The 71,800-nt window shown below is 44.8% G+C and overlaps 2 protein-coding genes across 4 annotated transcripts; one reads left to right on the top strand and one right to left on the bottom strand.

Moving 5' to 3' along the window:
* Positions 1–3,004: 3,004 nt before the first annotated feature.
* On the bottom strand, positions 3,005–21,571 carry LOC121456659 (phosphatidylcholine transfer protein). 2 transcript variants are annotated; one of them, XM_041665023.1, is made up of 6 exons: positions 21,358–21,571; positions 10,627–10,744; positions 8,134–8,213; positions 6,626–6,797; positions 5,480–5,547; positions 3,967–4,168 (listed from the first exon to the last, which is right to left on the bottom strand). In XM_041665023.1, exons 1-6 carry the CDS (start codon positions 21,496–21,498, stop codon positions 4,103–4,105), a joined length of 645 nt encoding a protein of 214 aa, XP_041520957.1. In that variant the 5' UTR covers positions 21,499–21,571; the 3' UTR covers positions 3,967–4,102. The 2 variants fall into 2 exon arrangements, with proteins under 2 accessions (XP_041520958.1, XP_041520957.1); XM_041665024.1 differs by lacking the exon at positions 5,480–5,547 and having other exon boundaries at positions 3,005–4,168.
* A 23,682-nt stretch (positions 21,572–45,253) lies between these two features.
* Positions 45,254–51,077, top strand: Tmem100 (transmembrane protein 100). 2 transcript variants are annotated; one of them, XM_041665151.1, is made up of 3 exons: positions 45,254–45,313; positions 48,329–48,464; positions 49,851–51,077. In XM_041665151.1, the coding sequence occupies exon 3, from the start codon at positions 49,919–49,921 to the stop codon at positions 50,321–50,323; it is 405 nt and encodes a 134-aa protein (XP_041521085.1). In that variant the 5' UTR covers positions 45,254–45,313; positions 48,329–48,464; positions 49,851–49,918; the 3' UTR covers positions 50,324–51,077. The 2 variants fall into 2 exon arrangements, with proteins under 2 accessions (XP_041521085.1, XP_041521084.1); XM_041665150.1 differs by lacking the exon at positions 45,254–45,313 and having other exon boundaries at positions 48,105–48,464.
* The last annotated feature ends 20,723 nt before the right edge of the window (positions 51,078–71,800 follow it).

Below are 71,800 nucleotides of genomic sequence, written 5' to 3'. Positions count from 1 at the left end.
GAAGATCTCCTACGGTCACATGGAAGGAATCCCACGGTTACAGTTGTCAGAGGGTCATGGGGAAGATGGGAGGTATTAGGAATGAATAAAATTTTTCAGGTCACTCCTCCAGCTACAATCCTTCAGATCTCCACGGTGGCTTGGATATCAAATCCTGATTCCTTGTGTGACTCTCGGGCTCTCCCCTGGCGTGCATGTTACTTCAGGGATGCGGAGCCCCAGCTCTCAGCCATACCAGTCCTGTGGATTTCTCTTCATCTAGAATGGTTTTTCTTTCTCTACCTTCTCCCAGCCAATTACAAAACAGTTTCCTTTGTCCCTCCACCACACCTAGTGTCCTGTGTGAAAGCAGCCTCTCTGTCCCCATTCTTCAGCAGCTTGTTCACTGTGTCTCCCTCAGCCCACCACAGGCTCCTTGAGGGCAGAGGACAGGTCCCCAGTCCAACTCATTCATTCCAGGAACTATCCTGCCTGCCGTCGGCCCTGATGACACCAGCGTTTGGAGAAAGACCTACACAGTGACTCAATGTCTCCATGCTCTTGCAGATAGCTCTTGGAACTGACTGGGTGGTGGCTTCCTGATTTGCCTCTTCTGAATCCTCATGGGAAACAAGAGGTGCTAAGGGCAGGCATTGTGGATGTGGGTCCTGAGGGAGAAAAACCTCAACCAGAAAGCGAGGCTGGGGCTCTTGCTGTGAAACATTTGGGAGGGAAATGACCCCCCCAGGATGTCAATGCCAAGGTGATCTTTCAGTTTGGATTGTTATATAGTGGGGATGATTTGCCTGTGGAAAGAATTTAGCAACACAGTAGCATACCTTTTGTCATTGGCTTCTCTGTGGAATCCTGAGTAAGCTGGGATGCACCTCGTCCAGACTATCATTTCCAAACATCACATATGGCTGAGCAGCAAAACCACCCCTCCCCAGGGCAGGACTAAGGCACTTTCGGGGAAGGACCAGTGGGAACCTAGGGAATCTAGAATCTCCCCAAACACTGATTCGGAGAGTCAATTGAACGGAATCAATGGAGATGAACCCTTCTGTCAAGATAGTCTTCTGAATTTACATCATTTGCTCAACCTTTCCCTAAATCATTTGTTCACCAGTTTCCATTTGAATACCTCTGGAGTTCTTTCCTGAGGCCAGTAACCAGTGGATACTATCTCTATCCAAACAATTACTGGGTGAGGCAGGCATGTGAAAGGCAAGCCCAGCAATGTAGAGGAATGGGGACATGTTTACCACTCTAAAACCCTGACTGTCACACTCAGCCTCCACAGAAAGACAGACGGTGAACTAACTACCAACCACTCCCATGAAGAGCAATCGCACTTCCTTTTTTCACTACAGTGGAAGAGGTTCAGAGTTTCCCCACACGCCATGTTGTAATTTTATGTCCTATAGGATTGCCCTCTACTCCAACTAAGCCAAAAGCCATTTGTAACTGCATGAATTGATTCAAATTCAAAGATTACTTCTTATCTTGTGAGTGCAGGTGCCCGTGAAAGTTGAAGGCACTGGCTCTCCTGGAGTTTGTGAGCCACTGAATGTGGGTGCTACCTACCAACCTCGGGTACTCTGCAAGAGTAGTATTTGTCCTTAACCACTGAGCCATTGTTCCCACCCCAAATTCACCATTTATGGAAGCGCCTTTTCTAAAATTTGGTGTTATGACAGGAGGTGCAGAGATGCATGGCTGTAATCCCAGGGCCTGGGAAACTGAGGCAGGAGGATTTTGAGTTTGATGTGCGGTCTGCACAGAGACTCTGTCCAAAAAAAAAGACAAACAATACAATCATTTGGTATTCTTAGCATCCAAAAATAAAATGGTTTCATAAAGCTGGAGAGACAGCTCAGCAGTTAAAGCATTGCTGTTCTTCCAGAGGGATCTGGATTTGATGCCCAGCACTCACATGACAACTCACAACCATCTGTAACTCCAGTTCCAAGACATCAATGGCCTCTTCTGGCTTCTATGAGCACTGGATACTCAAGTGATGCTCAGACAAGCATGCAAAGAAAACAGTAATATACATTTTAAAATCTCTTCAAGAAAAGAAATGCTGCCAGGGGATGGTGGTGCACACCTTTAATCCAGCACTCAGGAGGCAGAGGCAGGCAGATCTCTATAGGTTAGAAATGGCTTAAGTGACACCATTTCATGTCAATCCTCTGTTCAAAAACTGTGACCTAATATCCATGCTTATATTTTAAAGGCTCGTTGTCAGGGATCAACTTAGACTGACAATACAAGACAATTAGATGCCCCATTCCTAAAATTAAATACCAGTCACTTATTAATAATGACATTGTAATGGCCATTTTATAAAGCATTCACTTACTTGAATAATCTTATATCCAGGATTAATAGGCATATGTCATAGAGTTTAAATTACAGGAAAATGCTATTCATTGAGAAAGAGTCTGCCTTAACCAACCAGCCTGCCTTCCTTCCTTCCTTCCTTCCTTCCTTCCTTCCTTCTTTCCTTCATGTTTGTAGTGAACCTATATATTGCTTTTGCTAGCGACCCTACCATCAGATTTAGATAAACTGAAGAGTAGAGTTGAATTTTAAACTTAACTGAAGCACCTGAACTGGTTCCTCCCAGAAGTCAAATATATGTGGCCTTGAATGTAAGTGAGCTATAAATTCTCTCTTCCTAAAGATTTTAATTTAATGGGTGTTTTGCCAGCCCATGTGCATGGCGTGCCTGCAGTGCCTGTGGACGCCAGAAGAGGGAGTCAGAGCCCCTGGAACGGAAGTTGCAGGTGTTGTGCTGCCTTGTGTGTGGTGGGAACCTAAACCTGATCCAGGTCCTCTGAAAGGGCAGCAGGTATTGTAAATAGCCGAGTCAATCTCTCCAGCCTCAAATTTTCATTCTTTCTCTTTTGAAGTCTATGAGCTGAGCCAGGTGTCAGTGCAAACAAAAGAGTCCTAAGTAATTCATTCTTCCCAAAAGAAAGAGGTAAGAAGGAAACAGCACACATGAGAAGCATAAGTCACCGTGGGTTTATTCTTAGGACACGCCTTCTTTCCCAGCGAGAATGCACTGTGAGGACCGCCACCTTAACAACCCCCTCTCTTCTGGCTTTGCATCCTGAGTTTCCGTATCTGTTCATCGAGGTTTGCACGGAGCGGAGCGATGGGACCTTTTCCCTGAGATCACCAAGACTGTGTCTTGGCCACAGAATATATTTTCCTACAAGAATTCGGGATAAAACTAGGGCTCCGAGAGTCCTTGTTTTGAAGAGGTAGAATTCCAAAGTAAAAGGCAAAGGGCACACAAAATCACTACTTAAGTTTTGCTTGGTTGTAAACTAGTCTTGTCCCTTCAGCATCTCTAAACGTTCCAGAGGGGAAGATCACCTACCACTTAGGAGGACACAATCCTAGTGCTGTGCTCAGGCTAGCTTTGAACTTGAAGCCTGGGGCTCGCAGGAAATGCACAGCTAGAGAGGTATAGGCAGCATTTTCAAGTGGCTTATGGGAAAGGAAAAATCCAGAAGTGGGCAGTTAGGGAAATGAGGTCATGTCAGCATGTGCTCAGTCAGGCCTGGGACGCTCATGATGGCCTGATATCACAGCAGCCACCGACCCTGCGCAAGTAGAAACACCTGTCTGTTATCTCAAATCTAGGCCTATCCAACTCAACAAAGCATAAAGAGAACGGACATCACTGTGTCTCCAATGTTGGGACATGGAAGGTCAAACATAGACCAAAGGTCACCTCCAGCAGCCACTCTTGGGTTTCAAGACAGAGTATTGAAGAGAGCCTGCTTGCCAGGAAGGGTCACTCTTAACGTTTTGCCATCCTTCCTCCTCTCATTCATTCCCCTGAGATGGTACAACAAAATGCTCCTCGTCCCTGCTGAGGATTTCCCTAACTAAAGATACCCACGCAGAGGCCTCCCGCTAAACAGCAGAAGAAGGTAGTCGGCCCTGCAAAGGACTAGTGGGGAAGAAGGCGGCAAATGAGCCAGGCAGCAGGCAAGCATGCCTGGGGATACATGTAGACCTCTGAAGATGGAAAGAGAGGAGGGAAGGCCGAGCATCCGTTGAAGCACATCCAGAGATGGATGCTGGGGTCCCATTCTTCTTCTTAGGTTTTCTTGGGGTAATTCTGACAAGCTTTCACCATGTCTTTCAAAAAGTTTGGAACTCCATTCTGCAAAGAAAAAAAAATATGTTTCTATGTATTCTCTGGAATGAAGCAACAGATAACAGTGATAGCTTTAGGGGTAATAAAAGAAAATGAGGCCCCCTAATCCAATTTCTACATGATACATTCAGAAAATGACACAAGGCAAGACCCAGACAGACTGGTGCTTCAAAGACAGGGCCTTTAGTTTGACATTTGCTCACAAAAGCTACAGAGCCCTTCTTGAAATATTTATTAAAAAGAAAGGAAAGGGGACTAGTGAGATGGCTCAGGGCCTAAAAGCACATACTTTTCCTGTAAGGGATGTGAGTTCAGTTCCCAGTATCCATGTCATGGCTCACAGTCACCCATAACTCCATCCTCAGGGGCCCCAACACCTCTTCTGGACTCTGCAGGCTGCAGGTACCTACGCAGGCACATCCCCCCCCCCCCCCCCCCCGCCCCACATAAATAAAAAAGAAAAGAAAAACAAAACCAAACTGAAACAAAACAAAAGACGGGATCTGGGATGAGGTTGCTGGATTCTTCCTTAACGAAGGGCTTGCCTTACTGAATTAGGAAGTGGTGCTTGGGGGTTAGAGGGTGGGATTCCCAGCTGTTTAGTGTCAAGCGCTGTGCAAGACTTTCCATAATTGTCTCACTGCCTACTCCATGCAGTAGGCAATATTCATCCTCTTTTTTTTTAAGATTAAAAAAAAGGGGGGGGGAGACAAGGCTTCCCTAGCAAAGCCCGGATTCAGAATCACATCTGGTGCCTAGAGGCGTTCTTTCTTTCCCTTGAGCCTCCTCAGTGCACTCCAGGACCTGTGCAGAGCCTGCTGAACAGTAACTGTGATGCAGGAATAGGAGTGGCAGTCTCCAGTGACCTGGGCCACTAGCACACTTCTCTGGCCTTTGAAAAGAAAAAGAGCAAGGACAACAGAACTAGGGGCTTCCTTTGCACTGTCTCTAAGCAAAGTCTGTCTGTCTTACCCTCCTTAAGCAGTACCGAAAGCACCATCGTCCCGACGAGGAGCAGACTTTTGTCTGGAAGTTCCAGAGAGTGATCTTGGAGGGTCTGGGGCCACCAGCAGGGAAGGGCTGGCATTCCAGTCTAACAGATTCTTTGTCCTTTGTCACGGCCTCCAACCTAGGTGTTGCCTCCTGCAACTCTAGCCAAGTCACTCAACCAAGCTCTTCATAAAAGCATCTCATTACCCTGGGACAATGTGTCTCTTCAACGCGACAACCCACAGGCTAAGTCAACATTTGTCAAATGTACATACCCTGCCCTTCACCCCCTTCCCCCCCATCCCCGCCTGCCTCCTGGGATCTCACCTTGGCTGCCCAGTTAATGAGCCAGGACGGAATTTGGCCACCCGGGTTATCAAAGTAGTACATGAAAACTAAAAGGGGAAAAGAACAGACAATTCAGAAGGGCTGGGGGTGAGGACTGGGAAAAACGCAGTAGCGAAGCCCTGTTGACCTTCTCTCTTCAGATTCGGGCCCAGAGAGCACAGCGGAAGGGAGCACGTGATCCCAGTGAACTGCTCCGACCCGCCTTGTGCCTACTGACCCAGAAGCATTGTTGAAAATACAGCCAGGGGGACAACTGGCTGCCACTGCTTAGATGCCCGACAAACGCTGGACACTTGGATGCCATCTCATATTTCATTATCCAAACAGCCCCAAAGGAGCTGACAATTAACCCAGCTCCTGCGTGAGGAAACATAGACTCAGGACAAACACCAGAGTTTACAGCTCAGATATTTGCCTGACACAGGCCACACTCATGGCAGTACGGTGGAAGGTGGATAGATGCCCATGCTTTCTTTTTGGGAGACTGGAACTCAATGTTCTGGAGTCTCTGGCCTTATGCTGAGCACAGCCATATCTTCCAATGAACACCTGCCGATCCACTGGCCCTCTCCAGGCCCAGGCCCTACAGCTACAGGACAAACCTGAAGTAACTCTTTTGAAACCCTAGGGTCTCCTCTCAGTGTTCTGATTTCACCTGGTCGATAAAGAAGGCATGAGTGACATGTAGGACTGGAGAGCTGGCTCACCACTTGACAGCTCTTCTTCCTCTCACAGAGGATCCTGGGTCAATTTCCAGCACCCACATGATGGCTTACAATCATGTGTCAGTCCCGGGGGATCTGATGCCTTCTTCTGACCTCCACGGATGCTAGGCATGAAACACGTTCAGGCAAAACACTCATACGTGTGAAATAATAAGACAAATAAATCTAAATAAATAAACAAATAAAAAAATGCATGCACTGTGTCAGATTGAAACACCTGTGTCAAGCCCTAGCCAATTGGGGTGTGAATTAAGACTCTCCCCAAGTGCTGACCTCCAGTCTACTTTGTTCCCAGGCCATGGTTACCCCCAATAAACAAACTTTTGTACCTAACCTGCCTCCTACCTGCCCATCCTTCAAGTGGTCCTGGCTAGCTGCTCACCCGCACCCCAGACTTTACCTCTGCTCCCCTTCTTGCCATCGCTCTCAATCGCCAGGCTCTGCTTGTACTGCTTCACTCGGATCACCCCAGACTTCTCCGGAAACTGAGGCGCCGAGATGCTCTGGGCCAGGACCACGTAGATCTTCCTCCCGTCCACATCCAGGTCTCGCCGCTGGCGGGTGTAGACGTACTGCATAGCCAGTCAAGGCACAGCACCAGTATGGGGAAAGCAGCCCACGGTGGCGGCGATGGAAAGCCACTCTGTGCCTTGCGCCTAGCATCTGCTTCCTTCTACTGAGACCTTGCTCACTGCCTCCTTTCTCTGCCAATCTGAACTTTACATCCATCCATAGTTCTCACTTCGAGAGCACTATCACCTACCTGTGGGTGATCCCTTGAGCTCTCAGTTCTGCAAAGATCACATTCCTCCTTTCTCTAAGAAGGCACAAAGAGAGCATTGTTCATGTAACTGTAATCATGGGGAAGCTAACCAAATGCTCTCAGACTCCGTTTCTCCATCTAGGAAAAGGAAGCACTATTGGTCCTCAGGCAGGAACGTTGGGAGCATTAGAGAAATCCAAGCACAGAAATAGCACTGGATAGAAATCGTATCAATCCTGGCTTTGTCCTCATCCACTGCTGTAATCACAGACCTCTAGGCATTGAAGGTGCCTGTGTCACAGCTCAAACCATGGGAAGTCACATGGTTACCTCAAGTTTTAGTAGGCAGATGTTGTATTTGGGTAACACTGGTTCACCGAGAACAGCCAAATTTCTTTACCTCTAAGAGCATGCACAGAACACTCCCAAGGTCGACAGCACCCTTCTATAACACAATGGCATCTTTAAACTCCAGTGCGTGTGCATCCTGTCTTTATTTTTAAGGTAGCATACGGAATGGCGTCTTCATCCACACATATCATCCTTTTCCACCTCCACTGCCCTCAGATAGAGTGTTGTCAGGAACTTGTAATACTCGTCACAGAAACCAGTAATCAATACGCTAAGAAAAACTCCTACTGTTTAGTCGACTGCTTTACTTTATTACAAAGAAATGGAAAGGAAAGGCACCCACTGTCAAAAAACAGCAGTCAAGAGGACCACGCTGGAGAGAGAAAGCTAGGAACAGAGAGAGTGAGGGGGTGAGGCCTCTCTCAACCAATCTGCCATCCCACTTTTGTGGGCCTCGCCTCCTCCTCAAAGGGTCTGGACCAACTCTCTCCATAAACTGTTCCTCCTGGATCCAATTCCAGGGCTTATCAACTTCCATCTTTGGACACTTTCTTTAGAAAGGGTTAGGTACCTTCCAGTGACCCTATGTGTGGTTACCATTCTATGGAAATCACACTCTGACGTCTCTAAAAGTCACACAAGCAGCTGCAACGTTAGCAGATGCTTCCACAAGAATCCAAGACAGCGTTGTCCACAGCAGCCTTGGCATTAGTGGACCCCAGTGTGAGGTTGGTGCCTGGGAGCCACAGGACCCTGAGACAGCCGAAGAACAAAGTGCTGAGCAGAAAGGATACATCTCTGTTGGACAACGGGAAAGGGTACTTCACCTCCCAGTAGGCCACCGTCTGTCCATCACCTTCCTTTTCGTAGAGCTCTGAAGGAGGGCACAGGAAGTCAGTGCATCTGGAAAATTCTGTGGCTCACTGTGTGCTAAGACTCTAACTCGCCAGACGTAGAACTGGTTTTAGTTTTGTTTTAGAAACAAAAGTATATTTACTATCACTGAAAGCTTGCTGCTCAGGCATGCTCTAGAGGACTGAGGAACATGGAAAACCTAAATAAGCCCGACGCTTGTCCGTTGTACCAACAGCATGCTGGGATAGAATGCAAAGAACTGGGTATCAAGGAATAATCAGTGGCTTTAAAGCAGGTAAACCACCAGATGTCAGTAGAGCACCAGGAGTTTTGCTTTTGAACCCCCCAACACACACACACACACACACACACACACTCACACACACAATCAAGGTTTGCTTCCCTACAGTTAGCCAGAGACCAAGGAAGTCACGGGGTCTTGTGTGTTTAGGTTCATGGCATTTGGGAAAGAAAGGGCTGATAGACGGCTGTGTCCTTAAACAGCCAGAAAGTGGCTGAACCCTGGGTTTCTTGTTTCTTTCCTTTCTCTACAACAGCCACGGCTTCAGTAACTAAATTCCTTAATGCCTGTGCTCTTGTGTCAGGATGTGCAGACTGCAGCTCTTGGAGGAGATAGCAAAGGGACTGGAGAGCACACATGCGCAGAGGGTTGTGTGGTGGGTTCTCATCTAACCGTCCAGAGAAGGATCACGGCATCCTTGCAGGAGATGCATGGCGGTGGAGGGGACAAGTGGCATTTAAAAGACTATTGGTTGAGGAGCTTTGTGGCCCCTCAGCGTCACAGGACACTGAAGACAGTCAAGAAGGGAAAAGATGAGTAGTCTGTTGCCTCTACCTGTTCAGTATTCTCTCTCTCTCTCTCTCTCTCTCTCTCTCTCTCTCTCTCTCTCTCTCTCTCTCTCTCTCTCACACACACACACACACACACACACACACCTGCCTGACACCTGCCTGTCCATCTCTACTATGAGGTTTAAGTAGGTAAACTGTCGATCTCAGGGCTAGGCAAAGGACCAAGCCACAACCAGGATGATCAGGTGACCAGGGCTTCAGTTTATTTCGACAGTAACTTTAGGCTCAGTGAGAGTCACACGGCTCTCGGGTACTCCTAAAACCCAGGGGCAGAGAAGCAAGGAGTTTCAGATGGTTCTAGCAAAGCTAACAGTAAGCCACTGTACCAGAAACCACAGTGTGAAGAGCTGATGGAATGAAACTGAAAAGGCTCTGCAGCTACTTTTCGGTTTAAAGTTAGGTGTGTGAGCTGACATGCGCAAAGGGGATTGTGGACTGTTGGCTTCCTCACACTGTTCTCTTCCAGCTGGAACCCACATAAGCATCTATGGCAAAGTCCCTATCACATGACAGCATATGGCTGCTGGGGAGAGGGAGACAGTGGCAGTCTGCTCGCTCTGAGAGACAAGTGTCCTGATGTCCCCTAATGACGAAAGCCCTAAGAAAACATGAAGGTGCCGGATAGCACAATGAGCATTCACAGACTAAGCAGTCACTCTAAGATGAACTGTGGAGACTGAGTCCTGGGACTCCGGCTGACTTTGTTAAGAAGATGTGACTCTCTTCCCTAGAGTTCTGTGCATGGTCAGAGTCCGAGCCTGTATTGTCTGGAGGACACTTTCACAAGGAACAGAAATCTGCCTGAGCAGTAGGTCATCACAGGGGAACAGTCTAGAGACGAAGAAACACCCTGACAGGACTGTTGAAGGGCTCAAAGCGGCATTCCTAGAACCTAGAAACTCCTGGATCTTTCCCCGCCATGAACAATATATTCTTCTATTTAAAATACGGAGCTGGGCTGCTTCTTTGGTACCTGCAGAAGTCTTGACTAAAGATTCCACTTGCCCTTCGCTGACTACAAGTTTCTTCCCCAGAGTCTGAGATAGCAGAGGACATTCCCCTTCTAAGATGCAGGAGGTTCCCTGTTTAAGGCCTTCCAACTCTATGTAGGCTGTGGATTCTCTCCCTGCCACAGGTCATGAAGCCTTCTCAGCATGGATGGGCGGGGCATCTCCATTCAACACCACCAACTGCCGGTGGCTTCTGAGCAGGCTGCTTTGTGCATTCCCGCCCTAGTGTCCCCGAATCACTCAGGCTCCCACTCCCTCACCTCCTCACACGTGTGTACCCTCGCTTATTTAGAGGTCTTTGATCCATCTTCCAAAAGGAAGTCTGGATACCCATCTTCCAGAAAGGCTTTCACGGCAACCAATGTACAGGAGTTAACACAGCTCAGGAAGCAGAGCAAAGCAGCCATGAGGACAAAAGGGAGACCGACTCTCAAACAGCGTAAGTACCGGAAATGGCGAGATAGGTTTCAGTCTTGAGTATACAAGACTAAATCAGCAAAGCATACATTAACTTTCTAGGGATTATTTTTTAAGCAACCCATGACTCACCTTTCACATACTGGTCCCACTTTTTCCTGTAGTCTAAGTCCATGTAAACATCTGCAAGTAGAGCTGGTGGACAACCTTCCAGAACACCGAACACTTTATACTCATAGAGTCCAGTCGGCTATGGAAACAGAAGCGGGAGGGGCAATCTGTTGATACCAGAGCTGAGATCTCACATGCATGAAAAACAGCTGGGGTTGGGGTTCAACCATTGACCTCCTCTGGGGTTGTGGGGACCACAGTATAGATGCAGGCAGGACCCCCGATCTCATGTATCTTCTATACAGCTGTAGATACTGGTGGAGTGGGTAGTGGGAAGCATTGGCCAGATGATCTAAGTAGCAAATAAGATGAGTTACCTAATAAATTGTATTTTTTTTCTGGGGGGGGGTCTATGTCAACAGGTAAACAGGAACTACCCTCCAAGACTTATCAGAATATTATATTATAAATGTCAGAAGGACTAGTAATTGGGAGATTAAGGAAGACATGTTTAAAGAGAAAAGTCTGGACCCTGTGTGGTAGGAGCTGCAAGTAGACAGATTGTAGAGTCAAGACACCAAAGAACCTGGAAAAACATAGTAAAGCTTTGATTGTCATCACTCTAGAGAACTAAAGATCTTTGTGGACTGAGGCATGGCCAAATATGAATGTCTAGGGATAGATTAGGAATGACTAGACCTAATTAAGTTTTAAAAGATTGGTAGGTCATCTTGGTAGAGAACAGGGCCATAGGCAAACAGAGATGGCCTTAACACTCAGTGCACTAATCCATGTAATTTATGGCAACTAAAATCAGGGCGATAACAGAAATAGGGGGGGATGCCACAAAGGTAGAGCCAATAGGAATTGTTGCTGGAAAAATAAGGAGAAGGAAGCAGATCACCAAGGAGAATTCCACCAGTTATTGCTGGACATGGTAGATGAGGGAGTGGCCCTAGCTGCCACCTACCACCCATGCCCATCCTGTGTCCTCCGGGTCTCCTTGTATCTCTCCTGTGCCTCGATTATCTCCTCCTACTTCCTCTCTTTGCCCAGAAATTCCACCTACACCTCCTGCCTAGCTGTTGATTGTTCAACTCTTTATTAAACCAATCACAACACAATGTCTTCACACAGTATATAAATATTCCACAATAATAGAGGTCCTATTTCTATATATGCTCACCCAAAACAGGGTTCTTACATGTTAAGGTAATGATCATGGAGTTTTCCATGATTTACTATAGATATCTACAAAAATTAAGACAACACAGTGTTCTTAGAATAGGCCCTTTCTGTTCCTGAATGCAATTGCATCCCTTCATGACCCTGATTCTATCTGTATCACAGAAGAGGACCAGAAAGTAAAAGAGAAAAAATAGAATGACCTACAGTTTGCATGGACACAGAAGAATGAACTATTGTGGTGACTTCCTTTAGTCCCTCCCATCACAGCAGGACAAAGAATAGCCAGCACTCCAGAGGAACAAGACTGTTGATGCCCCCTTCCTAATCTCTCAGTCCCACATTCTTTTGCTGAGCTCCACAACCTCGCCCAAGTTCCTGCATCAAAGCGCTTTCTTGTTCACGGTTTCTAAATGGATATAGCAAACATACTCCTTTCTATTTCATCCTTTAAAAGATAAAGTGAATTTTAATCATTATGAAAACAATCCATATTTGTTGTAGAAAGTCTGGAGACATTATAAAGAACTATTTAATGAGAGACATGCACCTCATAATTTATAAGTATCTGCCAATAATATTTGATGGTATTTCTTTAAAGGGAACAGATATTTGTCTAAGTGAGCAAATGGATTATAAAATGGTACTAACAGGTGGTATTCTTACCTCAAACTTATAAGTATATTGAGACTATGGAAAGTTCACATGAAACAATTCTTCACCAAATGCATTACTGCTTCAGAATATTTTATAGAAGTAAGTATTTCCAAAAAAATCATAAGACACGCAGTTCAAAATCCCAGTTCATTTTTCCACTAGGGACATTTTCTCAGAGATGAGATGCGAGCATTGACATTCAAAGGTTGTCTGCACTCTTTTTAAATATTTATAAAGCTTATGCAGCAGAGTGTACTCTCAGAAGCAGTGAAGAAACTGCTCCCTGGGATTAAGTATCACTGTCTTACAATTTCATGTAGAAAAACACAATGCTTAACTTTACTTAAACAGAATTTATATTAACAATATATGGGGCCTTTTAAAAATTAAATTCACAAATCATTTGAAATTTTTTTGGATACTTTCCCAAGCTTACAAATACTGTGATAAATAGTTCCATATATGCTTATGCAAGACATGCTTGGCTTCTACTGAAGCCTCCCACAACTACCTCTAAAAAATGGCTCACAGTCCTCATTTATGGCAAAATATCCTGGGTGTGTAACGCTCCATTTCCACGACCATTTCTTACACTTCAGATACTGAAAGGTTATGTGGGTGGAAGTGAGTTAACCAATATCACGCATGGAATACAATAGCCAGAAGGTACAAGGTCTTATTGATATGGTATACATCCATGTTCTTCCTTGCTGGTTGAGCTCTCCTGAGAATATGAATGGCTGGTAACTTTTCTAGTCTCCTGTGAAGGAGAGCTTCCAAACAATGTTCTCTCCTTGCTTCCAATGGGGACATGATATTTGGATCTGTTCTATCTCTTCTGAGACTGAAAAGCAAACAATTAAGAAACAGCAGAGAAGAAAGATTTATAGCCACTGGCATGATGAATCAGCTAAACTGATATCCATGCTGCAGATCTATGTTACTAGCTACATAAGAGCAAAAAGTACCTTTATTGAGGGCATCCTTGTCTAGTGTTTTATTACTTGCCCCCAAAAGCAATTCTTGATAGAGAAGGGTCATCTGTCTATGTGTTACTTTCATTGGTTAATAAAGAAACTGCCTAGGCCCTTTGATAGGGCAGGATTTAGATAGGCCAAGTAGACGGAACAGAATGCTGGGAGAAAGAAGGCAGTGAGGCAGACACTATAGCTCTCCTCTCCAAGATGGACGCAGGTTAAGATTCTTCCCAGTAAGCCACCACCTTGTGGTGCTACACAGATTATTAGAAATGGGTTAATCAAGATGTGAGAATTAGCCAGTAAGAGGCTAGAGCTAATGGGCCGAGCAGTGTTTAAAATAATACAGTTTCCATGTAATTATTTCAGGTAAAGCTAGCTGGTGGCCAGGAGCCCTTTCAGGTGGCGGGAAGCAGTCCACCACTCCATCTACAAATTCTAGCTGATTCAAGTGGTTATTACTGACATTATAGATTTTATTTGAAACTTGTGATACTAGGAAATGGTGAAAGCTTAAAAAAAATGACCATGTAGGGATGAGGACATAAGTTTGGATCCCCAGAACCTATGTAAAAATTCTAGGGAGGTAGAGACACAAGGCCCATGGGATTTGCTGACCAGCCAGTCCAGCCAGTCAGTGAGCTTCAGATTCAAATGGAAGACCCTTTCTCAAAACAAGGTGCAATACTGGAGAGGTGGCTCAGCAATTAAGAGCACATGCTGTTCTTCAGCGGACCTGAATTAAGCCCCAGCACCCACATCAGCAGCACTCCAGTTCCAGGGGATCCAGCATCCTCTTCTGGCTCCATGTGCATAGACATGCACTGTAGTACATGTGAACTCAGGTAAGCACACATAAATAGGTAAGTACGTAGGTAGGTAAACAGACAGACAGATAGATGATAGATGGTAGATAGATAATTGATAGATGATAGACATATGATGATGATGATGTGATGATGATGATGATGATGATGGAGGAGGACAGGTAGATAGATAGATGATAGATAGATAGATAGATAGATAGATAGATAATTGATAGATGATAGACATATGATGATGATGAAGGTGGATAGATAGACAATAGATAGATAGATAGATAGATAGATAGATAGATAGATAGATAGATAATAGATAGATGACAGACAGACATGTGGGCACATGCATACCCACAAAAAAAAAACTTTAAAAATCCCAACTCCGCAGCCTTTTTAGTTGTAATGCACTTACTACAAAGGAAATACAAAACAACAACAAAAATCACTCCCCCATATGACAGAAAAGACTCTCAAACACACAGGCCTGAGCAGACCCTCCAAATTCCCTCTCTTTGCTTCATAAATGATTAGCTGAGCTGCCTGCCCTCATTGATCAATAAAAACAAAACATTTAATCAAACTGAATAAACTTTTCTCCTTGTTTCAAGGCCCTGACCTCTGACTCATCCTAACTTGAGCTAGCTAGCTACACTCTCTCTTGTGAAGAGACTTGGCTCAGGGTAAAGGACTTTCTGCTCTCTTGTCCAACTGTGCCACCGTTTCATCCCACTTCCCACGCACGGCTCTTCCTAACCCTGTTTATGACTGTTTACAAAAGCCACTTGCCTAACTTTCACAATGCTGAAGACCTTAGGGTCAAAGAACTCTCCCCATTGAAACAGCCACCTCACTCCCTGAAGGTCTCTATCGCTAAGTCTATATTGATTCTTCACTTCAAATTACTCTAAAACAGAGTGGCAGAATAGTGTTAACACTTGTGAACATTGGAAAGACCATGGGATTATGTATCAATCCACTAAAACACTATAGAAATCCAAAGCATTGTTAAAAAACACTGTCAAGGAAAAAGAAAAAGGACCATGTGTGTTCTTTGAGAGTAGTGAAGTTTCTTTTGACTCCTGGTGAATGTCTTAGCTACTTTTCTATTGCTGAGAAGAGATGCTATGACCAAGGCAACTTATAGAAAAGTTTATTGGGGGCTTCCTTACAGTTTCAAGGGTGACTCCATGACCACCATGGTGGGGAGCACAGCAGCAGGCAGACAGACATGGTGCCAGGGTGGTAGCTGAGAAGTTACATCCTTGTCTGAAAAGAGACAGAGAGACAGAGAGAACGGGAATGCTGTGGGCCTTTGAAATCTCAAAGCCTGCTCCCAGTGACACATTTGTTAGAGTGACCTCTTTAACAAGACCATCCCTCCTAATCCTTCCCAAGTAGCTAAACCAAGTGGGGATCAAGCATCTGAACACATGAGCCTCTGAGAGGCTTTAAACCACCACAGTGAGCTTAATAACTTGAGACTGATGATCACTGGTTCCAATGCCATGCTGAACCCATGGCTTCTGCTGATAAAGAATAAGGAACTATGACAACGAGCAGAGATAATGTAGATTTATGATAGAAAAGTGAGAAAGAACTCCGGAGAGCAGGAGCACCTCCAAGGGAGGATTGTTGACTAGCTGCCCTGATGACGGCCCTGATCAGTGAATCTCACATCAAGAAGTGGATGGAAACTGAGGTAAATTTTACTGAGACTGAGCAGTTTTGAGAACATCACAAACAACAGGGACTCATATGTCTTATGCATGTTCCCTTTATCTATTTGAAGAAATCACCCTACATTGCTTGTCCAGTCAGGTGAGTAACCTAACAATCCCCAGTGGGCCTTGCCCTTCTGCCTAAGAAGAGCTAATTACGGTTTCAAGGGGCTGCTACAGAGGACGTTAAACTGATGGTTAATGTTTAATTTTACAGAGACACAAAGAACTACACATGCCCTTACACTAAGCTACTCATAAAAAAAACTGACAAACTGGCAGGGATTTAGACTCTCATCTCTGAGCAGTGATCAGCCACAGGCTATGTCTTAACTTCACCCCTCAGTATGTGTTTCCCTTGGGCATCAGTGGTAACCACAACAGCCACATGGTTTGTGTGAAGAAGTTTTTCTAGCCCTTAGACATGCTATGATCTTTTCAATAATATTAGGAATTGTTTTGTTAGTCCTAGTTTAGTTTCCCAATAATTTTATGGTTGTGATCTTATGGACTCATCTGCATGGTCTTTGAGGTAGACAGAGAAATTGCTGTGATCTCCATTTTTTTAAATATGAGGAAATGAAACTCAGAGATATTGAATTACTTGTATTACATCTAATCATTAGCATCAGGTCAAACAGAGGGAGACTGTGAGTCTTTTGACACCAGTTGCCTCTGCCCCAAAAGCATCTCATTTAGCTCCATGCTCTCTACATGTCTTAGCCAAACCACAGGCCAATGATTCAGGTCAAGAAGGCCCATCACATAAGATTAGGCAGGGACCACAAACCAATGATGTGAAAGACACCAGAGACTTGCTGGGAGTCAGCTGATGATACAAGCTTGCATAACCTGTCCCTTCTGCTGTGCTAGCTTCAGAGTGGATTTTTATTGGAAGGTCTTCCCGAGTCCCTAAGCCTGGGGCATTTGCCCAACAGTGCTTTGGGCGGCCAAAGTGTTGTTTTAGATGCTGTTTCTGGAAAAGTCAGACTCGGACCAGAAGAAAAGCAGGGCAGCAGTAAGGATAATGTTCTCAATGTTAACGGACTAGATGCAGCTAAGTTTTCCACTGTGGTCCTTAATAATTGTTTCCTGAACTCAGTAGCCAGAAAGGACAGCACAGTGATGACCACATGGGCTTGGAGCCACAAGCTAAACTGGGCTGAACCTAAGTTCTCCACCTGTAAATGGGTCAAAGAAGCACTTCATAGAATGAATCTGAGGGTCACATCAGGTGACCCAGCAGAAGTCAATGAGGGGCACACAGATATCTGATCTCCTCTTTCCAGGCTAGGAGTGAGGACTGAGAACCACAGACATTGACTGACACCTCCAGGTCACCAGTCACTGAGCTTAGGGACATATCAGCATCTCCACCTTACAAACGAAGAATCAGAGGCTTCAGAGGGAGGCCACCTGGCTAGGAAACTGCTACCTGCTGTGACGAGGTCCTAGGACGTGAGTTTGGCTCTGGTAGGTTATCTAAACACCAAGCTGTCTTTTCTAGAAAAAGCCACGCAGTTTACTTTCGCTTGCACTGCTAAGGTCATCGGTGAGCTCATTTGACCTCAGCAGAAGAACTGCCGTGTGTTTACATGAGAGAAACGGAAAGTGTCCAAACGCTGTTTACGGCTGACCTTCGCACCTCCCACATAGAAGTAATTACTTGTGGATATCACCTGGCCACACCACATCCCCACATCCCTCTGACCTGACCGAGACAGAGGCACCACCCACACGTGGCCCTCATTTGTGGAGCTCCTCTCCTTTTCATCACTAACTCTAAGGCAGCCCAAGCGCCACTCTTTGCTCGTCCCCTGTGAATGCTCCCTCTGTTGTGCAGTGACGTGTCCTCTCAAAGAAGAGCACATGTCTCTTCCTCAAGGGGACAAGGTGTCTTTGTGTAGCTGTGGATGCTGACCAACGCCAGCTATTCTATGGGACTTAATAAATTCAGGGAGCATAAAAAGCAAGCATTTTCCTGAAAATGAAGTCAGGGGTCACAGATGAAGCTGCTATGGCTACAGACCATGAAGAACACAGTTGGCTAAATCTACGAAATATTTAAGTTCTAAGAAACTGCAATGGGTTTAAAACCTAAGGGATGTAGATAGCTAGCTAAAATAATTATTGCAAACAGTCTCTGAGCCCTTACTGCACACCAGGTAATGAACTGACCACTTGCATGGCTTGTCCTATTTAGTTCACATAATGATAATATGAGATATGAACTATTAGCCCATTTTTCAGACAAGAAAATTGAGGCTTAAAAATGTTCAGAGGGATGTCAAAAATGGTAAATTTATAGACAAAAACTTCCGTTCAGAATTACTCCCAATATTTCTCTGGTTCAGCTGGGTATTGGAATAGTCTTATGACCACGGACCCAATAAGTTCAAGTATTTCTCTCTGAATCATCAACCGGTCTCAAGGTTCTACAGCCAAATAAAAAAAAAAATTCACCATATTTGAAGCCCCTGGCAGAGAGATGTTGAGAGACAGGGCAGAACACAAAGCTTGGAAACAGAAATGGGGCACCCTTCTCAACCTCATCCCCACAAATCTAAACCTTGGGATCAGCCTTATCACACTGCTCACACACTCACCATGAGAGTGAAGAAAGGCTGTCACCTGTCTCTACACACTTGGGGGAGGGGAAAGAGGAGAAAAGTGGCCTCTGTATCCCGCGGGATACAGGTGTCTAGGTTGTAGACAGACTGGCCCTGCTTGTTTGTGAGCTACAGTTCAGGGAGTTTCCTTAGCCTGAAAACTGTCCTCTCCATCACACTGGTAGGAGGAGCAGGCAAATCAGGCCTCCCATGCTTCCGGAAAAAATATTTGTGGCGCAAGTTGGATTAGACCCAGCTACGGAACAGTAGAGGAAGCTTGTAGCCTGCAGAGACCCTTGTCAGCTAAGGTCGCCTGTGCTTCTCTCCTCAGTTCACAGCACAGCCTGGATCAAGGCATTTTCACTGTCCTCTGGGGCAGGCCTGGAAGACTTCGTGATGTCAGAAGCACCAGGAAGAGCTACCACTGGGAATGGTGGTGACTGTTGGCTCCTCACCTAGCTGAGACACAGCCAAGGACTAGTACACACCAGGATGGAGGGATATCCTACAATGTCATCAGACAGCGCCTTTCGATCCAGCATCTGCCTAAACCACACTTGTGACCACTGTGTGCCAGACTCTGTCTATAGACCATATTGTTGACTATTGCCATGGTAACACAGTCCAAAGCTGCTGCAAGACATGACTATGGACCACTGAGAAAGACCACTGGGTCACTAACCCAACCATCAGGGACAGCCCATCTTCTAACAGACATTGGCTTTCCCTTGATGAACCAACTTGTTCCCTCCACACACCCGTTTCCATATGGGTAAAAAGGCAATGATCAACAGTGTCTATCCCAGGCTTGGAGTGAGAAATGAGCAAGCCAATGTATGGTGAATGGATTATAAGAAAATATGCAGCAACTGTTAGCTGTTACAATGCCTGGTGGTAATTCTGTGACTAAGGGGAACATTGTAGCAACTGTTATCTATTACAATGACTGGTAGCAATTCTGTGACTAAGGGTAACATGGAAAGGCTAACAGGATAAGGTTATAATCTTTCTTTCAGGTCTGGAATGTATGGGATACAGGACAGTGATGAGACAGAAGCCAAGAAACCAGTTAAAAAGATGAAGCAATATGAGGTGAGAGGTGCTGAGAACCCAGCCTGGAAAAGGAGAGAAGGCAGAGGGAAATAGATCTGATGCGCGATACACAACTTGGCAAATGCCTCCATAGGTGGCTGGCAGGGAAGGTCTAAGGATCAGGGAGACGGCAGAAGGATTTTGCCTAAAGTGTCCACTTTCACATGAGGGTTGTTAAAGTCTCGTTAGGATGTTAATTTTGTCTGTTCTTCACCGCACGTCTCTTGCTCATCTTGTAACCAGTTGTCCTGCTCTATGACAGGCCAAGTTTGGTGAGTAAATGACCGCCATCCTTAGCAGAAGATGACTACAGTAAGGAGCACACACCTATGGGTACCTGTGAGCACAGTTAGCGAAAGACAGAAGTTATCTGTGTGCACTGAAGTTTAAGGGAGACATAACGTCATGGCCAGGCTGATAATTATCATCAGTAAATTACTGTCAGAGGCACACAGTGAAATTTTCTATTGTTGACCTCACGAAGGATTCCCGGCCCTAGAGGCCCGTGAAAGTACATTGATGCAAGCTGCACGGTGACCTCAAGAAGAAAGTACAGATGACCTTAGCTGACAGAACTCTACCTTTACCGCTCAGAAGCTTCCTCTACCTTCATATATTATACCACAAACTTTTTTTATTTACCAGGTTGTGGACCCTCCAACTGCACCTTTGTAGTGACTTTCCCTGGGCCTCTGGGGAGTTATTTCATCCCTCCGGGTCCATTTCTGTGCTAACACTCTGATCTTGTGCCAGGGAACTTTGGTTGACTATAGCAAATCAATAAGGACAAGCCTCTGGTTTCTCTCAACCGGGGGCTACTTGGTTCTAGAAGCTTCCAATAAAATGCCACAAGGTGCTCAGCAACCAACCCCACTCCTCCTACAGTGTCCACTGCTCTTTCTGCCTGAAGCTTCACAAGCAAGTTATTAAATACTACTTAAAACTGGAACCCAGAGAAGACAGCCCCTAAAATGCTGAGATTACTATTGTCACCTCTTGGCCACTGTGAACACCCCAGTTTCTGAGTCTTGTCTCTTTCCCACCTGTCTCAGAATATGGACCTTCCCCACCCCATACAGTACTGGTCCCATCTGGCAGAAGGAAACCCCGTCCTCCACAGGCGTGAGCATGGTCTAGGAATCAGTTGACTAATGTTTTAACTCTATCGTTTACTCTTAACGAACTACTTCCTGAGTTGGGCCAAAGTCCCAAATTACTCATTTCCTACTGTCTATCAACTGATTGCTGCCAAATGCCTCTCTCTTGTGAATGTAGACAGTCGCACACTCCCAAATGCCCACAGGCACACCATTCCAGCTCGATATCTGAAACATGTATTGAATGCATTATACCCTCTCATAATGAAAGTCGGGACACTAAACCAGGTACCTTTGGCACATCGCCCCGTCTCCAACCACGGACCATTAAATACAATTCCCTGCTCCAGGATCGTTTGATGTTTTTGTAAACGCGACAGAGTAAAACATAAGATATAACAATCCACAAAATCCAGCAACAAGAATGACCTGAGGCTGAGCTCGGATAACCTCCCAATCACATAGAATCTGCACAGGGCAAAGTAACTCAGAGGTGCCTGGTCACTCCCGCACAGCACAGCTGCCAGCTCTGTGGGGAGTCCTAACCGGGGTGGGTACTCAGGGCCCTGATCTCCTCCAGCAGGCGGGTCGGCCGCTACCTGGTCGAGCAGCCGGTAGATGGTGATGCCCGAGGCCTCCACCAGCAGCTGCCAGTCGGCCCCGGCCAGCGCTGGCTGCTGAAGCTCCGCGCAGGCCTCCCGGAACTGCTCGTCCGAGAAGTAGCCGGCGGCCCCTGCCATCCTTCCGCAGCCTGGGATACAGCGCCCCGAGTGCAGGTCACCCACTGGCCCTTAGAGAGCTCGGGGGCAGTGCCACAAGGTGGCCCCAACCTGATTGGCAGGAAAGAGAAAAGGCGGGACTTGGCAGGGGAGGCAGGGCGTGGGTGTGGCAGGGAGCGGAGATGGGGGGGGTACGAGGAGCAGAGGCTGGAGGGGGTGTGCCTAGGCCTCAAAATGGGCGGGGCTAAGCAAAGGGTGAGAAGAACGGAAAAGAAAAACTAGGAAAAAAAAGCAAGAGCTAGGCTGGGAAAAAGAAGAAAGAGCTGAAGAAGTAGACTTCTTTGGATGGGGGAGCGCTTCCTATAATCACCGCCACAAGCTTCAAACCTGTGTGGGACTGGCTGCTATCTGCCTATCTGCAGATGGAGGGTGAAAGGACACTAGCCCACTTGAACAGTGGCTCTGGCAGGCCTTGCGTGCCCCCCCCACCCTCCCACCCCCTACCCCCCCACCCCCGCTTCCGCTTCCCTTGTCCTTGCTAAAAACTGTTAGATTACATTCCTAAAGCTAGCCACTAAGGTGTTCCTTTATATGTTCACTCCTTCCTCCTGAGGCTGACTACCAAAGACCAGCATACCCAATTAAAATTAAACACCGCACCCTAACAAGGGGTTTCCCTCTTTACCTTTATAAACCGAAATTTACCATGTGACACATCTGTCTCCTCTCTCTATCCAGAGGCAGCCTTTTGTCCCTCTGGGACAAAGACCCCATCCCCTTTCCTTGTTTCCTTCCCCTCTCCCTCATCCTCTATCTCCTTTTCTGCTCACCACATCTTTGCCCATTCTCACACAGTCCTCCCATTTTCCTTCTCTTGCAGTCACACCTGCAAGGTCATTTGCTGCTGCTTTCTGCTTGAGCCATAAAGTAGCCACTTGAACTTTTCTTCCCCGCTTAATAAAGGGTTTCTCTGGGAAGAGAGATGCTTATGTTTGGTCTGTGGCTAAGCCAGGGCCTGGGAGAGAGACCCCACTGTACAGGACACCACTTCAGAAGGTCTCTTTGGAAGGCTTGTGGGAAGAGGGGCAGAATAAAAAAGCTGAAATCGCAGGAGTCAGATGCTCAGACTCCATTTCAATAAAATTGTACTTCTTTCTGTTATACATTTTTGAAAGACTATTTGAGAATCAATCTCTTGGATTCATCAGAAAGCCAAGGGAGTTAAGTACATGGTACAAAAATAGTTAAGAAATTGAAACATCATGGGCAAGAGTTTGCTACCCCAATGGGTGCAAGTGATCTGGGAGATATGGAATCCGGATCTCTGTAGCTTGCATAAGTTAGGTCTTTGTGCAACTCAAAGATCATTTGTTCATTCAAGTCTTATGGTATTACCGAATCTCTCGGGAGAAGACTGTACCTGCCTTTGTAGGTAGTGTAAAGATCAGTGCAACAGCTACACGGTTGCCAATACGGTCTAGGAAGCCACGTTGCCTAATCTATAAAATGGGTCAAAGATTGTGCTACCTTTCACAGTTGAGGGCCATAGAATATGCTTCCCAGGACCTAGCAAAGTAACGCTTAATGTTTACACCCTCTTGTCTGACAGCAATAAACTGAAATGCAATTCTTTCTATAACTCGAAAAAAGACGTTGATAGAAAAACTCTTGAAAGCCAGTTTACAAAACTTACAAAAGCCAGTTTATCCAGGATCCCATTTGCCACAACATGGATAAATCACTACTTTATTCAATTCAGCGTGGGTTTTCTTGTTCAGGGCCGAAGGAAAGTAAGATATTCCTAAACTAAACACACAAAAGATTGCTTCAAGGACAAATGATCTTACTGTTTTAATAGTGGCTTGTAAAACTTTCTCGGTATTGTAAACACTATATTTGACTTAAACCAAAATCTATTACTGAAACAAGCAAACCCATCACCCTCAGAAAAGAAAAAGAAAAAGAAGAGTACCACACATGAGACACCAAATTCAAACTGCACTCAGCACTTACTATATGTGTTTTAGTACGCTGCCTTGCACACACACCACACACACATACACACATTTATTTTATTATAATAAGTACAGACATAATAATTTTAGCAAGTAGTTTTCTTTCATGCAGTCCAAAGATCTAGAATGACTTTGAAAAGTATCTAAATACGTCTGCTCTTGATGATTTACACAAATAAACCAACGTGTCTCCTTCATGAGGAAGGGCCATTTTTTTAGAGAATAGGAGAGCAAGGGCTCACAATGAAGACCAGGCCTTGAACTCACAGAGACATCTCTGCCTTTGCCTCCTGTGTGCTAGAGAGAAGATGCTTTTTAGATGATCGGACGACACAGTGACCCAAGCTCCTGGTCTCAGAGATACAAACGCTAGATAAGACAGACCAAACATAATTCTCTACATTCTAGATTTTTAGACCGAAGAGACAACATGAAAGCCACAGAGAGATACAAGCCCTGGAATGTCTCAGTATGGATGGCTCCACCCTATCCCTTGCTCACCCCCATCCCTATTCCCCATCCTTGCACGTTTGTGGAGAAACTCTTGCTTAGAAGAGGCTACAGAGCATGACCAGAAGAAGGAACCCTTTCTGGCTCCCTTTTGAAACCTGTATGCATATAGAAAATATGCGTTAGGTCATGTTGTAAAACCCAGGGGCCTGTTCTGCCGCTAGTATTAAGCCACTGGGAGTGCTGTCATCCCCTGCTTACCAAAGAATGGCTGCCCAGCAGTTTAGTGTGATGAAGGTGAAATGCTGGCTCACTGCTGGGTTAGCATGGGTTTCAGTCTCTCTCCATTCGAGGCTGTAGGAAGAACAGGCAGTTGCTTCCCTGGGAATGAGGACTTCCTCAGGGAAGGACAGGGAAAGTTTCCAAAGGATTCAGACTTTATAAGGGGACACTGTCCAGCTTCCCCACCTTCTGTGGCTACCACAGCATTTTCAGTTCAAGTACAAGCATTAAGACTTCAGACTGTGGCCCTTGGACTTTCCATCTGCTGGGGTTGTAAAATACGCAAATACTTCTGCCTTTGGTGCCTGCATTCAGAATCCATGAGAACCATGGAAAATAAATAGGCACAAAATTTAACTCAGGACCATTGAACCTCTGGGCAGTTGCCAGAATTAGAATATGAGACACTTTCACAACCAGGCCACATGGAGTTACCACAGAGAGCATAACACCCACAGAAGATGGGTATACAAAACCGATTAAGAGTCACCCAAACTTTAGGGCTGGATGTTGGTCAGTGGTAGAACACCTGCATACCATGCAGGAGGCTTCAGATTTGATCTGCAACACCAGGAAAAAAAAAACAAAAACAGGGGAAACAGGTCTCCATATGAAAGAATTAGAAGATGAACAATTAGAACAAAAAAGTTTCTAATCTTTTGATGAGAGTCAAAGAACCCCCAAACCAGTCCAATTTGAAAGTAATTAGTTAATACGTTTATAACAAACCAAAGACTGTCTGGGCCCTAGAACACTAAGAAAGAGGCAATTAATTTGAAAAAGTAGGATTTCTACCAATGGAAAATGCAGTTACTGGAAGGAAAACGTAAGCATCATCAAATGATTGGCTTGCTCCGGTGTATGTGATACAGGAATGAACAGGTGGCCACGAGAACAGCATGGGGAGATAAAGAAACTGAAAGCGTGAATGAATGACTAAGATGCACATAAGTGGAGGCCCGAAAATGGGAGCCCATTTCCACATCGACCAAAGGTCAGAGAGTTGGAACTTACCTCTACTCCTTCAAGGTTATTGTGCTTCTACCTCAAGCAAAGGTCCCATCAAGACGTCGGACCAGAGAGTTCTGCTCGCTCAAGGACATTGTCAACAGGTGTGCTTAATAGCCAGCCCTTGGAAGTCAAGGAATAGAGAAGCCTCAAACAAAATCTAAGGGTCCAACTAAGTTCCAGTTTCCTTAAGAGATAACTTTGGATTCTACCCAGAGAGTGGTTTGCCTACAGAATGTTTTGTTTTAGGGTGTGAGCTCGACTTGTTTTTTTCTAGCAACAGAATGTTTAACTATGGACGTGGCCCGTGACCTTCAGTTGGTCTGTTCATTTCCTTGTATCATATTAATGCCATTTTTTTGTCTTACTCCTACCTTTTGGGGTCGGGGTATTTAAAGCAATTGGAAATTAAATGTAGGCAAATTTCAGTACTCATTGGAATTCCCTCCTGATACTATTCTATGCTTCTCCATTTTATTATTTTCATTCACGTCTTCATATTTTTTACTAATATTTTCTGAATTCCCACACCTCTACCCTGGCAAGAGGTATTTTTGTCAAGGCTGGTCCCTGTCACATGTAACTACATAGAAATGTCAAGTATTACTGACTGGGGTCCCAAAGAAGAGGATGCATAAGGTGGGAAGTGGGATGGATAGGTCGGGGAGGAAAATAAAAACTGAGACTGGGGGGAAGGCACAGGAAAATAAAATGGAACTAAACCTTTCAACAACCTGTAAAAATAGCACAAGGTAAGGCCTGAGCTTTCTTTAAGACAGAGGTAGATAAGAGATATTGATTAATTCTGGTGGTGTTTAACTGTGCACATAAAAACAAGGAAATGAACTCCCAAATGTCAATAAGGAAAGAAATGAGCCAGGCGGTGGTGGCACATACCTTTAATCCCAGCACTCGAGAGGCGGGTCTTCGTGCGTTTGAGGTTAGTCTGGTCTACAGAGTGAGTTCCAGGACAGCTAGGATTGTCACACAAGAAACCCTGTCTCAAAAAAACAAAAACAAAATGAACAATGCAAAAAAATGTGATATTTAAATAGCATAGAAAGATGTTCAGCATCATTGAGTCTTTGCGTATAAGTTAAAGTCAGAATGAGGTATCATTATATATCTATTAGAATGGCTATCAGCAAACAGTTGACCGGTACTAAGAGGGTGGCTCCATGGGCAAAGATGTAGCTGCAAAGTCTGGTGACCTGAACTCAAGTCCCAGAATACACACGATGGAAAGAGTAAGTCAAATCCTACAAATTGTCATGTATATGTAGCACAATTAATAAAAACCCAAAGACAGAAATTGGAATTCAACCTGAAAATCAGAAAAGCAAAACAGCCTGCCATTGGCTCTTACCTCTACCTTAGTCTGAAATGGCGATCCTGCCTCCAGGAATCCTCAGGATGAGACTGTCTTTGAGATTTTCCTCCTGTTTTATATTCCTGTCTAGGGATGGGATTAAAGGCATGCACCACTACTGCCCGCCCAGCTTCTATGGAGAACTAGTGTGGCTACTGGGATTAAAGGTGTGTGTCACGATTGCCTGGTCTGTCAGGCTGATCAGTGTGGCTGTTTTACTCTGAACTTCAGGTGAGCTTTATTTATTAAAATACAAGTGAAATACCACTGCAGTCACCTGACCCCTATGCATGTATTAATGGCATGTATATATACAGATACACACACAAATAAATAAATGGACAAATAGATAAATGGACAAAAAATAATGAAATGATTTCTAAATGAAAAAATAGAGAACCTGATTAAAGCAAGTGTTGGCAAGGCTGTGGAGGAGCTAGAACTCTCTCTCTCTCTCTTTCTCTCTCTCTCTCTCTCTCTCTCTCTCTCTCTCTCTCTCTGTGTGTGTGTGTGTGTGTGTGTGTGTGTGTGTGTGTGTCTGTCTGTCTGTCTGTCTGTCTGGAATCCTCTCTGCTAGTAGAAATAGAAATGGTCTAAACACTTTGGGAAACTCTTGAAAGTTTTTTTTTTACAAAGTTAAACACATAACTACTATGAAACCTAATCTTTCCATACCTAGTCATCTCTCAATAAGAATTAGAGTATTGTTTACACCATGGACTACGCACACATCTTCATAGCAATGTTTCCATAGGAAGAAAATTAAAAATAAAGAAGATGTTCTTCAGTGAGTCATAAGATAGACTATATATCTACCAGTGAAGCACTAGCTTAAATGATGAATCTTTGGGACTGGGAATATATCTCAACTGTAAAGTATCTACCTAAAATGTGTGATGACCCAGGTTCAATTTCCAACATGGCGCTCTCTCTCTCTCTCTCTCTCTCTCTCTCTCTCTCTCCCTCTCTCTCTCTCTCTCTGTGTGTGTGTGTGTGTGTGTGTGTGTGTGTGTGTGTGTGTGTGTGGAGAGAGAGAGACTTTGTGTGTGTGTGTGTGTGTGTGTGTGTGTGTGTGTGTGTGTGTGTGTAGCTAACTCTATTCATTAAAATCATGTAGTACCCTAAAAGACTTGCCCCTTCTCCGGTTACCTGTACCAAAGAGCACACTCAGAGACCCAGACCTTGGCTTCCATATACTATCTCTGCTAACTACTTGGAACACCAACTAATTATAGGTTTGAACGGGGAGCTTGTAAACATGGGGACAATGTGTGCCTGAAACTAAGGAGACATTCAAAGAATTCTGGAATCATGTCTAAAAAGATACAGGAGCTGCAGGAATATCCATGGGCAAAATTCTTGGAAATGTGACATCAAGGCAGAAAAAGAATTAAAAAGAAATCTTGGAGTTGAGGAGATTGCTGCATGTTAAATTGCTTGTCACACTAGTATAAGGACTTGAATTCTATCCCCAGCAATCATCCAACTAAATGGTCATGGTGGGACACACTGAGATCCCAGCACTGAGAAGGCAGAGATAGATGGCTACCTACTCTAACCATCAGGCCCCAGGTCCCAGTGAGAAACTCTGTCTTAACCAATAAGGTGGGGCCAGCAAGATCACTCTGCAGATAGAAGTTCTGAGGACCTGAGTTCAATCCTCAGAATCCACACTAAAAGGAGAAAACTAACTGACATATATCCACATGTGGGTCACAACATATACACACAAATTATACAAACACACACACACATACATATATATACACACAAAACGAATAATAAATAGTAATTTTTAAAAGATGGAAGGTTTCTAAGGAGCAACATCTGAGGTTGCCTCTAACCTACATATTTATATTGACACATACATATCCACACATGCTTAACATGCAAACACACCTCCACTAACATCTGTGCCAATACAAGGACACATCTTACAGATTATGTTTATTGTTTGGGGGGGGGCATGTGTAGAGAAGAAAATTGAATGGCAGCAATGAAAAGAAATCTCTATCTCTGGATATGAATGCCAAACAACTGAAATAGGAGAGAAATAATTAGAAAATTCCTTTTCCTTGCCCTCAATGTTTTTTTAGATTCAGGATCTCCCGCAGATGCTAAACTGTAACATGAAAGGTTGTGTGGGTTGTATCAGTCACCTCAAAGTACCACCCACAGATTTTTAATACACACACACAGGAATGTGTAACTCTTCGGAGAGATACGGTCATTAGCACCTGATCAGAGAGCAAACATTCTCTACATAATAGAACAATTAGCATCACAGTTCCCTGAGATTACAGTGAGAAGTGGACCACATCATCTAAACAGTTTTGTCAAATGTTTAACCTGTAACCAATAGAAGGACACGAATCAGATAGATTAAGAAGAAAATCTGTCAAGATACTTACTCTAATTAAAAAAAAAAAATCAATGGATCGAAACTGCTCCAAAACTCAAGAGAAATAATAACTATACATGATACATAAACTCTAGTTGGATGATAGAATTGCAAGACACTATTGGTATTTCCAGAATAATATAGAATATTTGAATATGAAGCTTTCAGATGATATTATAGAATTGTTCTTAATTTTTTTTTCAAGATGGGGTTTCTCCGAGCTTTGGAGCCTGTCCTGGAACTAGCTCTTGTAGACCAGGCTGGCCTCAAACTCACAGAGATCTGCCTGCCTCTGCCTCCCGAGTGCTGGGATTAAAGATCTGTGCCACCACCATCCCTCAAATTGTTCTTCCTTTTTTAAAGCATAGAAATGAAGTTGTCATTGAGAGAATGTGACTTTCATTTTTGGGACATGTGTGCTAAATTTCTCAAGAGATAGCTACCATGCTTCTCCATAATTTGCCTTCAAATGTTTCATGTGAAAAGGAAATAAACATAGAAAAATATAAAGAGCAAATGAATTTACAGTAAGGGCATCCAGATCTCTATTGGTCTGTCCCTTGAACATTTCGATACATTTGAAAGTATTCTAAAACAAATATTAGGGGAAAATCCAGCAACATGTTTTCCCGGGTGTCAGAGTTCCTTTCCCTGATTCTGGAACAAAACGCCCTGACCAAAGCAAGATAAGGGAGAGGAGAGAGTTATTTGGGTCACATTCCACAGGGTATCCATCCAGGCAGGGTAGTCATAGAAGCAAGAGCTTCAGAGCATCGTCACACCACAGTCTAGAATGGAGCATTGAACTAAGGCTCACTTGCTAGTTTGCCTGGATTTCAGGCACTGCAGGCAAAGGAGGCCTCGCTGTTGTGGGTGTTAAACTGAGAAGCAGAGAACCTGCTGGATACTGTGTTGTGCCTGTAGATTTTTGCGTGCTGATTAACGACATCCTCTTTCTTGTAGATCTGCATCAAATAATGGCCCATGTTATCTCCCAGCTCTTTGGCCCTTCTCATGTCCCCTCTCAGATCACACAGTTTGAGACTTCTGATCTTTGGATAGGCAGGGTCTATGCCCCTGCTTAGCAGACAAGTAGTTATAGAAAACAGATCATCAACCATCATCTAAGGTTAAGGAATCAAAGTCAGCAAGGGGGAAACGAAGGCAGGATAGAAAGACAAAGAAAATCATGAAGACATGGGAAAAGAAAAGATCTCCTCACCCTTAATGTGGCTGGTGTCATGAATTCTAGCACAGGCCTGGTGAGATGGCTCAGTGGGTAGAAAAGCACGTGAAGACAGGCATTAAAATCGGAGTTCATTTCCCCGTTCCTACTAAGTGGCAGGAGAGATTGGACCCTCACATGTGTGTCAGCCCTATACCACATGCCTGCACCCGCTCATACCTGCGCATGCGCACACACATAAAAGAAGTTAAATTAAAGGATTACATCACAATGAATAAAATGTGCCATGAAGTTTGCCTATGTAGAAACAAGATCCCTCTTAGGTGGAGATATTTAAAATAAGAAGGTTAAACTAGTAATGAACCATACATAAAGTCTGAACAGATATGACCTTCAAGTGTGACCTTCAGACTTCTCTGGGTGTGAACCTGAGCATTTCTGGGAGTCTCCTAAATACAACTATGAACTTGTTTTACAAAGAAAACATCCTTATGGAATTCTCGTGACTCAGGGCTTTCCCCTAAGTCATACAGCTTTTGGTGCACCCCAGAAACCAACCCGTGAGCTCACTTGATGTCCTCCACTACCTTTTGCTATGATACTTCAGAAGTGACCCAAATCCAGCACGAGACTGTTATGAAGACATTTATGCTTGATTCTCTTTTGAGAAGCCCACACCCAATATTTGGGGGCTCCTTACCCTGCATGCTTCTCCTTCTAGTAATCCCCATGTTTAAACCTTCATTAAATCCTAATAAACCTTAGCTCGGCTTCATTAAAACAAATGATGAATACATGAATAAATATACCTGCGTTTACTACAGCTGTTGGGGAAATTTCTTTGCTAGATAAACAATGTCTACCCAGTCCCTATACCGTCCCAACAACAAACCAAAGTCCAATGCATGGAAATTTGCCCTGGGGGCTCAGTGATCTCACTAGGCATACTTACAGAGCTCGGTGAAAGGTTACAGGCAGCAGCCCAGGTAAAGCTAAGGCAGCCTCAGGAGCTCTACACCCGGCTTCTAGTGGCATTGTAGATGAAGACCCCTCAGTTAACCTTCTCAGACTACATTGGCTAGTCCCTTCTGCAACCACCTGTCCCGTGTGCAATTAGGACGAACTTGCATGTGAATGGCTGAGAGGAGGGACTGGACACTGAATTGAGGGTCCAAGGACACACTCCGCTCCTTCCCCTTTTCTGAGAAAATGCAAGTCCACAGTCTCCGTCTGGATGGATTCTTGCACGGAAGTACAACTGATCTCACAAAGATGGTGGAAGGTTTGCTCTTAAAACTGAGTTCTACAGAAACATGGTATTATTAGCCAGCAGTCAATTTCTCATATCAAATTTCTTCCTACTTAGATACCCAAAAAGGATTTTATTTCCTCTGCCCTGACACTTGATTAATAACTGTATTCATTGGTTAAGATATTCGATACATTAGAGATAACATCCTGATCTATTTAAACTATAAAGCCAGTGAGATTTGGGCAGAAGAGAGGATGTTCAGGGCATGTAACACCAAATTCTAAAATTGAGAAGAATGGTCTAGAGACAAAACGCTTTTAAAAGACAGAAGATTAAAAAAAAAAAAACGAATTCACCAGTGGAAACCATTTCCATCAATCTGCTAAGAGGTGGCTGGATGACTTGGTACCACAGAGAAAAGAGCTGAGGAAAGATCATCATTCTCACTTTCTGCTGGGATGGTTTTCATAACATAGCGCTGATTCGGTAAACGGATCCCCAAACAGAGCTGTGGTAGGGAGATCTAGGACCCCATCACTTTAAGAATTAGAAAAACCATATTGAAATTTTTAACTGGCTTACTCAGTAGTGATATGAAAATCAAACCTGTCCCAAGGGGTCACTGAGTGGATGAAATAGAAAACACACCTCAAAAGACCTCTGTGAAGCAAAAGTCAACACATCAGAAATTCCTTTTTTATTATTTTATATGTACAAGTGTAGTGATATTAAATTTGTATTTTAATAAATAAAGCTTGCCTGAAGTTCAGAGAGTAAAACAGCCACACTGGTCAGCCTGACAGACCAGGCAGTGGTGGCACACACCTGTAATCCCAGTAGCCACACTAGTTTGTCACAAAAACCAGGCAGTAGCGGTGCAAGCCTTTAATCCCAGCCCTAGAGAGGGATATAAGACAAGAAGAGAAAACTCTCAAAGACAGTCTCATCCTGAGGATTCCTGGAGGCAGGATCACCGTTCTGAACTGAGGCAGAGGTAAGAGACAGTGGCTGGCTGTTTTGTTTTTCTGACCTTCAAGTTGAACCCCAATTTCTGTCTCTAGGATTTTATTAATCGTGCTACACACACGTGTTTTCTCTGTATATATGTGTACTAATACATGCAGTGCCCAAGGTGGCCAGAAGAGGGCTTTGGATCCCCTACAACTAGATTTACAGATGCTGTGAGTAACCACATATTAAATCCAAGTCTTTTGAAAGATCAACAAATAATCCAGACCCCAAGTCATTTCCTCCATCACAAACAGCTCTATTCTGGTTGATTCACCTTGTACAACTGTGTTGAGGTCAATTATTGTCCATAAGTCTGTATCGTAAAGGTTAGATCTCCAACGTATGGTCCACAGAGTGCTTGTAGAATCTTTTGATGGTAGGGCCTCATGGAAGGAAGTTAGATGCTAGACAGAATGCCCTAGAGGAGATATCGGGAGCCTGTACCCTTTCTCTTCCTCTTTGTTGCTCAGCTTTCATGAGGTCAACAGGCTTCCCCGTGTGCTCCCACTATGAAGTGCTATCCAAAGCCGTGAGTCCAAGTACCCCTGAACTGAAACCTCAGGGGCTCAAAGGAAGTCTTTTCTCCATTATAAGATACCTTGGAAAGCTGTTCTGTTACATCAGAAACGCAAATGACTCAGTTAGAATGCTTAGGTCTTGAAATACAAGGTTTTGCACAAGGGTTAGAGTAGGACCTCTAATTGACTCACAAGTTACATCACGACGGAACAACAGAGGGGCACAAGAGAGTCAACGTGGGGCTGCAGAGAGAGCTTTCTCTGCAAATATGACCATGAAGACCTGAGTTCTGTTCCCAGTGCCATGTAAAAATGCTAACCTGGTGGCATGTACATCTAATTCCAGTGCTGGGGAGATAGAAACTGAAGGGTCCCTGAGGGCCACTGGCTCGCCAGTCTGGCATAATTGGTAACCTCAAGGTCAATGAGAGACTCCATCCTAGACGAGGCATACAGTGTTCCTGAGGGTGGTACCTGAAGTTGTTTTCTGACTCTTACACGCATGTGCACGTGGGTCCACATACACACAGATGCACACATACATCACACATCTTAAAAAGCTTGCTCTGGCTGGTCTCCAAGGCATACACAGTGACCTCTATTAACTAGCCGGGTACAGTTTAACCATGCCAAGGACTCTTCCCGAACCAGAAATTATGGTCAATCCTTGTGTTTAATTCCCATGATGCCAGGCTGAAATCAGGGCTGTTAGAACCTTTGGGTGATGTAAGGAGAAAATTAAGGTTTTGAGAGGGCCGCCATGCGGCAACAGGGAGTCTGTGCTATTCCACCTTCGAGTCCTCTCTTGTATGCTTAGATCACTCACAATGGATGCAGAATCTTCTCATCAGAATGCCTCTCCAAAGGCCTCGATGCTCCCTAACTGTACCCGAGCCACCACCGCAAGAAAAGCACAAGCTTTCAAACTGAAAAATGATTCTCTCTCTCCTCTTTAACACACTTGTTTTTGTTCATTTCGATATTTATTTGCTAATAAACAAGTAGATGCCTTAATTAAAGAATTAACTGAAGCAGTATCTGATAACTCCTTCTGTTTACATTTAATTTCTTGAAGGTCATAACAGCTGCCATAGAACAAAAAGCTGCAGTCTGTACAGATTTCTGTCCTCAGCCAAGCGCCCGTGTGAGAAGAGGACCTGTAGTGATATGAGCGGTGGGCTGCTTCCCGCCATCCTGCTAGCTTTATACCCGAAAAAGTTACACGGAAACTGTATTCATTTAAACACTGCTTGGCCCATGAGTTCTAACCTCTTATTGGCTAGCTCTTACATATTGATCTAACCCATTTCTAATAATCTGTGTAGCCCACGAAATGGCTTACCAGGGAAGATCTTAACCTGCATCCGTCTTGAGTGGGAGAATGGCGACTCTCTGACTCAGCTTCTTTCTCCCAGCATTCTGTTCTGTTTACTCCGCCCACCTAGGGTTGGCCTATCAAATGGGCCTAGGCAGTTTCTTTATTAATTAACCAATGAAAGCAACAGATTAGAAAGAAATGACTCCCACATCAAGGACCCAGCAGGTAAATATTATCCAGACTACGGCTTTCACTTTGCAGGTAAGAAAACTGAGATGCCAGGATTCGGGAGATGGTGGTTGTTTAATTACTTTAATCATTGAATGTAGGTGACAGGAGAAAGCACTTCGCAGTCTTGCCTATTAATACAAGTACTGTACATGGAACAATGAACTTGACAGTTGAAGAAGCCAGGCTTATCTGAATCCTGGAAGAGATTCAGAGAATAAAGTCATCATCCACCTGCCTTCCAGGAAGGGGATTCCAGAGACAGACTATCTGTATTGTATTACCATGTCCCTTCCGCTTCCTAATCACCGTGTGGGATCTGAGTCCAGCACCAGGACTTCTCAACCCAGGTGTAGAGTTTCACTCGGGCTGTGATTCCAAGCAAAATCACACACAGGTTAATCAGCATGAATACTGGCCTTTCCCAGTGCGCTTGAAGTTCTCTCTATAATAAAACAGCTTCAAATTTGGGGCATAGCCTGGCTGTCTTCCTTTGACATTTACCCACGCTCTGGGTAAATTCAGCAGTCCATCTCAAAGAACGACTTCATTCGGGTCCCCTCTAATTGCTGTCTTGCTAGGGCTGTGTGTCCATGAGGGCAAATGAAATTTATCTGAATGTTTGGGTACCTTCAATGACTCTCTTGTCTTTCCTTCAAAGCTACCATTGATGTTCCAACAGTCTCTACTCTTCCTACTTCCTCGGCAGCCTGAACTCACTCGTGGTTTTCTGTCTGTTCTGCTCATGCTAAGGAAAGGCCACCTTCACAGTTCCTCTTAACTTTTGATTCTGACCATCTCCTTCCTGGATCCATTCCTCACTCAGAGACTAAAGCAGCTAGCTTAAGATGCTAAGTATATCATGTCATTCCTCCCTTACAACTTGCTATAGTTTCCTTTCTGTTGATGTTATAAAATAACCCGACAAAACAATTTTAAGGGGAAATGTGGTTTGTTTGGCTTACAATTCCAGGCCAGAGTCCATCCTCATGGGGAAGTCAAGGCAGGAACTGGAAGCCACTGGCCATAGTCACAGTCAGTAGCAGAGAGAGAACGAGTGTGTGCATCCCCGAGCTTTGCTTGCCTCCTCCATTCCAGGACCCTAAGTCTAGGGAATGGCGCCACCTATGGTGGGCTGAGTCTTCCTTATATCAATTAACATAATCAACCCTCCCCCCCCCCCCCCCCCCCCCCCCCCGCAGACATTCCTGCAGGTGGTTCCTGTTCTAGATAATACCTCAGTGAGACCTTTCCCAAGTAATTTTAGGTTGTAACAAGTTGGAAACACTATCACACAGCTCTTTAAGGCCTTCTCATTGGCATCAAGGAGTTCAAGTGCTTTATCCTCTGCCTGCAAACTGTTGACTACCTGCATCTCCATCCTCACTCTCTTCAAGTTCTGCATTACCTTTAGATTCTGAGCTACGTCCAGTGTTTCTCCACTTCCTGAGTGCCATCCATGCTATTTTCTATTCCACATCCCCTTTCTTCAAACTCTTCACATACCCTGAGCCTTCAAGTGTCGCCGTGGGTTGTTCTGCCATGGATTCTCCTGCCACAGCGACTCTCCCCACTTGATTTCTGGTCATTCTTCTTCGTCTTCTTTTTCAAATGAGCTACTATTCTATATTATAGTATACTATATAAATATATAGTAACAGTAGAGACTTTTCTTTTTCTTTCTTAAAGAGAAAGTAGTGCTTCTTGTGATAGACCTAGCACTGCGCCCCAGCTGATCCTGGAGGAAAACCATGAAAGGTGAATGAATGTTGATCTCATTCTAGAATTGGTTGAGCATCTGTCTTCTCCATTAAATGATAATAAGCTTTGCTGGGGCTAAAGCTTAGGGGAGCAGTTCTTAGCTAGTATGGGTAAGGCTGAGTCCAATCTTCATTATGAAAAAAATTATAGACCTCTTTCACTCTCCTCCTACTCCAGCTGACCCCAGTCATTTCCCAGAAAGTTACCCTTGTGCTTTCATATCTGTATGTGTGTGTGTGCATGTGTGTGTGTGCATGTGTGTGTGCATGTGTTTGTGTGTGTGTTTGTTGTGCGCATGTGTGTGCATGTGTGTGTGTGCATGTGTGTGTGCATGTGTGTGTGTGCATGTGTGTGTGCATGCACACGCATGTGAATGGAAGCATTTAGTAAGGTGACTTACAGAAGCCTAGATAAGAGGGTATTGACAGGAGAGCTTGGGCAGCTTACTAGTGGCCTCACGAGCCCCTCCTAGCATCACAGACATTAACTGTCAATGAATCTCCACAATGGAATACTGGTGGGTTCAATCTCATACAGGCTTTGTACAATCACTGAGTGCGCAAGTGCAATTGCATATCGTTGGAAGGCAGTGTGGCACAGAGTTCCGCCCCTTTCTGCTCTCCTGTTCTTTCCTCCCTCTCTTCTGCAGCATTCCCTAAACCTCTGACTAAAGTGTTTCTACTCTCTGGACTGACCACTTTCTTTCCTGCGCTCACCCTTTTATTAACTTTCTATTATTAGGCTTCACCAAAGAGCTTATGAAGGGGAAAGGATTCTGCTAAGAACAAGCCTGGGAGTCAGTGTGCCAGGACTTCTGGAAGAGTGTTAGTAGTGACATCACAGCAACTTCATTTTGTTTTCTTAAACGAACGTTCATTGACCACGTATGTGTCTGTGAGTGCATTTGTTCCTCGAAAGTGCATTCACTCACTGTAGCACTGACTTACGTGTCTCTATTTCTAATTTTCAATTATTTTTGATACATTAAGTAATTATTAATTTAGTGTAGTCCACACTATGCACACATGCATATGGAGGCAAGAGGTTGGTATTGGATATTTTCATGGATCGCTTTATAACTTGTTTTTTGGAACAGGCTTTCACAGAGCCTGGAGCTCCAGGACTCAGTAAGATGAGCTGGCCAGCAAGCTCCAGCAGCTCTGTCTCCATCTGCCCAGCAGAGGGCTACAAGCACTTGTCATTACATCCAGTTTTTTATGTAGGTGCTGAGATTCAAGCTCAGGCATTCATGTTTACAATGGCAGGCACTTCACTTTAAGTTAAAAAAAAAAAAAAAAGAAGAAGAATATACTGCAGTATAGGACAAGTAAGAAAATAAAGTTCAGTGCTGTTGTTTTTAGAAAGTAACAGCATCATTCAGTCTGCCTTTGGTCGAATATAGAAGCTGCAAAGAGAACAATCAGGAGTTGCTTAACTTCTGAAGCCTAGTTGTTTTTGGGTTGGGTGGGATGGTTGGTGGGGGCACAAGGAGTATCAAGTCCATGTTTGCCTGCTAGCAGGAGTCCTTGGTAAGATGAACTCAATCTGAAGCAAATTCTGGTACAGAGGGTGTGGAAATCTATAGATCAGTCAGTCACAGCTGCGGAATAACAGGCCACAATGATGGGATAACAGGCCACAGTGCTGAGATAGCATACCATTGTGACAAGACACACGCAGGGCCGAGATAACACACCACCGTGACAAGACACACGCAGGGCCGAGATAACACACCACCGTGACAAGACACACGCAGGGCCGAGATAACACACCACCATGTCAAGACACACGCAGGGCCGAGATAACACACCACCGTGACAAGACACACGCAGGGCCGAGATAACACACCACCGTGACAAGACACACGCAGGGCCGAGATAACACACCACTGTGACAAGACACACGCAGGGCCGAGATAACACACCACTGTGACAAGACACACGCAGGGCCGAGGTAACACACCACCGTGACAAGACACACGCAGGGCCGAGATAACACACCACTGTGATGAGGCACCCGGAGTGCAAACGCAAGTTATAAAACAGTCAAACGGATCTAGAAAACAACAGAGAGGGCGAGAGAAAAGTCCTCCCGTAGACAATATGTAACCGGAGAGCGGGTTCTACTACACACCTTACAGGTGGCAACCTCCTTTCCAACAACTTAATGAGAGTCCCTGCCAACTCTGGGGATTTTGAGCTCTGATGTAAAATTTGCTCATTTCCTATCACTGATATTAGGATTCGGGAATCAAGGAAACAGCCATCCCAGCACAGGGTGGAAGAGAACCAGAAGAAAAGTCAGAGGACAGGATGGTCAGCTCACTCAGACCACAGAAATCAGACAGGCCTGGGGTAGAGGACACCCCTTAGGCGGGCTGAGACAGGGATGGGCCCCCATCCTGTAGGATAGCAGCAGTGTATGATACAGCGGTGTGCTCATGGCTGTCAGACAATTGCCAGCCTCGTTGTATAATGGGGTTTTGGTGTTTTTAATAATGTTGACTTTATTTGCAATCTTCTACATTAAAGAACCACTCTGGATGCTGGTAAAAAGAATCACATTGCTCGGTGGACCTGGTGTTAGTTCCCCAGGCTTTAGGTCAGCAAACAAAAGCACACTTCAGTGTCCCAGACAATGCACTGCCTTCACCAAGGCTGTGGCTGCAACTACCCCTTCCACACGCTTGCCCTCTGTCATCCTATATGGAAACAAGGCTGCCGTTATTGCCCCCTTTTCCAAACGAGTGACAGGCATGGAGACACCGTCATCCACACTCGTCTTTCAAGGATCAATTAAGATCTGATTGTTTCTTTTCAAAAGTCTTTTCCTTTAATTTTTATTTTGTGTGTATGGACATGTGTGTCTATGTCTCACATACTTACAGTGCCTTTAGTGGACAGAGAAGAACAAAGAGGACATTGGACCTCTCTAGGACCGAGGTTATAGATAGTTGTGATCCACCAAGTAGGTGCTGGGAGTCAAACCTAGATCCTCTGGAAGAGCAGCCAGTGCTTTTAACCGCCACCTCACCCCTCCAGCCCCTGGTACAATAGCTTTAGATGTAGGCATCAGAAACCCATTAATCGAATTGGGATCAAATGTATTATTGGTTCCTCTGTGCATCAGGTTCTCTCTTAGGTACAGAAATACTGATACATTTTGTATGTCCTGTGCTCTTGAGTAGTTCCCAGTCTATTAGATTAGAACAGATAAATAAACGCGTAATTTCTACCCTGTTTAGTGAGGGCTGTAGTATGTGTAAGCACCAAGCAAGGGGCTCAATTCAGGAAAGCTTTGCTTTTTGGGATGATTTAGCCAAGTCTGAAGACAGATGGCTGTCACACTAGAGGGGTTGTGACTTAGCAGCACTGAGTAACAGCTAGGTTGTTGTTTGTTATTCTGGAAAAGCTTAGAAGCAGCACCTAATCAAGAGAGCCGAAGAGAGACACACAAACAGCATCTCGAGTGACTGAGAAGAGGAACACAAAATACCGTGTTGAGATGTGTGATGTGAACCAACCTGGGTCAGAGACTGAGAGGCCAGTTCATGGTGCCCGGTCAGGGAAGAAGGGTCTCCTTCATTAATAAAATGGAAGAGTGAGTGGGTTTTCAATGAGCGAGTGGTGTAGACAAGTACATTTACCTGTTTAATTTGGTATATATTAATGTGAAAAAAGCTGCTAACTTAATATGAATAAGGAAAAACATGTTCCTGTCTTCTTCACACACACACACACACACACACACACACACACACTCCAAATATCCTAAAGTAGTAACACAGGAAACCATGGTTATCTATCATAAAGAGATCTAATGCATTGAACAGAGCCACACAACAGCACTGTGTCTCTTTTCTGGATTCTGTGGGTGTGGAGGGGCGAAGCAGTAAGGAAATGTACACTCCCTGTGGCCAGAGCACACCCTCTTGGCAGCCTATCGGGAGCCCAGTTGCTTCGACAAAGCCTGTGGAGCTCCTCTGTCCAAGAGTCTTGTTGGTACAGGGAGGACAGCTTCCTGTTCCCAGAGAGCTTCACCCTTGGGCTTTCCTACCCCTCCTTCCTAGAGTTGGCTACTCCTGTGTCCTGTCACATAAAACTGTGAACTGAGGTCTCAGACTTACGTCATGTCAGTCACAGTAGGGTGAGGCTCTGTAAGTGAGCATTCTGGCCCCTGAGGCCTGGCTTTTGAATTGATTTTTGCAGCCTGTTATGTGGTTTGACAGTCCACACACACTGTGTTGTGACAAGAGTTAGAAACTGGAGCACAGACGTTGTGAACCTCAAAATTTCTCACAGAGCAAAGAGAGCGTTTGTACTGTAGACAGTCCCTGACGCAGCCTGCTGCGTGGAAACAGATGGATAGTCTCAAGGCACAAGGTCAATGGCTTCACAGACAGGCGGTGCACTAGAGGTTTGTTTGTTTGTTGTTGTTTGGTTGGTTTTTTTTTTAAAAAAAATGAGGTTTCCTACAGCTGTTCCTCTGGTGGATTGGGTGGCGGCAGTACTGACTTTCTCCCTAAATTTTCTGTCCTCAGCTTTGATAGGCTAAGTTCACCTATCAAGAAAGAGAGAAGGGGGGGGGGAAAGAAAGAAAGAAAGAAAGAAAGAGAGAGAGGGAGGGAGGGAGGGAGGGAGAGAGAAAGAAAGAAAGAAAGAAAGAGAGAGAGAAAGAGAGAGAGAAAGAGGGAGGAGAACAGTAGTAATAAATTTACATAGGTTCTCACTGATGGAACTTTCACAGTTGGGTCCCCTGCTCACTGCCACAGAGAGGACAGAAGATGTAAATCCAAGTTGCCTGATTGTCACTTCATGGCTATTTTCATTGCACAACAAGCGTGGAGAGTTAGAAATGTTAATTTTATCATGGAAGTGATTCAAAACCTTATGCGGTGACCCTGGGGTGGGGGTGATTCAGTTCTCCCAGGGCTGTAAGCGAAGTTTTCCATACTAAAATGAACTTAGAAAGTAGATAATCAGGAGTAATTCAGGGGAGAGAGGTGCTCCCAGGAACAACGACACAGTGCAATTGGACATCCTTTAGAGGTACCAATGGAAGAATTACTGAGTGCAAGTGACCAGTCAGAGTTTGGAGTCATCTTGAGTTTCCCACTCTGAGTCATGGTAGAAGAAACATCTTGTTCTCCTTCTGGGGCCTTGCATTCTCTTGGGATCATTGGGGTTTTTTTGTTTTTGTTTTTGTTTTTTTTTTTTACCAAGTTCCACGCTTCTTTTTCTTACAAAGGCAATAATGTCTTTCCTGTATAGTTTACTTAAGTAAACAAGAAAGAAACAATGGAAGGCTGTGTCCACGAAACAAGACTTCACTATTATTATTTTATCTAAAGAAAGAAGCCGATGATCGGTGTCCCCTGCTTTGCTCCATAAGATAATTTCATAAGCAGTTTTGTTTTGAACTCAGATCAGCTGGGCAAACTGCTCTGTTTCCTACTTCCCGCCCACATCATGGACATCAAAGACTTCTTAAGTGGATTAAAATGCATTCGGGAGGTTTTGCAGGCCGGTTCTGTGCTCAGTCGTCAGTGTACTCCGGCAGAGGCCCCGTGGGGAGGTGATGGCATGTTTTTCCTGGCAAAATGATTATTGCAAAGGCCAAGCAATTATTCTCTGTGAGAAGACAGGCTTCAGGGGCCACCGAAAGCACATGTGTCTTCTGAACAGGAGAATGGTATTCCAGAGTGCGAGGAAGAGAAGCTTGGGGCAATCAAGTGGTGGTTTTAGTCCAGCGCACCCCCATTTCCAACGAGTGTCTAACAAGACCCTAAACACCTTCATTTGTACGACAGAGTGTATTTTTATACCACCCACCATCTTTGATTATTTGTATTAAATAAAATGATAAATCTATGAAAACAATATAGGTAATGAAAGCAAATGCATGTCCCCTACCTGCGTTGTGGCCCCATCCATTTCTGCTGACAGTCCCACTGAACTGCTAAGCATCTGGGATTTATAATCTTAGAAACCCCTCTCCTGGTAGCCAGTCTTACATAAAACCCACTGCCAAGCTGGCCTGACCTTAGCTGTCTTCCTAACTCCTGCTTGTCCACACTTCCCAGTAGCAGGGTTCCAATGTCACAAATTCTTCTTGCCTGCTGTCCCAGCCTGTTCTCCCCTTCCCCGTACGACTTTCCACAGAACATTCCAACACTCTAGTTTAGGCCACTGTTTATAATACAGAGCTGACTGTGGTGTCCCATTCAAAACAAACTACAAATGCACCATTCGGTCACGAATGTGACCATGAATCATTTCCAGTCTCACATTGGCTGTTTTCTGCCTGACCCATACAAGCTACTTACCTATTTATCTCTTGCAGGGGATGCAGACTTACCAAATTCGTGTTTGTGCAATCCAGGTGATTCCATCTACCCAGAATTACATTTTCTCCTTATAGCGCTTTATGTTTGTCTGGCATGAAGCTACCAGCCCCGTTCTTGTCCCCGACTCACACACCTAGTCCAGGATCTGTGGGTTCTCTCTGGAGCATGCGCTGCAGCTTACTATGCACGCTAATGCAGATTGCCTGCCCTGGTGTTCACTGGCCCTTCCTGGTGAGACGAGACCTCATTTTACCACTGCTTCGGCATCTCCTCAGCCACAGTGCTTACTAAGGTCCTGGCCTTCCAAAGGAGCACAGCAAATATGGAGGAACTTACACTGAAGAGAAAGGAAAGGTCTGGGGAACCCCTGAAATGTTCCAACTGCTATAACTTCTGCTCTACACTCTCTGGGTACCAACCCTGTCAGTCTTGCTTCAAACACACCCAAAGCTGTCTCAGTGCTTAGAGTCAAAGGGGACAACACATACAATCCAGCCATTACATTTATTTTCAGAGAACTAAGGGTAACCTGGTGCGGTAGACATCCCTTTTTAGGGTCCTTTCCTAAGAGTAAACACAATGACAGTTACATCACCCTGCAATCCCCTCAAAGTGAGACTGAACCCCAATGAAAACTATGCGTATAATATCTTAAACAAGCACAAACAACGGGCAGTAGGTTCCTTGTGGAACAAGGTAGAAGCCCCAAGAGTTACACCTTGCTTCTGCCGCTTTTCCTAGGAGGATAGGTTCACAAAAGTAAGGCCCACTGCAGAGTCTCCGAGTCTTCCACAATACAACACAAACACCAGTCCCTGGGCAGTGGTCTGTCTGGCAGGTGATAGCTACCTTCTACAGAACATGCTTCTAAGACAGCAGTTCCCAAAACGCAGGTCACAAACCCCAAAAGATGACCTGAAAACACAGATATTCACATTAGGATTCCTAACTGTAGCGAAATTACAGTTATGGAGTGGCAACAAGAATAATTTTATGATAGGAGGTCCCCATGACATGAGGAACCGTGATAAAGAGTGGCAGCCTTAGGGCAGCTGAGAACCACTGACCTAAGAGATCCATGCTCTCCTTCCTCTCCACAAGGACATCTTAGGAGACTCCAGTGCCTGGAAACTGACCCAAACATAATGAAATTGGTTTGCATCTAAAGCAAACTCCTTGCTCCTCATTCCTATTAGGTCTTTCTACTTAAAGAAAACCGCAGGGCGTGTGTTTGGGAGGAGTTATAGCAAGACACATTATCCAAAAAAAAAAAAAAAAAAAAACCATAAAAAGCACAGATCACTTTCCAAAATGTCCCTGATGTCTGAGTAAAACTGCAGACACACCCTTATTAAGAAGAAAGAAAGAAAGAAAGAAAGAAAGAAAGAAAAAGCTGGAGAAAAGTTGGCCAGCTTCCCAAATCTCACTGAACTTAACTGGCCTGGGTGATGACAGAGATCTTCATGTGCTGATTGGACAGAGAGGAGCCAGAGGAATTGGCATCTTCTGGGATGCTGGACACCAGCCAGCCAGCTCAAGCGAAATGAAAGTGGGAAAGCAATCAAACGCACATGAGGGCCGCTCTTCTCCAAATGTAAAGCGTGTGTGTTCCCAGAGGAGAAAACGCCAGAGCTTCCGCAGCAGCGTGCCAAAGCTCCAGCCTGGTGTCTACTGACCGGAAATGCACCAGTGACCTTTTTGTCTTAGTACTGACCATCCTTCTTGCTTCATCCCTATCCCTACTGCTGCTCCCTTCCCAGCTAAGCTACTGTGCCTCATGACCAAGAAAGATGGGATGTTAGCAAGGGGGGCATTCTCTCTGCCATGGAGGCCTCATACTGTTGTGGGTGATGCTTTCCATGGCTTCAGTTATTTTGAGATGTGACTGTTTAGTGTGTTATCAGTTCACGCCATTTGGGCATCCTCAGATGAGGAGCATTGGTGACCCAGCTTACCTGGCTTCAGGGGACGGACCACCTAGGCACCACAGTCATTATCTCTTTCCACTCTCATCACTTGAATACGCTGATGAGAGAGATGCAGAGGATCCCACTCTACCTTCCCTTACCTCTCCAAAGGCTTGCTTTCACCCACCGCCAAACCCTCCACCCACCCCCAACCCCTCCATCCACCCTACCCCTCCACCCACTCCTAACCCCTTCACCTATCCCACCCCTTCACCCACCCCACCCCTCCACCCACCCCACCCCTTCACCCACCCCCAACTCCTCCTCCACTTACCCTCAACCCCTCCACCCACCCCCACCCTTCCACCACTAATATAGAAGACCACAAAGGAGTTCTTTTCTGCAGCTTCATGACATTACAAAGGAGTGCTATCAAAAAGAGAATGTTGGTTAGAGAAAAACTTGAAAATGAATGTTGGCATAAGATTTAAAACAAGAAAAAATAAAGCAGAAGAGGTTCTTAGTGGCCTTTTAAATAATTGGTTTATTATGGATTCACGCCTGCAATTACAATGGATGATGTGGCACGAAGGAAAACATAGAGTAAAATACAGCAGCATGTAAGGAATTTCCTCTCACCAAATTGTCTCCGGTCCCTTAATGGTCTGTAAGCCTCGCTGAGTACTTTGTGCACGATCCCTAGCCTGGTGATTTGCATCCCGCTGTTGGCCTTGCTTCTTGGTTGCCTCTAGCAGCTGTCTCAGTCGGAGTCTGGCTGAGAAAGGTAAGGCTCAATTTCTTCGCTCTTTGAAAGATCTGGGAGAGAACTGTAGAAAGCCTGCCGGGGTTCTCCTAGGAAGGACTAGTATCATTAGTGCATTGGAAACCTTCGGAAAAGTTTTCCAAACTTAAGAGTCCTCCCAAGCCCTGCGCTCTGAAAAGAACCGGAGAGATTTCCTCCCGCTTTTGCACGTAGAGGGCTCACAGAAAAAAAGGCTGGATGCATTGTGTTGAAATTTTACCTGGATAGAGGTGGGCGGTCCTTGGGCTTCCCACAGGTCAGGGAACCCTGATTGCTCTTCGAGCAGTTGAGGGAGGGGGACTTGATCGGGGGAGGGGGAGGGAAATGGGAAGCGGTTGCGGGGAGGAGGCAGAAATCCTTAATAAATAAATAAATTTAAAATTACAATAAAAAAAAGAAATTTTGCACGTGGAGCCAGGTGTCCCCGACGCGATTCCCCAGGGTGCTTAATACCAAAATCATTTGGCACGTGTCACCGTGGATTCCTTTTGAATTTCTGGTGGAGAGGTAAAAATTAATTAAGGCTGCCTGTGTCCCTGGTTGCCTTGGTGGCTGTCTTTTCTGGCACAGTTTCTGGCTAATTCCTAAGCTTTCTATTTCTTTGAATTCACCAGTGCAAATCAGGAGTTGTCTGAGTTTGGAGACTGGCGTCTTCATCCCAAGACAGATGCCCACACGCTGTGGTGGGGGAGTGGTACTGACAGCTCACCTGAAGCCATAGGAAGGCTGAAGCTTCAATATTAGAAGTAGCAACGAACTTGTGGGCTTGCACTTTGGGGACCCAGCTCTGTCCACTGTCTCTCCTTACGGGTTCAGCCCAGGGCTCGCCATGGGAAAGGATGCCTGTCTCCTCTCTCTAGGTTCATTTCTTTACCTTTGGCTTAGGAAGCAAAGAAGAACAGTCTACAGGCAGGCAGAATGGTGTTCAGAGCTTCCTTGGGGTTTCTGGGGATAGGTTCGATTTACAGAAAATGTCCTGCGCTAGAAATTAGGGAGGACTGGCCCCAAACATGGGAATTCTCAGGTGAAAAGACATTCTCTCTGAGAACTTCCGCTTGACATAACCCAGGCCCCAGGCCACCATCTTCTGAAATGCCCTGGTTCCAAATATGCCCAACCTCAGCACCCAGTGATGTCCCTAGTTAGACATGAGACTTCATTTCTCTAGGGCTCATTGAAAGCAGTCAGGATGGTAGCAGTCTAGGCTTCCTAGGGACCTGCAGGGACCAGCTATGTCCATTATGCTGGAGCCCTCAACCTCAGCCAGCTCTCAGGGACTTCTCAGTGTGATTCTGAAAAGAGAGGACTTCTGGTCTCTGGGTCACTGTTCGCAGACTGGGCTGGAAAGGTGAGAGGGAGAGGAAGTAGGGTGTCTAAGAGGATCCAGGCCAGAGGTCAAGAGGGCTGAGCATCTAATAGATGGGAAAACACAGTTATTCCAGTATTGACGTGAATGTGTAAACACTACCAGATTTGGTAAGACTTAGATTTAGGAAATTATGAGCGGATAACATTTAGAAATATAGGAACAGGCTTATCATAGCCCCCTAGTATTGTCACTGCTTTTTTCCACCTCAGGCTTTATGCTTTTCAAATACTTTAGAATTTCAAGTAGCTAGTCTATAAGAAACATAATCATATCGGCCCATTGATGCGGACAGGACATAGCCTTGAGCTTGGTGTTTAATAGAACCGTGTGTCAGGTAGGTGTGTGTTTGAATATTGCTGATTAAAATGGGCCAAGGAGCAGCAGGCTTGCCCTAGGCAGGAAGATAGTTGGAGTCTACATTTAACAAGCTCTGTGTTTGAGTTTGTACCCATTCATAACTGAGGTCCAGTGGACCAGGCAGTGAAGGTCTGTGACTCGAGCTACTGATGAAACTGAGACAGGGAGGACTTAAAGTTCAAAGCAAAGGGTCAACTGGGAAATTAACTTAAAGATAGAATACTTGCCTAGTATATATGAGGCCCTGGGCTCAGTCCCCTGTATGAGAAATAAAATGTGACCGGGGTCCAGAACAAGAATTTCTTTCTTTGTGAACTTGGTCCTATTTCTTTACTTCTTTAAGCCTCCATAGCTTCGTGTACAAGTGAATGGGAATGAACTAATATGCCAGCCCTTAATATTATGCCACACCCATAGTAGGCTCTCTGTCAACGGCAGCATTGTTGATGATGGCAGTAGCGGCGATTTCAGGTTTGTTAAAGCTGTTCAACTCCCAGCACAAGTTAAGCAATCCTGCTTCCATCAGGATAGCCAGGGGTTCCCAGCTTAAGCGGAAACCCAATACATGTGAGTCCACTCTCTACCTTAAAGATAGCCAAGCTTTCCCAGTTTAACCAGAAATAGTATTCCCCACTCTTGCCTGTAAGTGAGGCAACATCAGACAAGGGGTGTGCCTTTAACTTTCTATTGGCCATCTTGTACATACATAAGTAAAAATTCTGGGAGAGCTAGGAGCTTGGGTCTCTGCTGGCCTTGAGGCTGGCTTTAGTGGCTTGAGAACGCCACAGCTGTTCCTGCCTCCCGAGAACGTCTGTCCCCCCAGTTCTGTCCCTCAGCTAGGTCTGCAATGCTGACTCTGGGATTCTCTTGGATCCTCTTAGGAAAAATGCCTGATGGGCAGGCAGAGGAAGATCTGGAGTTTGGCTGGGGAAAAAATGAGTAATTCAAAGCAGCCCCGCTTAGTAAACGCTACGAAGAGAAATAAAAGTCGACGCTGGCTCCTGTCTCTGGGGACTCTGAAGTGATGATCCTGAATTACCATGTCACCGAACAGAGCCGGGGCGAGCCAAAACTCAGAATCTGCTGGCAAGGAAAAGAAGGAAGGGAAAAAAAAGTGGCAGGGAGGGGCAAAGCAGAGGAGGAGGGAGTAAGATGAGAGGGGGAGGGAAGGACAGGCGTCACTTAAGAGCAAGGGTGGCGCAGAAGAAGAGCTCCAGCATTCCAAGTCAAATCTACGGTTAAGAATTCTTATGTCTTTTCTGTCTCCCCAGACAATCCCTGACTTGTCCTTTTACCAGTGCCCAGTGGGTGACAGGCTCTTTCCCAGAAGCCGAAGGAAGACACTCTAACTGGTCCTTCTCTCCCAAGTCAAGTGGCTTCCGTGGCAATGGACTGCCTTTCCCTGAGGTATGTGTGGTTAAGCTGGGGACAGATGTTGGTTTTTAAATTATGATCTCAGTGGAGAGGGAGATCACTGGACAAGAGTAGTTCGTTTGATGATTAAATTATACGCAAATGACATCAGGTAGAGCTCTCTAACTTCGCTCCTTGGTGAGTGATATTTTGACCTCCCAGGAGTGGGAAGAATGAAGAGGGTCTGATTCGGTATTGTGCGCATTTTGAATCACTGCTCAATACACTCAAAGGATTAGTGTCATCAGAAGGGCCTCAAGTGTCTGGCAAATCTGTTGTCCTTGCGACTGTTCGGCCTTTCAATGTGTAAGTCAGTGACTCGGCATGTCTGAGCTTCAACAAGACCTTCTCCCTGCTTCCTCAGACCAGGCTTTCAACAAGATGCTTTTGGATCTCAGGTGTTATACTAAAGCCTTCAAATTCAAAACTAGGAAGGGGCAAGTTTTATACAGAAGGACATTGATGAAAGCTGAACTGGTTAATTTTTTGTGACTATTTATGCTTATTTATGTAAGCATCTTAGAAAATACAGAATATCTGAATTCCTTGTTCTTTTTCATTGAAAATTTGTAAATGTCAGCTAGTTACTCTAATAACTGATTAACAGTTATTTTTTTATTTATAGTTAATTTTGTCTTAAGCATTGTACAAGCAAAAAAAATATATCCCATAAAGTGGTCAGAATTTCTTTTTCTTATTTTTCCCCCATTTAAATGGATAGGGGACAGTACCACATTCCAGTTATAAAGTCCTGAAGTGGTTGGAACCCAACCGTTGTTTGTAAACTGAACATCTGTCTGGGTGGTGAGTGGTGGAGGCATGGCTAAGAGTTGGGGTGGGGTTGGGAAGGTCCCGAGCACACACTTCGCGTGCACGTTGTGTAAGGAGCCGTCGGTTGATAGAGAAGCGTGCACTTGCTGTTTATCACGACGACGTTGATTCCCTGAGCCATGAATGGGTGACAGCTTGGAAAGAATGCGTGTCACGCCTGGCGAAACTGGCAGAGTCCACGTTGCTGTGAGTAGTGGAACTGTTCAGAGCGCATTCCCCTCCTGAATGAGCCATCTTTGGATGAGGATCCAAACTTTTCCGAGCTTAGAGAAAATAAAGGAAATAGGCAAAGAAGGGCGCTTCTAAAGGGTATTTGTAGACCACCAAGGAATATGGAATACTGCAAAGGGCTTCCTGCTCTTCGTCTCTCTCCTTTTTTGTGCATAGTTGTTTTACTCAATGTAAAAGAATGTTCTAAGCAGGGAATGCAAGTAAGAGAGGCTTGTGCTCCTGTGTGTCCTGGGACAGGAGATGCCTCTGCACCTCTCTGCTTCCGTCTGCATCCGGTGCTGGTGACCTAGCTGATGTCCCCTGCCTTCTTTTTCACAGCGTCCACCCTGGCAAGGCTTTCTAATCTAGTCTGTGAAGCCAGGTAGGATACCTACATCCCCAGGAAAATGACTGAAGAACCTGTAAAAGAGAACCCGGAATCCCCAAAGTCGCCTGCACCCGTGAAAATGGAGAAAAACCCTAAGAGTGAAGTTGTGATCACCACAGTCCCCTTGGTCACTGAGGTTCAGCTGATGGCAGCCACAGGGGGTGCGGAACTCTCCTGCTACCGCTGCATCATCCCCTTTGCTGTGGTGGTCTTCATCGCGGGGATCGTCGTCACCGCCGTGGCTTACAGCTTCAATTCTCACGGTTCCATCATCTCCATCTTCGGCCTGGTCCTTCTATCCTCCGGACTTATTTTACTAGTCTCTAGCGCCTTGTGCTGGAAGGTGAGACAAAGGAATAAGAAAGTCAAGAGACGGGAGAGTCAGACGGCTCTTGTGGTAAATCAGAGAAGCTTGTTCGCGTAAGACAAAGAGCAAATGGGAAATTTCACTCTAAAGTTCAGTTCCAACTGTTGAGTTCGTTCATATGGAACCAGCCCAGGAGGGAATGGGTTCAGTTTTGGAATGGACTACCAAAATCAAAATGAGGCAAAGAGAGGACTAAAAATGAGGGGTCAAGACGGTTCCCTTTGTAGGGAATAATATCTTTAATGACAAACTTAATCCTAAGGGCTATTGCTAAGACAAAAGAACCAACTTTCTTTTTGCCTTAAGCGTTTGGGGAGTATGGGATATGCGCACATTTGATTCGCTCTAGAGAGTACCCAAGGGATGATGGACAAATAACAAAAACCCTGGTGAACCAGTTCCATAAAAGAAATAGCCCACACTCTGGAAAGAGGGATTATAAAAATGTTTTACTACAGGCCTACATTGACTTGGCATTCCCATGTCCCTAAAAAATTCTGTTATATATCTCTTTTCCAATAAGTTGGTTCTCTGGCCTCTCTTTTAAAAAGATTTTCATTTTGAATAAATCATCACTAGTGGTACTTTATCTTGAAGAACAGACTAATATTTTTTATATTTTAACAATGGACAATTTTAGATGATTGTAATGATACAGAAGAAACCAGAAAGGTAGGAGATAACACGAATGGCATGGGGGGAGGTAAATTAATACAGGAATAATCCAATATAGCACCTTTGATGGTTTTTATACAAAAGTTTAATGTGCATTTCACTCAAAATAATAAATACTTATGGCTGCTGAAACTTCTTAAGTGGTTGTTTCTGCTGTCCTTCTTTTAAGACTGATTTTAGTTGAATTATGCACACCCACATGAGTCTGTGCTGGGGTTCTTGCACATGGGTGGAGGTGCCGTCGGAGTCCAGAGGAGGGCATCTGATCTCCAAGAGCTTCAGGTACAGGTGGTTGTGAACCGCTTCACATGCGTGCTGGGAACAGAACTTGGCTCCCCTGCAAGAACCCCCTGTACCATCTCTCTAGCCCTTGTCCTTACTATTTTTGTTGCTATTCCAACTTTCCCATCTCCCCTCAGCTTGTTTGCCAAGTGTCAGCTGTGTGTTTCTCAACTGGAGCTGCCATTTCTTCTGGAAGATTGCTGTTTTTGTCTTGTGATGCAATACGCCCAGGAACATTTAACACGTTCTGGGGGGTTTCTAAAGCTGCCATTAGGAAATCAGGGCCTGGGTCAGGAATTGAACAATGTTCTCTTAAATGTGCATTATACTTTTTGTTAATTTAATCATGAATTAATGCAGATTTGTGTAGTAATAATACTACATAATTAAGGTTAGAGTTGAATTTTTTTTCTGTGGTTCTGAGCTGTCCAATATCCTTCCCATTACTCCAGCAAGACTTATTCCTCATGATTGCAGCTTAAAGCCCACTCAGTCTGATTGAGAAGACAATTAAACATGAGGCATTAGAGTTTGTAGAGTCTGATGGGGACCCAGCACGTCACAGTCCTTGGAAGGGATTCTACTGAGGGACTTCATTAAGTCTGCCAGGAACCCTCTGACACTGGCTGCTCCCCAGCCTTTGCTTGCTTTTGTATCTGGAAACATCTTAAGGATTCTCACGACCCCATTGCAGGTGAATGAACAGGGCTCATTGCAGGGCCGTCACTGCTGTGATGTGATATGCTTTGTTGTTGTTGTTGTTGTTGCTTTTATTTTAAAACAAAGACAGTCAAAGGTTCAACATTGCTTTATAAATCAGTTTCCCAGGGAAAGTTCAAGCTTCTCCAGGCTGGCCTAGAGACAGCTCCTCTTTCACTCCCAATCCAATAACCCTCCCTATGAGTCAGCCCGACTAGGCTCCACCACCCTGCCTTAGGCTCCGGTTTTCCTACCTCCGTGTCTGTCCAGACTCTTTCTCTATGCTATAATGATAATACCATTATTCCCCATCCTTCTCCCCATCTCAGGCTGCCCAAACCCTGCTTCTCATCAGCTATCTGCTCCAAAACCGCCTCCTCCCGGAGCCCTCGTACTATGTGAATGCAATTGCTCCTTCATCAGCCACTATTCTCATCGTTTGTGGTACTTTCCAGTTTCTAAGCGTGTGGGTGATATACTCATGTGTCCCTTCCAAACCTTTGTCGTATCGTTAGGAATGATCTGCTTGCTGTTTTCAGTGTGCCGGCTACTGCACTATCACCTTGGACAGGGAAGAAACTCAACATAGACTCAAATGAGGTGTTAAATAAACTCAAGAAGGGAAAGGTGGATGGTTTATCGAGAATTACATCCTATTCTTATATCTTGAGAGGAAAATATTTTGATTTTCAACTTCCCCAAGAGTAAGTTACCCTGCATTCCCAACTCCATGGTAAAGGCAGAAATGGTTCACTGCCCTTCGAAATGATTGAAAAGCAAATGCATGAATTATTTCTGGCCAGCAGGGGGCCTCATACTGCTACCAGAGTCCCCAAAGAAATCGTACGGGAAGGTTTTAACTACATGACTAAATGGAATAATATCTACAGATAGCAATGTGGTTCCGAACTGGAGACGATTCCCCAAGTGGCCCATTTCTATCCACTTCCGTAACTATTTTTGTACAATGAAGGTTCTCCTAGCATGGGGAGACCTTGCCTTCTGGATAGCTGCCAGGCCTCGTAAAGGGTATGCATCCCTGTGAAGCTGTGGGGCACTGAGGTAGTGCTAATACATGGTGAATCACAACTCCAGTAAGGGAAATAAACAAGCCTTCAATTATATTCACAACTGCAACATGCCTTGCTTGAATAGTGTCTGTCTTTACAAATAGTTCTCACATACACAGGCAAACAGGTGCTAAGTGTACCCACGTACATAATGCAAGTCGGAATGGAAGTGTGTCTGTATGCAGGGTCTCGCTCTGTAGCCCAGGCTAGCCTCAAATGTATGGCAATCCTTGCAATCCTCCTGTCTCAGCCTCGAAAGTGCTCGAATTACAGGAGGAGAGGAAGGGAAAAATGAAAAGATACAGAAGTGGGAGAAAAAGAAAGAGAGGAGGGAGAATAATCAATGAGTAGGTGAGCAGATAGAAAAACCTTCTGCACTGTTTCTCTACTACCGACTTATCTGCCATTCAAGCGAAATTCATCCATATCACTTTGCAGAAGACGACAGTAGAAATCTGCAAAGAAGCAATGGGTGCATATTCTCATTCTTGTATTATGAATCCCAAGGGCCCGAATCCCAGTTTTACAGTGTTCGTGGGGAATTATCATTACTCCTTACCCTCATTAGTTCCCCTGTGTTAACCAGACCCAACCCTCACAACTGCTGCAGTCAATAGGCCATACCTCACCCTGCTGTGAGATTAGGCAACCACTCTGCTTGGCAAACTTAGCCAATTGAAGTGACTTGTTTAACCAGGAGCTCACGGTACAATATTGCAGTTAATACAGTTTTCCTTTCCTTTTGAGATTTTTCTAGCAAAAGTGCCATAGACTGAAGGGCTTATAACCCCAGAAATGGATTTGTTACGGTTTTTGAGCCTCTGGAATCTGAGCACAAGTTAGGCACAGAGTATCTGCTTTCCTAGGTCCATAGACAAGTTTCTCACCATGCACCCTCAGAGGAAATGACCAAAGAAATCCTGGAGGGCCACTATCTCATCTAAGAGGATCGATCTCCAGGACCCATCTTCCAAAGGCCCATACCTCCAAATGCTGTCATGCTGGGGATTTGACTTTCACATATAAATTTGGGGAGTATACAAAGCTCATGTAAAGCTCCTGGCTTCATGATTCTCCATAGCCAAAATAAGTCCCCAAATGTCCCCTTAAGAAAGGGAGGTGTCAATTGCTATGAAGATACACCATGACCACAACAATTTTTATAAAAGAAAGCATTTAGTTGGGACTAGCTTACAGTTTCAGAGGGTTAGTCCATTGTGCTGGGGAGCATGGTGGCAGACATGGTGGAGAAGAACCTGGGAGTTTCTACATCCAGATCCCCAAGTGGCAGGAAGAGAGAGACTCTGGGCTGGAAACGTACTTTTTGAAACCTCAAAGTCCAGTGACACCCTTCATCCAACAAGGTCACATTTCCTAATCCTTCCAAAGAGTGCCACTCCCTGCTGACCAAGTACTAAAATCTCTGAGCCTGTGGGGACCATTTTCATTCAAACCACCAGAGAAGGCAATACAAGTGTTTGTATATCCACTTAATATTGTTACTAAGTTACCATAGACATGTGCAAAGGTGTAGAGCCCAGTGCATTTCCACGAGCCAATCCTGTGGAACTGTACTATGGTGAGGGTATGAAATATTGCCCACAGGCCCACGCTGTCCCTAGCTGGTGGCTGTGTTTCAGGAGGCTGTGAACCCTGTAAGACATAGGACAGAGTTGGCAGACCAAAGTCTCACCGGAAGTAGGCCATGGAGGTTACATCTCACCCCTGCTCCTGGCCTGTCCTCTGCTTCCTGCTTTGCCAAGATGGAAGGACCCTGTCTCACAATCCACTGCCATGAACTCTGATCCAACCCCCTGCCGTGATGAACTAAAACCTATGAGTCAAAATAAACCCTACTTCCCTTCAGTTGCTTCTCCCATGGATTAGGCCACCATGATGGAAAACTAACGCATATGCCTAACATGCAGATAAAGGAATACTGTTTAAATATTGTCGGCCCTGGAAGTTCCTTTGTGGCCACTTCTGGGCACTGTGTCTCCAAGGAGAACCAGTATTCTGAACGCTGACAGAGCATGTTACCTGTTGGTAGGCTTGTTTTAAAGATATTTTTCATTTTATGTGTACATGTGGGGCCTGAGTATATGTACATGTATGTGTATGCATAGACATGTATGTACATGTAGGAATCATTGAATCCTCTGGAAATGGAGTTTCAGGGGTTTTCAGCTGCAATGTGGGTGCTGGGAACCAAACCCAGATCCTCTACAAGGAGAGCCAGTGCTCTGAACTGCTGACCAGCCTCTGATTGTTGGTTCTTGTTTCCTTAAAAAACAAACAAACAAAATAACCTGAATAAATGGAATGAGTGCATTTTTGTGGCTAGTCTTTTTCCAATAATGTATTTGTGAAATGTGCCTCATTTTGTTAGATATAGTAATATAGAGATCATTTCTACCTCGGTGTAGAATTTCATCATCCAAAGACACTATCATACCTTGGTCCTTTGTGGTGTGGGTAGGTGTTCAAGGAGTTTCTAGTTTCTAAGCGATAGAAATAGCGCTTTTGGTAGCTAGCCTCCAATATGGCCCCAGTGGTCCTTGAGTTTTGGTATTTACATGCTTTCGTGGCTCTCCACCTATACTAGTCCCAGGACTGGTCGATGTGCAAATTAAACAAGGCTGAAGTAATGGTATGCCACTTCCAAGATAGCGTTCCACAATACATTGAGGCTTTTCTTTGGGTATCTGTGTCTCTCTGGCTTGCTCACTCTCACGCTCTTACTTGCTTTGAAGAAAGCTGTTAAAGTATCCGGGCACCGGGAGTGAGGCCACGTATGGAAGAACCGAAGTCTGTATCGTTTCTGTTGCTGTAATTAAACATCCTCACAAGAAAAGCAACACAGGGAGGGGAAGGGGGGTTATTTGGCTTATAATCACAGGTCACAATCCGTCATGTTAGATAAACCATGTTAAGAACTCCAGCAGCGAGTCACACCACAGTCATGGCCCAGAGCAAACGGAGAGCAGGCACATCCTTGCTTGCTTGTTCTTATCTTGCTTTCTCCTTTATTATACTCAGGGTCCCTGCCTAGGGGATAGTTCTGCCCTTAAAGGACTGAGTCTCCCTACGTTTATTAACAATCGATACTGTTGCCCCACAGACAAACCTGAGCTAGATCATTTCTCATTAAAACTCCCTAGGTGTTCTGTGCTGTATCCATATCCAGTCGACAGATAAAAGCAGACAGCATAGTTCCCAACCAACAACTAGAGTTGAGTGAACTTGGAGCAAATTTTCCCTGCCCAAATGTCTTCCAATACCTGTGTTCTTGTTGACAGCTCAAGCAAAGCCTCATTAGAGACCCCACTAGACAGAATCACTCAGGCAGAGCTGCGCTGTGACATTCATGAGACATGGGCACTTTTGTTCTTGTCTTCTTCCTACATAAAAAAAAAAAAAGTATCTCATTGCAAGAATGAATGTGAACTGACAAACAATGTAGGCCCTACTCACTACTCCCAAGGAATAAAATGGCCTTGCGTCAGCCAAGGCACTTACTCCTAGCAACTGAAAGATAATAAACACTTAGTTTTTTATGTCTAAGTCTGGGAGGTAATTTTCTATACACAGACAGAAAAAAATGGTGTACTGTTATGAGCTTTCCCCTGCATGACTTTTGTAGTACATGTGCATGTATTTCTGTTGGCTATGGACCTATTAATGGATCCCTGGGCTCATGGGTGGGTGCGTGTTCAGTTTCAATACCAGATGTATCACTTTACAATTGTTGGGAAACTGTTGAATCAGTTACTCTGCCATCAACACTGGAGACTGATTGTATGCACAACTTCGTTGATGGTTTATATCTATTTTTTCATCTCAATCACTCCATCTTTTGGAGTATCTATTTGGGAAAGAGGACATGGCACTGAAAATTGATCTGCACTAGGGAAGAGAAGGCTGAAGATCAGACAAGAGGTAAGAGAAAGAACGGGATTTAGATTGGACTTGGACGGAACAAATCACCAAGAGATATGGTCTTTAGAAGTTCTCTGGAAACCAAAAAACAGATTAGAGCCTCAGAGTTTAGTTCATGATCCGAAGAGCTGCCTGCATCAGGCTTGCTCTAACACCCCAAACTTCATGATCTGAACTTTCACAGAGTATCTCATTTGGTCTTGACAACAGCCCCGTGAAGTCAATCTTACTATGATTTCATTTTACAGATCAGGAGATTGAGTCATTGATTAAGCCAACTAAAGAGCAGCACACCACCAGTATAGAAGAGGGCAAGGGGCTGGAGAGATAGCTCAGTTGGCAGTGTGTTTGCTTTGCAAGCATGAAGGTCTGAGCTCAATTTCCCATCCCATATTTATGTCAAAAAGTCAAGTGTGGTAGCATGTACTTGATTTTTTGATTATTATTAAAAATTTCCACCTCCTCCCCTCCTTCCATTTCTTTCCCTCTCCCCCCACTCCCCCTCTCCCTCCCTCTCCAGTCCAAAGAGCAGTCAGGGTTCCCTGCCTTGTGGGAAGTCCAAGGTCCTCCCTCCTCCGTCCAGGTCTAGGAAGGTGAGCATTCAAACAGACTAGGCTCCCACAAAGCCAGTACATGCAGTAGAATCAAAACCCAGTGCCATTGTCCTTGGCTTCTCAGTCAGCCCTCATTGTCAGTCACATTCAGAGAGTCTGGTTTGATCACATGCTCCATCAGTCCCAGTCCAGCTGGCCTTGGTGAGCTCCTATTCCATCAGCCCCACTGTCTCAGTGAGTGGGCACACCCCTCGCGGTCCTGACTTCCTTGCTCATGTTCTCCCTCCTTCTGCTCCTTGAGAGGGCAAAGGCAAGAACATCTTTGGGGCTCACTATCAGGCCAACCTAATGTACTGGGTGAGCTCCAGGTCAGTGAGAGACTATGTCTGAAAACAAAAATGAGATAGACAACAGCTGAGGAATAACACCCAAGGCTATCCTGTGGCCTCCATGTTCATTAACATGGGCTTAAAAACACACACTTGCATATACATGGATGCCTAAACACACCCATGCTTACACACACATACAGAATAGAGCCTGGATCCTAAGTGTGGGACTCAGCTATCTATCCACTTGTTCTCTGGGATACAAGTAAACTTTGAATGCCTTACTCTGGAATAAACGCCCTCCATAGAATCTGAGCAGTGCAGGGTCAGGTCAGCAGCAGTTCTGAGAAACTTGGATTAAAACATCAGTGGAAACAATTACTGAATCACTTACATCTGTAGCCAAGTCCTCTGAAGAGGACCTCCACATCTTTTCAGTATTTTATAAACACCAAGACACCTTCTCCAGCTAGCAAACATAGAATCTAAAATGATGCTTTTTTTCTCAACCTCCTAGAGTTTCCTATGCAGGGTATTCAGAGTTCCAAATGTGAGCCCACCTCAGGCTGCCAAGGAAGGCAGGGTGGGGTGCGGTGGTTAATTTTGAACGATATCTTGACTGGATTGAGAGATCGTTATCGAGGCACACCTCTGGGTGAACCAATCAGCAGAAAGATGGATTTGCAGCCCGAATAAGATGGGAAACGATTGAGGAAGACACTGGACATTGACCTCCGGCCTTTGTGTATACCTGCCCATACACATGAGCATTCTCACACACACATACACACAATTCCAGGAAACACCAGAATAGGACACCACTTCGCTTCGAAGCTGCTGACTCAGGGCAGCAACCTGGCACCACGTTTGTTTCCAGTCATGCATTGACCTGTTGACTTGTTTGTCCAGCGTCAGCAGATCATGAACAACCTGCCAAACACATCTAGGTACTAGAAATTCAAATAGTAACCTGGTAATTGATGCTGTGCATTGTAATTGATCTGCAACGGGGCTGGCAAAGGTAGATCAAACATAAATCTTCTAGAAAAGCGACAAGTTCCTATACTGCCAGTTTCCCAATCTGGATATTAACCATCCATGTTTGGATTCCGGGACTCAGGCATCAAGACAGAATAAGAACAAAGAACCCATGGTTATTTGAAAGTACCTAGATGAGTCTTAATCTTCCAAGTAATGGGGGTGCAAGCCAGTCCCTCGTCTGTTTCTCCATCATTTTCAACTTAATCCAAAGTTTTTTATGGCCCATGACTGTTTTTGGTATCATTGCTTTAGTTGTGGTTCAACATAGACAAATGAATTTGTCATTAGTAATTGAGAGTGATCCTTATGTCACCACTGAGGAGGCAATCATCTTCTAGATGCACACTTGGCCTAGGACCCTTACAGATTAACAGGCTCTGGGACCATTGGGGCGCATGGAGTGAAGAAAGCCTTTCTGCTGCTTTAACATGGAATGAGTCAGCCTGTGATCTCTCACTCCTTATTCTCGACTTCCCCACCATTTGCTTTGGAGATTGTAGGCTACACCCAAAATAAAGAGAATCCTATCTTTGCTCACTTCGGCTTCCCATCCAGGGAAGCCAGCAGGTGATTGCTCCTGTTAGAAGTGCAAATGCAGAGGGGATTGCTACCTGCTTCCCTTGCCATAAATCCTTAGTGAGGGCTCAGACATCGCCATCCATGAATAAATGGTGATCCTATTGCTTTACGAACCAAGAAGAAAAAGGTGTCGGTGTAGAGCAAAACAACACTGTAAGGTTGGAGGAGGCGTGAATGTGGTCTTCAGTAGTTCGAGTGCCTGACCCATGCACGGAGCACACTGATTTGCGCTGTAGCCTGACCAGAGGGAGTCGAGATGTTGGAGGTAGGGTTCGTGTTGCTACACTCCTCTGCTAGCAGGCTCAATAATAACAGCTCTTGCATCAGAGGAAGGCTACCCACACATTTTAGCCCTTCCACAGTTCTAACTTAATCGTGGCAGGAAGCTTTTCCGCTGCTGGGAGAACGAGTTGCGTCACTGGAGACATCTGACTCCGGGATCTAGTGTCAATCACTTTGCCTAAGGTCTCGACAAATGCTAGGGTGTCTCCTTACAGCAGAAAGGCTTTGCCCAACTGACAATTAAGAGGAAACACACAGTTCCATAAATAATTGAGAAGGCGGATTGAAGAAATACCTTTTCCAGAGCAGAATGAGAGGAATGCCTGACAGTTCTCAGCCAGGCTTTTGTCTCCACTTCACCACCCACGGGGCTGTGCCCAGTCAATGGCTCTTTACACTTAGCTTGGCTTCCCCAGTTCTTTAAAGGTCTCTGTAGACACACAAAGTTTCTCACCCACAGAATAAGGGAAGATTTGGGAAAAGATGACCTTCCCAAGAGCAGCGTCCAAGGGACACTTGCCAGGGCTCTGCATTGCAGAGAGTAACTCCCCACCGAGCAGAATTGTGTTTAATACTTAGTTTGCTCGTGACAAGCTGTGGATCGAATGGCAAGGCCGTCTGCTCAGCGGACTTGAGGAAAACTCTCAGACAGCCTGAAGGCCCACAGGTAAAACATCTGTGACGAACAATTCTTGTCTCACCTTTTCACCCAGGATCTGAAACGGGGATTTTGAGTGTGTCTTCCTCCTGGAGAACAATAATAACAAACTGGAAGGTCTCCAGAATGAGGACCAACTGGTTTACTGTGTCAGTCATGGGAGTCCAAGAGGTTATTGATGCTGCCCCAGGCAAATGTTTACCAGGAGAAAGCTCTTGGTTCCTTCAGTCAGTAATCTCTCCCAAATAGATGCATTTCCAATGGGGGGGGGGGGCAGTGTCAGTGTGGGGGAGGGGAGGAATGCAGAAGTGGAAAGGTAAAGAATGGCCAAACACATATTTTAATAGACAAGCCGCCACCCTGGCTTCTATTTGGAGCATGGTGGTGATATTTGAAGCACCCAGTGAAAATAAAACCCTTGAACTTGGAACCACAGCTACGACAGCATATTTTTAAATGGTTACGAAGGGAGTCTGAGCATTCAGTAGGGCAGTGGCCAAGATTCTCGGGCTGCTCCGTGGATGGCACTTGAGAGCCATCCGGCAGGTAGACAACACCTGCTCAGTGAGCTGGGTCAAGAAAAGTCAAGAGGAGAAGTGGATTATAAAGAAGATGGGCACAGGTGCCTCTTGAGGGATTATCCGGGTCTCAAAGACAAACATGAACTTCACTAGAAGGCAGACTTTCAGAAAAAAAACAAAACACATAGTTTTCTTCTCTTAAAGAATTAAGTAATTAAGGAAACTTCCCAAACAGAAACTGGAACAGGAGAATGCAGAGGCAGCATCATGAAGCCTGTGAGATCTATCCCTGATTGTGCAGTAGAGCTTAGGGCCATTGCTGGTGTAACTTCACCCTACCAGCAACTCACTCACCACTAGAAAATGTCGGTGTAAATCCCTGGTAACATGCCATAGGTGATTTTAAGGGGACCTTCTATGAGATTTATGACTTCGGCATAAGTTAGAGGAATTAGAGATTGCATAAAGAGGCTCAATAGCATCTGTCAATTAATTAATTGATGGAAAGTTTGAACACACATTGCCTGGGTTTCCATACTAAGTGGAAAGCAGTTTCTTACTGAATCTGTAAAAATGTTCTTGGTGGTGCTGTCTGGTGGCCAGACAGAGAGTTGGGTGTGGTCAGACACAGAGAAGAAGCCTCTGAGAAGTAAGCGCGGAGTGGGGACAGAGTATTGGAGAAGAGTGCTGACCCCAGGAAGGGGTACAAAATGCCACGTAAGGTTACAAGGGGTGCCTGGGGTACAGAGATCAGAGAGCTACAGTGTGGTCTGCAGCCAAGGCTGTGCTTTGATCTTCATCCTTCAGACCATATCATTAATCTCCCCGGAGGGCTGCCCTTTCCCTCCGCACACACCCAATCCAATCTATAATCACAAAGGGCAAGAAAGGTCGGGAGTGGCCATGCAAGCAGGTTTACTTCCTGGGCATTTCACCCCACCTCTGTGTGAAGCAAAGCTGTTTGAAACACAGTGGCCACTCGTTCCCAACCAGTTCAGTTTGTGCCCATCCAGATTAGCAAGGGCATAAATGATGACGTTGCTCAAGATGTTTTGGTTTTAATTATTCAGGGATGAACCACAAACGTTACCCCTTTGCATTGTCTAACTTCCTTTGTACATTTAAGCTTATTTTGACAGAGGAAACTATGTTATGTGTATTTCAGATTGTACACATTCAACCAGACACATTTAAGTCAGTGCTACATGCAAAATATAGAGGAAAATAGTGTAACATAACAAGTATATAACTAGCTAAATATCTATATGTTTGTAATGGTATATAACTAAAGCAAGCAAGCAAGCAAACAAACAAGAGGTTGGGTGTAGCGAGCTGCGTGGTGTCACACCTGATGGAGATGTATAATCAACTCCTGAGATGGCTAAGGCCTGACCTATGCTATGATCACGCAATGATTATCAGCTGCCTGCATATGCGTGAACCTATGGGCAGTGCCCACCTGGCAGTTCGGGGTTGGCAGCCCGTGCCTACTTAAGGGCTGGGAGAGGTTTGCCCGAGGAGAGAGGGAGAGAGAGAGGAGAGAGAGAAAGGAAAAGAGAGAGAGGGGAAAAGAGAGAGAAAGTGAATAAACTCCTGGAATAAAACTGCAGTGAGAAGAGCTCCGGTGGTCGCATCATCCTTGCGGGACGAGGGTGGCCATGACAGTTGGGGTGACGTCTCATATGGTACACTTAAAATCCCATGTTCCTCTTCCCAAGCAGAAAGCCTGTAGCCCAGAGCTTGAAACAGAAATGGATGGATCTCTGAAGATTTTCAGCCAGCAGTCTAAGCTGAATCAATGCGCTTCAGGTTGAGCGAGGGACTCAGAGAGAGGTGAGGAGTATCATTGAGGAAACACACCTGTAGTCAATCTCTGGTCAACACGTGTAAGCACATACCCACACTCACAGGTACCGATCACACACATACACATTCGCACTTGTGTGTGAGGAAACAAATACAAGTGTCAAAAATGCCCCCAGGAGAATGTTATAAAGCTTTTGGGAACGGGAGTTGTGGAAGAAATCCTGAAAGACTTCCTGACAAAGGTATTGGACAGGGTTGTTGAAGCTGAGTCAGCATTTCAATCGGTGCAGCTTAAGTGGAAGGGAAGAGAATTTCTTTGGGAGAATGATGTTGGGAAGATGTACACACACACACACACACACACACACACAACACATATTGATAGGAGAAGGATGTGGATTAAAGGGAAAGTTGATTGCATTGAGGGTGTGTTTAAATGCACAAAGTCTAGAGCAAGGGGTACCAGAATTCTAGTTCTGACCCTGAACTGAGTGTCCTTGGCAAGTCGCTGAGACCTTAAACTTCAGGGTCTTTGTCTGCAAAAACGTAGGATATGAGCAGTGCCCATCTGGCTAGTCCACAAGTTACCAGTGCTGTATGATGAAGTCTCTTTAGATTGAGCCGGAAAGGTAAGGAGATTCCATACCACAATGTCCTGTGTTGGGGGAGGGCAGGGTGCAGTCATTTTATCCACCTTCCCTGAGATGAGCTGACTCCAGGCAGAAGCCCAGAACCTCTCATGATAAGCAAGAGATTCTTCTGGAAGACTTTTAGTGCTGGCAGAACTCCAGAGTTGTGCGTCAACACCAGTCATGTTGCTATCCCAGGGAACACAGCTGGGATAGCAGCTTTAACTGTTGATTTTCACCAAGGGCCACCTGCAAGCAAACAGCTGGGGTGGGAGCCCATGTTCCATGAAATGACAACCTGACTGTTCTTCCTGTGTTTAGTCTGTGTGCTTTATGAGGCAGCGAGCCCTGTCTTCCACATCTCAGTTCCAGGGTATGTGTAGTCTGTGCCCTGTGATGCCAGCTGCCAGCACTAAGGTGGATTGGCACCTTTTGGTTCCCTTCCCTTTTCAGGACAACGTCGTTTCCTTTGAGAAGGGATGGAGTGAGAGCTGATACCAACCTAACGTCTCGCTTCCTGAAAGGCCTGGCAGTATCTCTCCCGCCTGTGTGACTAGTAAGCAGACATTCACGAAGAGTTAGGTGATCACAGAATGAGCCTTGGTTCAACAGATGAGCCTTCAAGAACTCTCCCAGAGCCCAAGTCATGAACGAATGCTGGCACCTGCTCTCAGAATGATTGTCATACTCAGAGACTGTTATGCATGGTGTCGAATTTCCAGCACACAAAGCCTGGTGGTGAGTTTTTATCCTCATCTTGAAGAGGAACCCTCCGTTAAAGAACAGAATCTATCAGACTGACTTGTGCACATGTCATTGTCTTGACCAGGGTCCTTGCACACTGTGGGCAGGCCTGTCCCTAAGCAGGTGGTCCTATGTTATAGATGACAGTTAGCTGAGCATACGCCAGAAGGCTAGCCAGTAAGCAGCCTTCCTTTAGGGTTTCTGCTTTAGTTCCTGCCCGAACTCCCCTCAGTGATGCTCTGTGACCTGGCAGTGTGAGTTGATTTCATTTCCTGATTTACTTTTAGTTACTTTTTGTGTTTGTCACAACCATTTAAAAAAAATCACAAGGATACCCACAAATCTGCATTTCAAGTTCCTCCTGTTTGGATAATCTCAAACATATTATATTTCTAAAACGGAATTGATTACAATGTTCTATTGGAATGGATCGCCATTACTGTTATTCGTCTTTAATAACTCAATCTGTGAGCGACCTAATTCAATTCCCATCTCCATTTCTGAGTGTTTTATGGCCAACTCCAGACATCACTTCATCTGCCAACATTACAATGTGTATCTCTAAGTGATGAAACTCCCGAAAAGCTCATTTTCTAGTATATCTCACGTTGAAAAAAATATCAAGTTTCTTTATATAATATATCTGGTTAGCCTGGCATGAGTATCTCTAATCCCAGCACTTGAGAACCAAAGGCCAGAGGTTATCTGTGAGTTTCACCCTGTTCTACATGGTTAATTCTCAGCTTGAGCCATGTACTGGGGAAAAAAAAAAACAAGAACAGGGGCTGGTGAGATGATGCAGTGGTTAAGAGCACTGACTGTTCTTCCAGAGGTCCTGAGTTCAATTCCCAACAACCACATGGTAGCTCACAACCATCTGAAATGGGCTCTAATGATCTCTTCTGGCCTGCAGGTGTACATGCAGACAGAGCATTCATACATAAAAATATTAATGAAGTTACCAAAAACCAAAACAAAACAAAGACCCCGCCAACCCCACCAAAACCTAGTTAGTGTTCAAATGTCCCAGAGTCCCTCATAGATTTTGTTCCATTATCAATTTTAACTGACATATAACAATTGCACAGATTTGTGGGGAACTATGTGCTATTTAAATACATGTGCTCATTTTGCAGTGTTTAAGTTGAAATAAAACATATACTATATTCCAACGTGTGCTGTTCCTTTACAGCAAATGTATTCAGCGTTCTTTTCCAGGAGTTACTCTCATACACAATACCTTAACAACATCTATAGTCATCCTACTGAATAATTGTCTTAATTTTAAAATCAATCTTCCACATGGCTAATAAATCTTTTGTCTGGGCTAATTTGTCCTGCAGAACTTCCTGGAAGCTGTATTTTATTGGTTGTACTTTTGTGATGTCATTTAAGCGCTGGTTAGATAGATGACTCCGTGGTTTTGAGTGCTTGTTGTTCTTCCAAGGTACCCGAGTTCAGCGTCTAGGGCCCACGTCAGGAAGCTTACCACCACCCATGATTTTGGCTCCAGGGCATCATATGGCCTGTTCTAACTAACCCCCATGGGCAGCCACACACATGTAGGATATACTCATGCAGACATATGGAGACACACTTCAATAAAATTTGTATTGGCATAAATAAATGCAATGCAGATACTAAAGAATATTCACACTTTAATGATAAATTTACAGAACCGAAGTTCCCGCGTGGCACAGGAGGTAGGAAGGAAAGGGGCCGAGCCGCCTCTCCGCGTGCCCATTTATTGGCAGGCATTCGCCCTAGGCAAACCCCACCCCCTAAAGGGGCTGTCTTAACCCTACATCTCCCCCTTTTGTCTAAATAAGACAGAACTAAACCAAATATAACTATAAACAATAATAACAAATGATAAATATAACAAACAATATTGAGAACAAAAGTTTTGCTAGAGAGTAACTACAATTAAATAATCTTCAATTCCATCAAAGATTTGAGAAGGGAGTAAATATTACTTAACAAATGAGAGATATCCAAAATGTGCAACAAATGACAGAGACAACTGACTACCTGGGCAATCACCCAAAGTCTCGTTTGCAATGTTGAGTCAACCAACTTTGGCTAAGGCCTAACATAACTGACATATCATTATCAAATGCAAGGAACTTTCTTAGAATTATCCTACCCTGTCTTGGCAAGATAAGACAATGCTGTTTCATATCTTAGTCAGTAGTTGAGGTATGGGTTTTTCTTAACCCAAAGGCCAGTTCTGCCAAGAAGACAAGCTCCCAGTGGAGTGTCTTTGGTGCTCAACGTTCTCTTGGGAGTAGAGTGGTGTTGCCAGGAGTAATTGTGTCTCGATGGCACAGAATTCTAGGTTAGATTAAAGGCCATTTTCTACAGCTCTTTAGTCTAACCCTACAAAAATTGAAAAAGTCATTTAATACAACTGTTGATCCCTATATTTTCATTTATTTCTATACGTTAGAAACTTATTTTGTGCCATTTTATCATTAAGAATTACGTGATAAACATTATGTTCCCCATCATCTGCTAAATATAAAATCTTGACCAGAGTAAGAGTTTCCTTATTTTTAGAGCAATTCATGTGGATTTTGAGCACATTAATGCTCAAGAATCATGTCAGAACTCTTTTATTCTCTCTCTCTCTCTCTCTCTCTCTCTCTCTCTCTCTCTCTCTCTGCGTGTGTGTGTGTGTGTGTGTGTGTGTGTGTGTGTGTGTGTGCAAGTCAATGGAAAGCTTGCAGGAACATGCTCTCTCACCATCTGGGTCTGCAGATCAAGTTCCTGCCCTCAGCCCCGAAGGCATCACCTTTACGCACTGACCTATCTCACCCTCCCAGAGGTTTTCGGCACAGACTTGTTTGTGTCTCAAAAATCATAACCCAAGGCAACAGAGAGCTAACTGTTTCCACATTTTTATTATTAATATGAAATTACTTTATATATGCACCCATCATAATACTGTTTCGAATCTCCAGGTAAATATTTAGGTGCAGCTCAAAACTTTTAGTCGATAGGATACAGGGGAAAAGGTCGTAGAGTCTGGGAGCTAGGTGAGGGAGTCCGCCTCCCTGGACTTACCAGACAGGACCTCCTTCTCCATCTCTGACTCCCACAATTGTCCTTAGCTCACACTGCGGTTGCTGCTCTGTGCTTTCAGATTCTTTCAGACCTCCTTGGAATTTTTCCAGATTGTTCCAGGCTTTAAGTATAATATCACACTCAGTTCTCTAGAAATCAGAATTAACTTTTAAAAGGTAAACAAATCACCAGTAAAACCGAATCAAGAGATCATAGACATTCTTGATGGGAGTAAAAGGGACACCAAAGATCCTTTCCTAAAAGATGCCAGAGGGAAGAAAGCATGTTAAGAATGAATTGAACATGTGGTTATAGGAGGATTAAGAATAAAAATAAAGACAAAAAAACCACTCCAAAAGCTAAAAAGCAAGACAACAATCCTGTTGCCTCCAAGAAAGTTATAACTTAAGGAGAACTTTCTATAGGCTTCTGAAAATGCCAACTACAGTGGTAAGGTCTGGGGGATTACTTACCGCCCAATGAATGCTCCATATAAAACAGATGTTTGCTCTGGCCTTAATATTGTCATTTTATTCTAACTCGCATTTCTAACCACTCCTTCCATTAGCAGATCAACTACTTTACAGCCCAGTGGGCTGGGGTTGGGTCCTCCTGGCTCTGCTTACCCAGAATAGGAAAAAGAGCAGCTCTCACTTCCCTGGAATTGGTGTCCTTTCCTGTGTCTCCTTCCTTTCAACGGGCACAGTATTTGCACAGGCCTCTATGATATTCATCATTGGATAAATTATGATTCACTTGAGCCCCTCTCTTTCTTGATTGTGAGCTAAGACAGGCTTATTCCTGCATTCTGCCTGGCTCTCTCCCTCTCAGTACAGGGGAGCCACCAATCGCCCGCAATGTGTGCTCTGTTAGGCAGAGCATGCAGTGTATGACGCCTTGGGGTTTGTTTTAAATTGATCAGTGCAAGGCAGTGGACAAGAAGCATTTTCAAGATTGCTTATGCTATTAACTCATCATTTCACTTGGGAGATGAAATCATATGTCTATTGGAAGCTCAGACATTTTTGTAATCTCCAGGCCCTATTCAGGTGAAATAATCCAGGTGAAATAATTCAGGTGAAATTTCTCCAAATTTGGTCCAGTTTTGTATATCATGCTGGGATGCCATGATCTTCCCTGCTTCTCGCCACCTCCACTTTCCACCTCAGATTCCTAAGGGCCTGGAACATTTCTTGCTAACTCAGGCTGAGGCCACAAACTCACTCATCCTGTGCTCCATGGTGTTGTAAGGAGAGCCCATATGTTGTCCTGGCTGCCCGGCTAGTTTAGCCTCGAAATAACCACACAGAAATTGTATTAATTAAATCACTGCTTGGCCCATTAGGTCTGGCCTCTTATTGGCTAACTCTCACATCTTGATTTAACCCATTTCTACTAATCTGTGTATTGTCATGTGGCAGTGGCTTACCGGGAAAGATTCAGCACGTCTGACTCTGGCAGTGGCTCCGTGGTATCTCTCTGACTCTGCCTCCTTCCTCCCAGCGTTCCATTTAATTTTCCCCATCTACCTAAGTTCTGTCCTGTCAACAGGCCCAAAGCAGTTTCTTTATGAACCAATGTAGGCAACACAAAGACAGAAGGACCTCCTATACCACCACAGCAGCACATGCTACTTCCCTTCCCAGTCCTCAATAGTGGGCTGCTAGTTTGGGAACTCCGTAACTGTGGGTCATTAGTTTGGTAACCCAGGCACAAGAAGAGTATGTTTGTTCCTTACCCATTTGTTGAAAATATTTGGAAACCTTGAGGCCTAAGTAAGGAGTTGTTCGTACTAACCAAAACAATCACAGGATCCAAGCAGGAGACGGGGTGGAGGGAGGGGGAATAGAAAGGGGGGATAAAAAAAAAACAACTGGGCCCCATTCAACTGCCTCCCCATTCAGTTCAGGGTGGTAGGCAGTTTGTGAATCTAGCTAACAGCGGCATTCCTGGAAAACTGGCCCATTGCGAGCTTTCTTGTGAACTTATCCACCTGTCATGTCGAGGCTTGGAGGGGAGCCAGGGCAGGCAGGAAATAATAGGCTGCAGGATACTGGTGTGTGTCAGTGGCCCCGACCCTCCCATTCCTGAACACAGATGAGCTGGAAGTCTGCGAGACGTCACCACTGCCCAGGGTGAGCTTGGGAGGCCACAGAAAGTTGGCTGGGGGAGGGAGAGGTCCAGAAGAATGCCGGGGGGATTAAACTCATGGTGGGTCTCTCTTTGGGACTGCAGAACCATCTCTGCGGGGAAATGGTCCAGGCCAAGGCTCAGACACATCTATTTGCTCTCGCTAACCTCATCGCGCACACATAAGGCTGAAGCTAATGCAGGATAGAGTATCTGAATTCTTCCACCTCCCCCGTTTCCCCCGGTCTCCTGGTCAGTCACAGATCTGATTATGATGACATCAACCGGCTCGAATTAGATAAAACTTCCCTTCTCCACTCTGGACTCCTGGATTCGTGTTTTGTTTTTAACTTCCAATGACAATGACTTCACATTGTCCGCTTAGGCAGCCCCCGTTCTCTTCACTCCTGTCAATGTAATCATCTGTCTTCTCTTAGGAAGCATTACACAGTATGCGGGGAGAAGCATGGGTTCTCAGAATGTTAAATTAAGGTGAGCAACCCTGGCTAAGTCAGAAGTAGTTTGCTCTGCAAGCCAAGGAGACTTAGGTCACTGGCTATCATATTAAAACAGCATTTGCCATTTCTGACCTATCTAGTCTGATCATTTGAAGGGAGTTCATAGACTCCCATGCTTCCCCAACTACTTGACTATAACGGTTTTCTTAGAAAACTCCACAGAAGAGATTAATTCATTTCTCACACAGCCTCCCAGCCAGTGAGAACCTATAGGGACCTCAGTGATGCAATAAAGTTAATATTAGCCTCCCAGCTAGAAGTAGAGGATATTTGGGATATTTCAGCTTTGAAATATGTAGGTATTATGGCATCTTAGGACTTTCATTCCTTGTTACTCCAGCTTTTAAGATTCCAAGTACAGCCAGGCAGTGGTGGTGCTTGCCTTTAATCCCAGCACTGGGGAGACAAAGGCAGGCTGATCTCTCTGAGTTTGAGGCCAGGCTGGTCTACAGAGTGAGTCCTAGGACAGCCAGGGCTACACAGAAACACCCTGTCTCAAAAAACAAACAACACCCCCAAAACAAACAAGCAACAAAAAACATCCAAGTACTCTACATGTACCGGTCATCTGAAAACATGATCATCTCATAACTCCGTGGTGGCCTTACCCCAGTGCTACACGTGTATTGCCCTCATTTCTCAGTGACTTTGGTATCTGACCTCTGCTTTAAGAGCCACTCATGACATACCAACACAAGAAAGATACTGTCGTTCTTACAGTGACAAGTTTGGAACGGGATATCGCAGTTGGGGAGAGGTTTCTAATGAACTCCAGAAGCAAAAACTATAGGAGAAAACTACTAGAAAATGGCAGGACTCTTACTAGATGGTGCCAGCATAATGCACTGGGCAGGATCCTATGGTTGCAGTCATTTAAAGTGGCGCTTCAATACAGAGTCCAATGCACACATGGTATTCACTTTATGTTTACAATTAAACAGATTTTAGAACTCTGCTCCTTAGTTGATGAACCATATTCCAAGTCTTCAGTCATTTTATATGGCTATAGCAGATATTTTATTGAAGGGGGGTAGTTCTGACATTGCAGAAAGTTCTATTTGACAGCAAGGTTACAGAGGAAGAACAGCGCTGCAAGAGGAAACCAGGGCTGGGATGGAAAACAGCATGAGCGAAGGAGGCACATAGCAGGCGCAGTGGTGAGGACTCAGTGCTAATTCTGTTCATCGCATTGGATGCGTAGCAGGAGCAGGTTGCTTAAGCCCTTTCCAGTGTGTCTTTCTTACAAAATATGGGCACTGGGTGTTCTTGTTTCCCTAGATGATTCCATGCGAAGGGGAAATGAGACCTTGTGTGCCAAGGGCTTAGCGTCTCTGGCACACAGCATGCACTCCTGAAATGACTGTGATTGTTTCAAGGGTCTGTGCATCAAATGACCACCACACACTGAGGTCTACTAGGAAGCCAGATTGAAAAGGAACCTTCAGTAATATGAAAATTGAACAAAATAGGACGGTCGTCAAGCAATGAGGTAAAGATCAGGTAAGGCTCAGTGAAAGGGATTAGCTTCATTAGGAAAGATTTCATTCAGCTGGCAAGGAGAACTCTGACTACCCCAGAGCCTACATAGGCTTTTTTTTTTTTTTTTTTTGCTGAGGAAATTGTCCTTCTAGCTGTGTGTACTACATTGCCAATACCTTTTATTCTCCCAGTTATGTGAGTGGCTACCCCAGGAACTCTTTGTATTCCTGGAAAGACAAATGGGCTTTACCTTTCCATTTAGAAGGGGCCACTTCTCCACAGGCCTCCATCAGTCCTGTGGACCGAAAGGAATTCTCCACTGCCCTAGGCTATAAGACGTAAGAGGAAGGGAGATTCAGAACGAACCATGTGGAACTGCCGGCAGTTGAGCGTGTTGATCATCGGAGAGAGGGTTTGGTAGGACACGACCTAAGATTCGGACACAGGGGTGTGCTGAGGGACAGTGGGATTCTGGTAAACAAGGAGAAAGCATCTCCACTGGCAGACACCCACCAGAGCACCGCCTCCCACAG

Source organism: Microtus oregoni, unplaced genomic scaffold, assembly GCF_018167655.1.
Source record: "Microtus oregoni isolate MIOR12 unplaced genomic scaffold, Mior012 000015F_ref0000493, whole genome shotgun sequence".
Taxonomy (NCBI): Eukaryota; Metazoa; Chordata; class Mammalia; order Rodentia; family Cricetidae; genus Microtus; species Microtus oregoni.
Note: the sequence above shows the minus strand (reverse complement) of the source record. Positions and strands in the feature narration are given on the sequence as shown.

Excerpts from the sequence above, each read along its gene's own strand:
- LOC121456659 (XM_041665024.1), bottom strand. The coding sequence starts at position 21,498 with ATGGCAGGGGCCGCCGGCTACTTCTCGGACGAGCAGTTCCGGGAGGCC. Across the intron at positions 10,745-21,357 it reads TCTACCGGCTGCTCGACCAG|CCGACTGGACTCTATGAGTA; the intron begins GTAGCGGCCGAC and ends CTGTTTCCATAG. Across the intron at positions 8,214-10,626 it reads GTGGGACCAGTATGTGAAAG|AGCTCTACGAAAAGGAAGGT; the intron begins GTGAGTCATGGG and ends GCCCTCCTTCAG.
- Tmem100 (XM_041665151.1), top strand. The coding sequence starts at position 49,919 with ATGACTGAAGAACCTGTAAAAGAGAACCCGGAATCCCCAAAGTCGCCT.